General features: G+C 43.4%; 5 protein-coding genes across 10 annotated transcripts; 3 read left to right on the top strand and 2 right to left on the bottom strand.

The window, feature by feature from the left end:
- Positions 1 to 627: 627 nt before the first annotated feature.
- On the top strand, positions 628 to 20,486 carry dhx9 (DEAH (Asp-Glu-Ala-His) box helicase 9). 3 transcript variants are annotated; one of them, XM_061243719.1, is made up of 29 exons: positions 628 to 709; positions 1,365 to 1,491; positions 2,409 to 2,549; positions 2,658 to 2,760; positions 3,109 to 3,251; positions 3,392 to 3,540; positions 4,873 to 4,919; positions 6,009 to 6,145; positions 6,302 to 6,391; positions 6,747 to 6,902; positions 7,190 to 7,267; positions 8,191 to 8,382; positions 8,970 to 9,111; positions 10,037 to 10,119; positions 10,540 to 10,696; positions 11,392 to 11,498; positions 11,822 to 12,035; positions 12,551 to 12,645; positions 13,307 to 13,380; positions 13,539 to 13,691; positions 13,770 to 13,930; positions 14,944 to 15,055; positions 16,773 to 16,934; positions 17,442 to 17,569; positions 18,009 to 18,238; positions 18,656 to 18,771; positions 18,854 to 19,054; positions 19,529 to 19,656; positions 19,741 to 20,486. In XM_061243719.1, exons 2-29 carry the CDS (start codon positions 1,381 to 1,383, stop codon positions 19,893 to 19,895), a joined length of 3,765 nt encoding a protein of 1,254 aa, XP_061099703.1. In that variant the 5' UTR covers positions 628 to 709; positions 1,365 to 1,380; the 3' UTR covers positions 19,896 to 20,486. The 3 variants fall into 3 exon arrangements, with proteins under 3 accessions (XP_061099703.1, XP_061099702.1, XP_061099704.1); XM_061243718.1 differs by having other exon boundaries at positions 19,529 to 20,486; XM_061243720.1 differs by lacking the exons at positions 628 to 709; positions 1,365 to 1,491; positions 2,409 to 2,549; positions 2,658 to 2,760; positions 3,109 to 3,251 and adding an exon at positions 4,567 to 4,710 and having other exon boundaries at positions 3,410 to 3,540.
- A 1,763-nt stretch (positions 20,487 to 22,249) lies between these two features.
- Positions 22,250 to 24,809, bottom strand: ankrd45 (ankyrin repeat domain 45). Its single transcript, XM_061241182.1, has 5 exons — positions 24,252 to 24,809; positions 23,992 to 24,159; positions 23,471 to 23,562; positions 22,830 to 22,968; positions 22,250 to 22,494 (listed from the first exon to the last, which is right to left on the bottom strand). Exons 1-5 carry the CDS (start codon positions 24,493 to 24,495, stop codon positions 22,463 to 22,465), a joined length of 675 nt encoding a protein of 224 aa, XP_061097166.1. The 5' UTR covers positions 24,496 to 24,809; the 3' UTR covers positions 22,250 to 22,462.
- An 83-nt stretch (positions 24,810 to 24,892) lies between these two features.
- klhl20 (kelch-like family member 20) lies at positions 24,893 to 37,632 on the top strand. 2 transcript variants are annotated; one of them, XM_061241178.1, is made up of 12 exons: positions 24,893 to 24,913; positions 29,087 to 29,149; positions 30,413 to 30,986; positions 31,536 to 31,694; positions 32,203 to 32,297; positions 32,404 to 32,519; positions 32,829 to 33,012; positions 33,148 to 33,291; positions 33,464 to 33,597; positions 34,183 to 34,391; positions 34,882 to 34,988; positions 35,308 to 37,632. In XM_061241178.1, the coding sequence occupies exons 2-12, from the start codon at positions 29,127 to 29,129 to the stop codon at positions 35,390 to 35,392; spliced, it is 1,830 nt and encodes a 609-aa protein (XP_061097162.1). In that variant the 5' UTR covers positions 24,893 to 24,913; positions 29,087 to 29,126; the 3' UTR covers positions 35,393 to 37,632. The 2 variants fall into 2 exon arrangements, with proteins under 2 accessions (XP_061097162.1, XP_061097161.1); XM_061241177.1 differs by lacking the exon at positions 24,893 to 24,913 and adding an exon at positions 27,151 to 27,331.
- Positions 37,633 to 37,845: 213 nt separating this feature from the next.
- Positions 37,846 to 41,415, bottom strand: cenpl (centromere protein L). 2 transcript variants are annotated; one of them, XM_061241180.1, is made up of 6 exons: positions 41,295 to 41,415; positions 40,725 to 40,905; positions 40,156 to 40,407; positions 39,364 to 39,789; positions 39,238 to 39,266; positions 37,846 to 38,478 (listed from the first exon to the last, which is right to left on the bottom strand). In XM_061241180.1, the coding sequence occupies exons 1-6, from the start codon at positions 41,384 to 41,386 to the stop codon at positions 38,460 to 38,462; spliced, it is 999 nt and encodes a 332-aa protein (XP_061097164.1). In that variant the 5' UTR covers positions 41,387 to 41,415; the 3' UTR covers positions 37,846 to 38,459. The 2 variants fall into 2 exon arrangements, with proteins under 2 accessions (XP_061097164.1, XP_061097163.1); XM_061241179.1 differs by having other exon boundaries at positions 39,238 to 39,789.
- Positions 41,416 to 41,636: 221 nt separating this feature from the next.
- Positions 41,637 to 50,464, top strand: dars2 (aspartyl-tRNA synthetase 2, mitochondrial). Of its 2 annotated transcripts, none has more exons than XM_061241176.1 (17): positions 41,637 to 41,959; positions 42,274 to 42,373; positions 42,742 to 42,808; positions 43,079 to 43,135; positions 43,430 to 43,525; positions 43,789 to 43,912; positions 43,993 to 44,039; positions 44,220 to 44,326; positions 44,605 to 44,674; positions 44,864 to 45,043; positions 45,329 to 45,436; positions 45,547 to 45,609; positions 46,319 to 46,471; positions 46,750 to 46,968; positions 47,572 to 47,682; positions 48,558 to 48,633; positions 50,162 to 50,464. In XM_061241176.1, exons 1-17 carry the CDS (start codon positions 41,776 to 41,778, stop codon positions 50,347 to 50,349), a joined length of 1,950 nt encoding a protein of 649 aa, XP_061097160.1. In that variant the 5' UTR covers positions 41,637 to 41,775; the 3' UTR covers positions 50,350 to 50,464. The 2 variants fall into 2 exon arrangements, with proteins under 2 accessions (XP_061097160.1, XP_061097159.1); XM_061241175.1 differs by having other exon boundaries at positions 43,034 to 43,135.
- Positions 50,465 to 55,446: the final 4,982 nt, after the last annotated feature.

Below are 55,446 nucleotides of genomic sequence, written 5' to 3'. Positions count from 1 at the left end.
CTGTAAGTCGCTTTGGATAAAGACAGAAGCTAAATAGCAAATTATTAAATAATAACAGAATAAATAATAAATAAAACGTATAATCTACTTGCTCTACAAAATCCACATCAGCCAATGGCAAAATTATTGCAGTGCCCATACAGCAGTATTAGCTCTTCAAAAAAACCCTCGGATGCAGCGTTGCATGAATAGGCAATTTATTCAAAGAGTTAATACTGCTGTATAGCTGACGCGGCGCAGCGAGGACAGAAAAGTAAAAAAAAATGATGCCGTTTTTGAGGGCTGAGTAGGAGTGAGCAAGCAGTATCATAGGAGCATTCACATAAATGGGCATTTAGCGTCTTCCTCTAACGGAATTGTTTTCATTTGTTTTAGAGTGTGCTCGAGCGAAGCGCTCCAACTGAATTTATATTTAGAATGTCGATTCATAAGACGATACATGCACAGTTAATCTCCAGTTTCCACTGAAACTAAATTAGACCGTATGCATGTACGTACCTAAAGGCCCTCTGTAGAAATCATGTTCTCACTATTCAGGGATGAATTGACTACAGTAAACACCCCAGTACAGTAGATGACGCTATGCATATTTGAGTTGAAAACACCCTGGTCACGCCCACTGAAGAAGAGACAAAACAACCAGTACCGTTCAGCCATTTTGTGCTCCGGTTCCACACCGTTAATTTACCTGCATGCCGGGAGGTTACAGGTTAGTTCAACAGTACCTTTTCCATGTTAAATTGTTGTTGTTATCATGTTCGTAATATATTAATCTGTAAATTAGCTTAATTTGCTTACGTCGCCCTAATGAATGTTAGCTAGACAGCAAGAGAGAATGTGATGTAGCTAACAGAACGATAGCTTAGCTAAGATTGTGAACAAGGATGCTCACGTACAAGTCGTTTTTATGACATTAGTGGTAAATGAACATGATTCCGACGAATAAATAAGCCTGGTGTCCTGACGTGCGGGTGCTAGCTAGTTAACTGCATAGAGCAAACGTTACAGATCCGCGGCTCTGCTGTGCAGATTTAAGTTAGCGTGCTAAGTAAAACTACGTCGGTTGTAGTGGATCAGAGGTGCAGACGTAATTGCATTAGCTCTAAGTTTTCTTGATTGGCAAACGTTAGTACGCTTCGGGAAATTACCGGTCTCAGTTACGTTATCATCTATTTTAAGGAGTAGTTTACGCATTTTGTAACCTACGGTTAGCTTGGACAAATTGGCCATAGCCTGTTTGTTAGTTAATTGCACTTTACCATGTTCTGTGTACCACGAAACATTTTTTATAGTTTATAGTTAAACTACATTTAGTACTACTATACGCCATTATTATTTCATCGGTTGTATTATTTATTTGGCAGATGAACGTCATCCAGGATGGGGGATATTAAGAATTTCCTTTATGCTTGGTGTGGAAAAAAGAAACTGACACCTAACTATGATGTCCGAGCTGCTGGAAACAAACACAGGCAGAAGTTCATGTGTGAGGTGAGTTCTATCTTTATTTATTTCTGAGCTAGCTAGTTAGAGACTTGGTTGTAGATGGATACGTTATCTTCCATGTCTAGTCATATGCTTGAATGGGACCTGGAAGGTTGGTGGTTCATAGCCACAATAAGCAGCTGTTGGGCCCTTGAACAAGGCCCTTAACCCAACTTTGTCCAGGGGGTTTTTGCCCCTGCTTAGTCCAATCACCAAGTCACTTTGTATAAAAGCGTCAGCTTAATAACTAATGTCTATATACATTAGAGTGCTTTTGTCAAAAAACGAAGGTCATTAAAGCAATGGCATGTGGAATGAAGGACTTTTGAAATATGTGTTTTCCTGCCAAAGCTGAGTTTGGCCGGCTCGCATGAAGCGGCTTGCCACTCCGAGGGCGGGGGGAGGACTTAGCAAGGGGGGTTAGTGAGATCGGCGCCTACAACAGCACCCCAGGCGCCTCGGAATCACGGTCGCTGGCGGGACGATGCGGCTTGGAGAAGGCATGTCGTTCTCAGGCTGCCACGGTGTCTGGATGGCTGCTGAGGAACCAGTTATAGGCGGTGTATCTCTAGCTAACACATGGGACGGCCTGTTCTTGGGCAGCCTGTAGTGTAGTGGTTAAGGTACATGACTGGGACACGCAAGGTCGGTGGTCCCCGGTGTAGCCACAATAAGATCTGCACAGCCGTTGGGCCCTTGAGCAAGGCCCTTAACCCAGCATTGCTCCAGGGGATTGTCTCCTGCTTAGTCTTATCAACTGTAAGTCGCTTTGGATAAAAGCGTCAGCAAATTATATGTAATGTAATGGGACAATTGGCTACCAAATTGGGGGAAAAAAACAGGGAAAATCAGAAACAAAATTAAAAAAAATTTAAATAAGTAAAATATGTGTTTTGAACTGACACTGTTTTACATGCCATCAGGTTCGTGTGGAAGGTTTCAGCTACACTGGAATGGGAAATTCTACAAACAAGAAGGATGCCCAAGCCAATGCTGCCCGTGACTTCATCAACTACCTTGTCCGTGTTGGGCAAGTGAACCCCTCTGAAGTTCCCGCCTTAGGGGTCAGTTCTTACCTCATCTATGGTGCTTGAAGATTCTGTAGTCGTTGCAATTCTGTGAAAAAAATGAAGCGTTAGGATTTCCCTTCTTAGTGGCTAATCTCCCTGCAGGCAAGTGTACCTGAGCCTGACGAAACTGACGCCAGTGGGGGGTTTGGGACACTTCCTGCAAATGGTCCTATTGCTCCACACCTGGTTGTTAAAGCTGAACAAGGTGAGTTTCCCACACAATATCGAAATGCATTTGATGGGCTTAATAAACCTGTTTGCCAACTTGCATATTTATCCCGCATTATGGTTTCATATTTTTCCCAGTCGGTGCTCTCAGATATAATCTCAGTCATGTGGCATCTGATTGATTTTTCAGTTTATAGCTGAGTTATGCCCTGTTATGGCTCAATTGGCAACAATGACTGACTTTTTAAAAGATTTCCACAACTGTTGTTAACCTGGGGATGGGCTGTGTTTGGCTCTCAGGCCAGCACTCGATGCGTTGTTAACCATTTCTGATGGTTACTCATCAGTTGCGGTGTTACAGCCTCTTTTTCCTGTTTTTTTCCAGAGACTGTTGGTGTCGGGTCGAGCTCTGGGCCCATTCCAGGAGTCACTGGAATGGGGTATTCTCACGCCCCCAATGCCGAGTGGGACCGCGGGGCCAATCTTAAGGACTATTACTCAAAGAGAGAAGAGCAGGAGGCACAGGCTGTGAGTCCAAGTTGGTGCTCATGAGGATGAGTGTTTCAAACTGTCCTAGTGCTGAGAACTTTGAATTCTAATTGAAATAAAAAACTGTCATTGTTTGTTCTTTTCCTGTAAAAAAACCCATCTGTTTTTATCATTTTCAGACTTTGGAGTCTGAAGAGGTGGATTTAAATGCTAGTCTTCATGGGAACTGGACTTTGGAGAATGCAAAAGCTCGCCTCAACCAGTTCTTTCAGAAGGAGAAGAACCAGACCGACTACAAGTACAACCAAGTTGGGCCTGAACACAACAGGTCAGGAGAGTCCAGTAGAGTTCTGCACCGTGACCGTGCCAGATCCTGTTTGCCGCATGCTATGTATTCCATGGCATTTTATTTGTTTGCAGCATTTTTATTTCTTGGCTTATTTTGTAGCCCAGTCACCCATTCACTCTGTTGGAGTGAATTTGGGGCGGTGAACAGAGACCTTGTCTGCAAAAAATGTAGCCAGCCGTCACTTCGTTTTTACCCTGCCGCCCACCCTCTGCAAAGCCATTGTGCTGGAGGATTGCGCTGGCTTTGCAGTTGGAGGCAGACTGCAGGAACCTTACTGACCAGAGGAGTCACTGTTGCGTGATGAGGCTTGACGGTAGCTCTCCCTCCTTGGGACTGTGTCCAGTTGCAAGCTGACCTGTGCTGCTGCTGCACACAGACCGCTCTGGCATGGCCGGTGTTAATGTATTGCCCATGGGTTACATTGCAACACAAAACACAGTGTGGAAGGGTCGATGGCCCTGGGCAGTGGAAATGTTCCTGGGGCAAGTAGAACGCTGACCTATTATCCCGATTGGGCCAGTAGAAAAAAAAGTGCTACTGGTGTTCACAGCGTGTAGATTGGTGTGGTAGCAGTGCGTTTCTCAGCCAGACTGACATGGATACAGAGCCCTCCTGGGTGTGCCAATAGACCCTGGGAGATCTCGCTGGACACTCTGAAAATTCAAAACGGTTTTACAAAAACATCTGTTTGTAATCCAGTTTTTGAAGTTTGAACGTAATTAGCGACCGGACAATAAAACTGAGTGTGTAAGGGAATCTGAGGAAACCTCTACTGAGGCTTATGCATTGCTAAACTAACAATTCAGATATTCCCCATTCAACTGCCGGAGTATGAGACGTGCAACAGGAATAGACGTCCGACGCCAGATATCACAACCTACCTGTTCAGAAAAGTCGTTAAACATGCGGCATCCCTTAGGCTGGTCTAAGCTGTCACATGGTTACAACGTGGGTGGGGAGTGCAGCACTGTGTGGTTGTGATTTCTGGTGTCGCTGTTCCACTAGGTGTAGGAGCCTCCGTGCCCGAGGCCGATAAGTCTGGCAGAGAAACTCGCTGCTGTCCACGGTTATGATGCGAGTGGAGAATAGCCCCGTGTGTCTCTCTGGGGGGGGTTCCCTTCACTGTCTCAGGGCTGCTGTGCTTCACAGGTTAGTTTTCCTTTGCAATGGTTGTTGTTTAGAAAGCAGGCCTTCGGCGTCTGCAGTTACCGTCCTGCTATGAGACTGATCTTGTTAGCGTTTTTGCAGCGTTTTCTTTTCCCCTTGTATTCCTGTGTGCTCAAGGTAATAATCTTTGCCCTTCTCTTCCAGGAGTTTTATTGCTGAAATGAGTATTTTTGTAAGACAGCTGGGTAGAAGTAAGTACGGTTTGGTATATTTTTCGACTTTTCAGAAATTCTGCTTTGAAGTGTTTGAGTTAATTAGCCTAATTGGTAGAGCTGCCAAATCCTTAAGGGGGAAACTATTTGTTAAAATGGTTTGTAAGCTGCCCTGGCTCGGGCTGTTATTTTTATGTTTGTGCTAGGACCACATTCATTTATACGATTTGAATCGGGACACTAAATGAGACTCATAAGGATAATAATAACCGTAATAAAACAAAAATCCCAGAACTGTAATATTCACTAAGTGTCAGAGATGTATGTATATGGCTGGCTACTCTATTGACCCCCGAAACACTATTTGCATACCAACAATAAAAAAAATTATATTTATAACTGAAGTATACCAGCTTATGCAAGAAATAGTATAACAATGGGTTGGTCTACATTTATTTGCGATGTTCATTCATGGGGGAACAGACATGTAAGCTCAGAATTATCAGTAGATAGCAACTTGTTCACTGTTCGCTTCATTGCTGAACATTTGACTAACCCTTTCAGTCCCGAGAGTGCCGTATGGTACATATCAACAAGCATATCAACTTTCTCAATTTCCTCAACCATAAAGTGGAGCCGGCGGCACGGATGGTGCAGTGGGTAGCACTGCCGCCTCACAGCAAGGAGTTCCTGGGTTCGAATCCCTGTCGGCCGGGGCCTCTCTGTGCGGAGTTTGCATGTTCTCCCCGTGTCTGCGTGGGTTTCCTCCGGGTACTCCGGTTTCCTCCCACAGTCCAAAGACATGCAGGTTAGGCTGATTGGAGAGTCTAAATTGCCCATAGGTATGAGTGTGTGAGTGAATGGTGTGTGTGCCCTGCGATGGACTGGCGACCTGTCCAGGGTGTATTCCTGCCTTTCGCCCAATGTATGCTGGGATAGGCTCCAGCCCCCCTGCGACCCTGTTCAGGATAAGCGGGTTCAGATAATGGATGGATGGATGGATAAAGTGGAGCCACTTCATATTGGGCTTGGGACTGAAAGGGATAAAGATAGCATATTAGCCACTGTGCGCAGCGTTGTATCGGTTACAAACGGTATCTGACTGAACGGCGTGCCTGAACGTTGTAGAGATCTTCGCCCGTGAGCACGGCTCCAACAAGAAGCTGGCGGCGCAGTCCTGCTCCCTGTCCATCGTGCGCCAGCTTTACCATCTCGGGGTGATCGAGGCCTACACGGGCCAGTCCAAGAAGAAGGAGGGCGAGGCGGTGAGTTTGAGCTGGATTTAGCACGCAGCCGCTCTGAGCGATGTCGATTCCTTCCCAGCTTTTCCGTCTAATCTCGCGCCCCTTCCCCTCTGTCTGTTACTGGCGGACGGCGAACCCCGAGGTTAGCGGTAATGAAGCGGCCTTTCTCTCTCGCAGCTGGAGCCGTTTGAAGTCAACGTGGCCGACGACTTGCAGAGGCAGCTGCAGAGTGTGGCCCAGGAGCTGGGGATTACCGTTCCTCCCCCCGTAAGTCTGCGATGCCGGGGATTAGTCTCCTTCCGTCTGCGCGTCTCCATCCATGGCGTCGGTGTTCCCGCACATGCTAATTTCGCTAGTGCTGGGAATCAGTATTCCAACACCAGAAAGTCTTTCTCGCTGAGATATTCCACCCCTCACAAAGTGTAAAGCTTTTACGTATGAAACGTGGCATGAATCATCTTCCGGAAGAAAGCGGAACGAACACCATGAGCTGCGCACATGTTCTGAACCGCACATTGTATTTCGCATAGATAAAGGGTGTTGAAAAGATGAAAATGGACGAATGCTGTCCTAACGGTAATGAAGAGAAAGTGAGTTACTCTCTCTTCCTCCTCTCCTGTAGGACCCCAGTGCTCCTGTATCTCTGGTCCAGCCTAAAATGGCCCACTTTGAGCCGTCGCAGAAGCAGAGCATGGCTGGGGTGGTGCCTTGGTCTCCCCCGCAGGTCAACTGGAACCCCTGGACGAGCGCCAACATCGATGAGGGCCCTCTGGCCTTTGTGAGTCCTGTCCAAGCCAGGCTTCTGCTTTCAACCCCTGTTTTCCAACCTGTTTGTAAATGGCACGGCACAGAATAACATAGTTTGAGTTTTAGTGTACCACTTTAGGCTTTTGGCTTCTTATCTGGCCAGCTAGCAAACTAGCACTGTTATAGTGGCCCTGTTATTTATCCTTTGTGCGCATATGCAACCACTGTTTTCACTTGGATCGCTGCTTGCCACTACTTCTGAACTACTTCTGAGTCTGAAACTGTTGTTGGTTTGACACTGTTCTTCTTTCTCACCAGTGCACTCCAGAGCAGATCAGTTCAGACCTCCAAAATGAACTGATGTATCAACTGAAAGAGGATCCGAACCTGCAAAAGGTATGGAGGCTGTTCAGTATTTATTATTAATACTGTGTCCTTTGTGACTGCAGTATTTCATTAGTACTGTGCTCTGTATGATTGCAGTATTTATCATTAGTATTGTGCCCTGTGTGACTGCAGTATTTATCATTAGTACTGTGCCCTGTGTCACTGCAGTATTTATCATTAGTATTGTGCCCTGTGTGACTGCAGTATTTATCATTAGTACTGTGCCCTGTGTCACTGCAGTATTTATCATTAGTATTGTGCCCTGTGTGACTGCAGTATTTATCATTAGTACTGTGCCCTGTGTGACTGCAGTATTTATCATTAGTATTGTGCCCTGTGTGACTGCAGTATTTATCATTAGTACTGTGCCCTGTGTGACTGCAGTATTTATCATTAGTATTGTGCCCTGTGTGACTGCAGTAGTTATCATTAGTATTGTGTCCTGTGTGGCTGCAGTATTTATCATTAGTACTGTGCCCTGTGTCACTGCAGTATTTATCATTAGTATTGTGCCCTGTGTGACTGCAGTAGTTATCATTAGTATTGTGTCCTGTGTGGCTGCAGTATTTATCATTAGTATTGAGCTCTGTGACTGCAGTATTTGTGATTAATACTAAACTCTGTGACTGCAGTATTTGTGATTAATACTAAACTCTGTGACTGCAGTATTTGTGATTAATACTAAACTCTGTGACTGCAGTATTTATCATTAGTACTGTGCTCTGTATGATTGCAGTATTTATCATTAGTATTGTGCCCTGTGTCACTGCAGTATTTAACATTAGTACTGAGCTCTGTGGCTGCAGTATTTATAATTAATACAAAAGTCTGTGACTGCCGTATTCATCATTAGTATTGAGCCGCAGTCTAACACTAAGCTCCGACTGCAGTGTTGGTAATTAACAGCGAGCTCGTTGAATGCTGGCTCGTAGATAATCGAGGAGCGGGATCAGCTGCCGGTGAAGGAGTTTGAGGATGAGATCCTGAGGGCCATAAGCAGCAGCGCGGTGGTGATCATACGCGGAGCCACCGGCTGCGGGAAGACCACCCAGGTGCCCCAGTACATCCTGGACCGGTTCATCAAGTCCGGGAGCGCGTCCGACTGCAACATCGTCGTCACCCAGGTGAGCTTTTACCCGCCCGGCCGCGGCCCCCGGGTCCTTAAGGGCCCGAATTACCGCCGCCGCAACCCCGGCGCTTTAGAGGGGAAACGCATTTGTCTGCGTGCGAGCGGTTGTCACATACAGCCGCGATTCTCGCACCGCGACGGTTAATCACATTCCATCCCCGAACAGTCCTATAAATTTCAGTTAATGTTTCTCCGTAATGTAGCGGCGCAGTATATTATTTATTATTGATGCGTGCAGATGCCTTGCCAAATGAAATTAAGCGATGTCTGTAAGGATTTATGAACCGTAATCGTAGTATTAGCTTTTTTATGTCCCGTTGGCGCGCCGACAGGCTGTCTTGCAGCGGCGGAAGTTATTTTACAAGAGAAGCCGGTCCCTGGCTAGTTTTATTTCAGAGATCTGTCCCTGTTCCTTGGAGACGTGGCGGATACGGTTCATGGTGTGTGTGTCTGTGTGTGTGTGTGTGTGTGTGTGTGTGTGTGAGATGTGTGTGACGTCACCGCTGTGCGTTTAGCGGCGTTTAGCAGGTTTGCGGTGAGTGTGTGTGACGTCTCCGCTGTGCGTTTGGCGGTCTTGTGCAGCCCCGGCGGATCAGCGCGGTGTCTGTGGCGGAGCGCGTGTCCTTTGAGAGGGCGGAGGACGTGGGGAAGAGCTGCGGCTACAGCGTGAGGTTCGAGTCCGTCCTCCCCAGACCCCACGCCAGCATCCTCTTCTGCACCGTGGGTGAGTGTCACACGCTTCCAAGACCCAACACCTTACTCGCTGTAATTACTGTATCGCCATGGAGCAGTCACCCTTTCAGCCCCAAGAGCGTAACTACGGTAAAATCCCAAGAGTGCCGTATAGCACTCTCAACCTTATACCTTTTCAACCAATCAAAATGACTACTATACTCTGGTTTGAGCCCCTATTAAAACCCTACTAAATTCTCTATTTTCTCAAACCCCTTGGAATTTTGGTTGAGCCACTTCATATCGGTCTTGGGTCATTTAGGGTTAAATGTGACAAAGACCAAACTGGTGGAAACGTCTGTCTTCCTCATTTGAATAAATATAGCACCAGGGAGCATTAACGTCAGTGTGTGGGTATTCTAACTTTGCTTACGTCTACCTTTTTTATCTAGCACCTGCGCTTAATGCTTTTGGTGTGCGCCTGCCTCTATTATTTTAGGGTTTGTTAAATATGTGCATTACTTTACTGTGAGTGCAGGGTCTGCTCATTTTATTTTCCTCTGCTGCACCCTCTGCACTTTGGTGCCTCATTGAATTTTGCTTACAAAATCAAAATGTCTCTCAGTGCTCATGGCATATACTTGAGGCTGGCAGCTTTACAGTTCTCATGGAAATGCTTTTCAGTGCGGCTGTACGCTGTGCCAGGGATTCTCAAATCACGGCAAAGAACTGCTGGCTTTGCCACCCTCCCTTTACCTGGGAGTCAGAGGTGACAGTCTGATCAGTAGCAGTAATTGTTCAGTTAAAGAAAAAGAAAACCAGAGCTGGATTTTGCGGGCCAGATTTGTTGACCCCCGCTTAGCGGTTTCTGCTTTACACTGTACTCGCCACCCAGACTTTCTGTGTTATTGGAATCGTTTTTTTTTGCACATTTTGTTTGATGTTTTGTGAAAATTTACAGATGTCTGTTTTTGCAGGCGTTCTTCTGAGGAAGTTGGAGTCTGGCATCCGGGGAATTAGCCATGTGATTGTGGATGAAATTCATGAGAGGGACATCAACGTGAGTGTTTTGTGCTTTGCGTGAGCCTTCAGTTTAGTCTTAGGACAAGGTTATTTATCATTTGGTAATGATAAATAATTACCCCCCCCCCCCCAAAAGAAACCAAATAAAAACTAATGTAACAAACCAAGAAAATCCATCCGTCCATTATCTTAACCCGCTTATCCTGAACAGGATCACGGGGGGGCTGGAGCCTATCCCAGCATACATTGGGCGAAAGGCAGGAATACACCCTGGACAGGTCGCCAGTACCAAGAAAATATGGGGGAAAAAATAATAAATAAATAGGTGAAGCTCATTTCCATCTGTATTCCCTGGTCAGGTGGGAACATATTAAATAGTGAAGGGCATGTTTGTGTTGAGCACAGGTGGGTGTGTGTCTGTGCCCTGTGGTAGTGTTGCCATTTTGTGCCTCTCCAGACGGACTTTCTCATGGTGGTTCTGCGGGACGTGGTCCAGGCATACCCAGAGGTCCGCATCATCCTCATGTCCGCCACCATCGACACCACCATGTTCCGGGAGTACTTCTTCAACTGCCCTGTCATCGAAGTCTTCGGCCGTACGTTTCCAGTGCAAGGTAGGAGTCCAGCTTTCTAACCTCACTCGCCTGCCCCGTTCTTATTACATTACATTAACAACAACTCACTCAGGGTCTGCTGATTAGCATTCTGGTCATCGCATACCCAGTAAATCTAAAACATTTTGTATGCGAGTATTACGAGGTCATTCATTTTTGAAGGAGGCTGCTGTTATTTTGTAGTCAAATCACTGCTGTTGTCTGGTATGTAATTTGACATTGCCAAAATATAAAGGATTCGGTCATTACGTGTCCAAATGTACACAAAACAAATGTAGCCACTTTGTCATTTAGGATTCATGGTCGGCTTTCTGTGGTATAAAGCTGCTAGCCCCGGTTGTGTGCTGGATGAAAGCTGTGCAGTAATTATTAGTCGCACGTACGCTTGACGGATCACTTGTCTCCCAGCCAGTCCAGTAGCAGGTGGTGTGGGTCGTTTGTATCTTCAATGGCTGTTTGTGCGTGTGTGCGAGTGTGTGTTAATGTATCCAGCAATCTATTTATATTACTTGCGTTCAGATGTTTGAGGTGATTGATGTTTTAGCAGCCAGGATATGATGCCCTTATTCTTGTGCTAATGGATGCTGCTGGGATGATGTAGAGTCTAGTGAAGGGCTCCATGTCCGTTATGTTCAGAAATGCTGTAAAACATTACTCGCCTTCAACAACCCCCCCCCCACCCTCCCCTCCTCCAGAGTACTTCCTGGAGGACTGCATTCAGATGACCAAGTTCATTCCGCCACCGTCGGACAAAAAGAGAAAGGACAAGGATGACGGGGAGGGCGGAGACGGAGAGGAGGACGTACGGTGACACTGTTTTTGTGTGATTGACAGCCCGCCAAACCAATGAGTGATTCTTTCCCCCCTCCACAACCAAAAAAACCCCCACTAACGACACAAATGTAGTAATTGTGGTGGTGAGCTTTGGAATCCTTTTATCCGCAGAACTTGGCTCGGTCTTTCCCGTATACTTGCGTAGCCTTTTTGTGTTGTGATATATGCTAATACAGGACGCTGTTGCAATGTGCTGGGTAAGCATTAGGTTCACCCTGAAATATATGCTCAGTGTTCACACTGCAGCGGGGATAAGTTACGTTCTTGGCTTGTCGTTTTGCTGTATTGCAGACTAACTGCAACACCATTTGCGGGGCTGAGTACGGCCCCCAGACCAAGAGCTCCATGGGGCTATTGAACGAGGAGGAGACGTCCTTCGAGCTGATTGAGGCGCTGCTCAGGTACATTGAGACGCTGGGAGTGCACGGAGCCGTGCTGGTGTTCCTGCCTGGCTGGAACCTCATCTACTCCATGCAGAAGTACCTGGAGATGAACCCTCACTTCAGTACGTGATGTGTATACTCACGCACACACACACACACGCACGCACACGCGCAAACACACACCATGCAGAAGTACCTGGAGATGAACCCTCACTTCAGTACGTGATGTGTATACTCACACACACACACTCACTCACGCGCACACACACATACACACACACACACTGCTTGTAACTGGCAGCAGGGATGCAGGCTTTGAGTTGGACAGATTAACGATCACAAATGCATCTTCTGGATAGTGTAGTGTATAGTATGCATGCTCATGCTCTGTGTATTTGAAAATCGGGTGTTCGTTAATCTAGAAACATGGCAGTCTGCATCATGGTGCCAATTTTTGAATAAAATGTGTGCTGATTTGTTAAGTGAACCGGAGTAGTAAATCTCTGGGCCGTATTTGTCACTCCGGTGGGAATATTGTGTGAGATGACACACACACACACACGGCATGCCGCACAAACCTCCATCTGCGTTGCGCTTTCCAGACAATCACGGGCCTGCGTGTTTATTTGTGTTGCAGGCAGTCAGCGGTACAAAATTCTTCCGCTTCATTCCCAAATTCCCAGAGAAGAGCAGCGGCGGGTGTTTGAGCCCATGCCTGACAACATCACTAAAGTAAGAGTCTTTGTGACTGCCTGAAAACATTACTGAGGGAATTACCCTGGTGTCCCTGAATGAGAGTGTAACTAGCGTCTCCGTGCTCGCGCCATAACTAGGGCGTAGCCTGGGCCTTCGAGCGTAACGAGTGAAGTCCCTTCCGGAAGGAGACGGTACTGAAGCTGTTCGACATTAGCATCCGACTCTGCCCTCGTCTTACACAGGAGGGCGTGAGGCGTAGTGGCAGCGGAACACTGTAGACATTTCTTATATGAGGAGGAAGGGGCAGGGGGACTGCTGGAACCGTTTTAATTAAAATTGTGCACCTGTCTGCGTTTTGACTGAAGTTGCAGGGGAGCCATTGAACGCTGTGATGGTTCATAGCGAATAGCACAGAGAGCTTGTTGTAACTGCCATGGACACGGCCCTAACAAGTGTTTTGAACAAGTTTGTATGATTGCCTTGATGGAACATGTGAGCGCTTGCTAATGGATATTAGCTTGCTATATTTATTTAGCTGTATTTAAGTTGGGGAGCTATGATGCATCATTAAGGTGTCTTGAGCAGATGTGGGGCCTTTGTGCTGCAGAAGTTGCTTTTCATTTGTCTTGAATTTTGGTCCTAAAAATGATTTTGGTCTTTTGCTCAGTGTCTTGCCTCACACAATTCAACTTTATAGGTTATCCTGTCCACAAATATTGCTGAGACCAGTATTACCATCAACGACGTTGTTTATGTCATCGACTCCTGCAAGTGAGTACTTCTCGTTTCCACAGGCCACAGCTTGTTATTGATGGGCCTCGTTGCACAAAACCAATAAATCTTAACTTCTGGACTTGTGCCAAATCTTATTTGGAGCTTATAATATTACGCTTCGCAATAACAAAGTGATTGGTTTTACCCCCCCAAAGGCAGAAGGTGAAGCTTTTCACGTCTCACAACAACATGACGAACTACTCCACCGTCTGGGCGTCCAAGACCAACCTGGAGCAGAGGAAGGGACGTGCCGGCCGAGTGCGCCCCGGGTTCTGCTTCCACCTGTGCAGCCGGGCTCGCTTCGACAAGTAAGGCTCTCACCGGCCCTGCTGCTGAACGCGGGTACGGTGCGAGCGGTCATTAATCTTCGCCTTCGCCCCCTGCAGGCTGGAGACCCACATGACGCCGGAGATCTTCCGCACCCCTCTGCACGAAATCGCCCTGAGCATTAAACTGCTGCGCCTGGGCGCCATCGGCCATTTCCTGTCCAAGGCCATCGAGCCCCCTCCCCTGGACGCGGTCATCGAGGCCGAGCACACGCTGAGAGGTGCGCGTCGCGACTGTGACTCTGACTGTGACAGACACGGACTGCTTTACAGAGCTGTGACTGACAGACACTGACTGCTTTACAGAGCTGTGACTGTAACAGACACTGACTGCTTTACAGAGCTGTGACTGTAACAGACACTGACTGCTTTACAGAGCTGTGACTGTAACAGACACTGACTGCTTTACAGAGCTGTGACTAACAGACACTGACTGCTTTACAGAGCTGTGACTAACAGACACTGACTGCTTTACAGAGCTGTGACTGTAACAGACACTGACTGCTTTTCAGAGCTGTGACTATGACACACTGACTGCTTTACAGAGCAGTGACTGTAACAGACACTGACTGCTTTTCAGAGCTGTGACTATGACACACTGACTGCTTTACAGAGCAGTGACTGTAACAGACACTGACTGCTTTACAGAGCTGTGACTAACAGACACTGACTGCTTTACAGAGCTGTGACTAACAGACACTGACTGCTTTACAGAGCTGTGACTGTAACAGACACTGACTGCTTTTCAGAGCTGTGACTATGACACACTGACTGCTTTACAGAGCTGTGACTAACAGACACTGACTGCTTCGCAGAGCAGAATGTATTGCTCTTACTCAGTGATCATCTTGTCGCTTGAGCTGCAGCTTTACATAGCGCAGTGAATTAAATAAAATGGATGAAAATGATAGAAAGGATATAAAATACTATAAGATAATAAAATGGGAAGTTAAGAAATAAAGTAGAAATGCATAAAAAAGTGCAAGTGGGGAAAAACATTGTAAAATGTAAAAATAATGAAATGATAAAAAGATTTAGAAGCCAAATTACATAAGTAGGTTTTGAGTGCTTTTAGTTCTGGGGCATAGTGGGTAAAAGCTGCTTTTCTGCTTGTTTTGTGTAGTGCACTTAAGGTGACCTAAGGGCTCTTGCTGGGTGATAAAATGAAATGTTAGGCAGTCAGAGATGTGAACGGTGAAGTGGTTTTGTGCGAATGACCTTGATTTGTGTCCAGAACTGGACGCGCTGGACTCCAGTGACGAGCTGACTCCTCTGGGTCGAATCCTGGCCAAGATGCCCATCGAACCGCGGCTGGGCAAGATGATGATTATGGGCTGCATCTTCAAGTGAGTCCCGTCGTGCTCCCCCGACAGAGAGCCGTAACGAGCGTTAAATCCTGTGGCTTCTGTGAGTTCACATGAACGCCGTAATTGGTGGTGCTACTGCGAGCCGTCGGAAGGTTTTTCTACTGCGCAAAACGATGACCGATCAGACCGGTGGGATGCTAATGGCGTGTCGTAGCTCTGTGGTTTCATTAAACCAAACATTAGCCTCATCGCAATGAGTTGCGTGTTCCAACGGGCTGGGGAAATGGGAATGGTGATATTTGGGAAGGGGAGCCTCACTTCCTATTTATTTACATGCCAGGACTTCAGTGTTGCTGTGAATTGCCTTGTTATTCCAGTAGATTGTACAGCAGAGGTCACACTAGCTTTCAGAAATGTTCATAGTGCAGAGCGTGAAGAGTTCTGCATTTGGCCGATTTAGTCTGTTTATTCGGTGGTTTATTAATAAATCGGATCAACTATGCCATTTCAGTGCAAATCAAACATACTCCACTATCACTGTTTCTGTCCAAAATGGGTTTAACTGTATTGTTGTGTAACTGTGGTAAAAGCAGCCAAAAATTAATGGAAAAATATGTCATGGTGGCTAGCCAGCTAAGTGCTGCTATGTTGTGTTTATTTATTTATTTATTTATTTATTTATTTACTGCTACTTGTAGTAACCTGTATTCATGCTAATCATTACTCGGTGATATTATGGGAAACAGTTTTTAGCTATAACTGCCTTTGTCATGCCTTGCTAAGATTAGCGAGAATGGGTTGGTGAATGTTGTTTGTGCATTAGTAGTTAATGTGGAAGCATAATTTTGGGTAGTTGCCAGTCACCATTTGGCTGGTATTCTGTACTATCCTGCTCCAGGGGTAGAAAGCACTGGAGTATATTCCCCAGCACTGACTGCTCAGATGTAGTCTAATCAGGTGTGCTTGTTCTGTGTTCGTGTTCAGTCAAAAGCAGAAAGCATGCAGCGTGAAATTGGGTCATTAATCACCAGCGCTGCTGCTGTTGCGTATGGACGGAGATGCCATTCTTTATGTGCGCTTCGTGTTTAGGATGAGCTGATGGTCACTCTGTCGGTGTTTGCCTGCTGATTGTACACTGAGTATTACAAATGTATGCAGCTTTTTTGAATGGGTAGACATATCCCGGTTCAAAACTAAATTGCAGAAAACCGCTGTGTTACTGTAACCTCTGCAGTAGTCTAGGACAATGGTTATTACCATATCACTATGGCTTGTGTGCTTTATGCAGTGCACTATCCTGTGTGTGCAACCTCTGCAGTAGTCTGGTACAGTAGTTACTACTGAATGATGGTAGCTTGTGTTGTTTACGCACTGTATAATCCTGTGTTAATACAACCTCAGCAGTAGTCTAGAACAGTAGTTATCACCATATGACTACAGCTTGTGTGGCTTATGACAACATAATCCTGCGTTTATACAACCTCTGCTGTAGTAGTATAGTTGTGTGGTTTGACAGCATAATTCTGTTAGTACAACCTCTGCTGTTGTCTAGTACAGTAACTATTATTGTATGACGGTACCTTGTGTGGTTTGACTACATAATCCTGTGTTAATACAACCTCTGCTGTAGTCTAGTATAGTAGTTGTGTGGTTTGACAGCATAATTCTGTGTTGGTACAACCTCTGCTGTAATCTAGTACAGTAGTTATTACCGTATGACGGTAGCATGGTTTATGTCCGTACATTTGTCTCGTAGTGTTGGGGATGCCGTGTGCACCATCTCGGCTGCTTCCTGTTTCCCCGAGCCATTTCTGAACGAGGGCAAGCGCCTGGGATTTGTCCACAGGAACTTTGCGGGAACGCGCTTCTCTGACCACGTGGCTCTTCTCTCAGTCTTCCAGGCCTGGGATGATGCGCGGTAAGCCTCTCAATCAAGATGGGTCTCGTGCCTATTACACATGCAGATTGGTCTGTCATCTCATGCTTATTTTTACAGATGGGTCACACTTGACACACTACGTCTCACCATTCTTAATGATGGGCTTACTGTCTCGCCCTTAATACGCTTGCAGATGAGACGGCAGTCTCGCCACTCTTAATAACGGCCCCTAAACATTCATTTTCATCCAAAGCGACTTAGTTATTTGACTAAGCGGGGGACAATCGCCCCTGGAGCAACATGGGGTGAAGGGCCTTGCTCAAGGACCCAACAGCTGTGTGCACTACTATCGTGGCTACAGTCATGCACCTTAGCCACTAGGCTACAGGCTGCCTAGTATAAGACTTAAAGATTGAATCATTTGGCATACACAGAGATTTACAGATCAGAAGCACATACAGAATGCATGAACATGCTTAAAAACACTGGTATGGTTGATAATTTAAGGAGCTGCAGTTTGACGGTGTACCGTGTCCTTGGTTTTAGAATGGGGGGCGAAAACGCGGAGATCTCCTTCTGCGAGCACAAACGGCTCAACATGTCCACCCTCCGCATGACCTGGGAGGCCAAAGTGCAGCTCAAAGACATTCTGGTCAACTCCGGATTCCCTGAAGGTCAGCTTCTGCATTACTTTGTGAAGGAGGAATGAGTCTGATGGCATGAGCACCTAATTCAATGAAATTACACTGAATCGCACAAATCCCTCATTAAAGAATTCTGTCTTATCTTTAGGTTGCTGTTTGTTTCTAAATTAAATTCAGATATGCAGATTATCTATTTGGCAGGCTTGGATTAAATGCATAACTATCCCAACACGGTGATTTTAGCTCATTTAGCTTCACTCAGTCATAAAATTGTAAGATTATTATGAATATTTATGCAACAGAGTGAGGAGGTATCCTCTCATAAGCTCATGACCATACTAAATCTAAGCTCTTGGATCAGTTTGACATACCAAATTTCTACACAAATCAGCCGCAACTCAGTCTTATGGCCTAACCAGGTCTAAGTGGTAGATGTCGTGTCATAATTCACTTTTACTTTGGTTCACAGAATGTCTGATGACGCAAATGTTCAACAGTGTCGGGCCGGACAACAACCTGGACGTGGTCATCTCTCTCCTGGCCTTTGGCTCTTACCCCAACGTGTGCTACCACAAGGAGAAGAGGAAGATTCTCACCACAGAGGGCCGCAACGCCCTCATCCACAAATCCTCCGTCAACTGCCCCTTCACCAGCCACGACTTGAAGTACCCTTCGCCATTCTTCGTCTTTGGGGAGAAGGTGAGTGACTTTGCGTCACCTTAGATTTCATTTAGCAGATGCTTTTATCCGAAGCAACGTACAAAGAGGTGCATGTCAAGGTCAATAGAACTAACCATGGAACAGGTTGGATAAGATTCAACTCCAAAACTATAAGTTGTACTAACTGTAAAGGTCAACCTGTCAAGTTAACTTTTCACTTTTTATAATTTACTGCCCAAATATAATTTAATGTTTTGCCGTTGTTAAAGCTAATCATGTCAATTATTGAAAAGCACTTTTTTTTTTACAAAACACAAGTGACAAATCTAAGTGGGGAAAGTTATGGATACTCTATTTATGGTGGCTGTCCCTCTTTCTACCTGCTGTTTCAGAGCAAAATATTCTTGATTTAGAAGATGTTATCAGCATTTTTTTAAAGCCTGATTTATTTGTCAGATCCGGACTCGAGCCATCTCTGCTAAAGGAATGACTTTAGTCAGCCCGCTGCAGCTGCTGCTGTTTGCTTCAAAGAAAATCATGTCAGACGGTGACGTGGTAACACTGGACGACTGGTATGTGCTTCAGGCATTTGTGGTTTTCTCCATAACGTTTTGCCGTTACACAACCGATGAGCATGTTTAAATTGTTTTCAAGGATCAAGCTGAAGATTAACCACAATGTGGCAGGCTGCATAGCTGGCCTGAGAGCTGGAATAGAGGCTCTGGTTGTGGAGGTGACCAAAGACCCAGAGTACATCAATCAGATGGACCCAGTGAACGTGCGCATGCTCAATCTCATCCGACTCATCTCCAAGCCCTCAGCAGCCGGCCTCAACCTGATGGTCAACAACCAGCGGTAAGCCCACAAAATAGGACTGCAATCTCATATGCCCCAAAAAACACCAGTCCTAATTACGGTTAGACTGACGAGAGGGCAATGGACTAGGTTCTTGCTCCAGGAACCAGCTATTGATTGTTTATGATGTCCAGGTCTTGGGTGACCTATAAAAAAAATCCAGAGTTGGACCATTTAAATGCGGGCAATACTCAACATATGGTGATTCTGGATTATGTTTACATGCACATTTTTGTTACATCTTTTTGACATGGAAATCTGCAAATATTTCAGTTTGCCAATTTTCCAAGTGCAGTGTATGTTGGCATTGTTCTATGGAGTCATTTCAGCTTCTATCATTGGTAGACCTCAGGCCATGATTCTAATAACCGTGGTTGCTGAGATTAAGCCCTGCCAGAGCATGCTTGGTGATAAATGTGCTCGTTCTTATATAGGCCATTCCCTTTGCTAAAAGTGTCTGTTCTTCCACCTCAGGTTTGGCGATGGTCCACGACCTCCCAAGATGCCGAGATTTGATGGAGGAGGTGGCGGATTCCAGGGGCGTGGAGGTTATCGTGGCGGAGGTGGCCAGGGGTACCAAGGAGGTGGAGGAGGATACAGAGGTGGTGGAGGAGGATACAGAGGAGGTGGTGGAGGTGGTTACAGGGGTGGTGGAGGCTATGGGGGTGGTGGGGGAGGGTACAGAGGAGGTGGAGGCTATGGGGGTGGTGGGGGAGGTTATGGAGGTGGTGGGGGAGGATACAGAGGAGGTGGTGGAGGAGGTTACAGGGGAGCTGGAGGCTATGGGGGTGGTGGTGGAGGCAGGGGTGGTTATGGAGGTGCAGACAGAGGTGGATTTTAGTATGGAAAAAAAAAAATAGGGCTTTTCACAATGTGTGTCATTTATTATGATTTAATAGATATGTTGGACGGTCAGAAGTTTGTCTATTTTGATGAGGTGTAAACTCTGTACACTGATCTTAGTTATTCATCTCACATACTTTTTAAGCTTTTCCTCATCTGTTGCTAATAACATGCTCTTTTGTGTTATTTGGATAAGTCCTATTCAAGCACAACTGAAACTGATGGAAAGTACTCCTAATTTGACCTGTTAAATTGAGGTCATGTACTGTGTTTTGAATTCTCTTTTCTCTTTAATTTCTGGAAAACTGCAAGGTTCAGTTAATCTGGGTTTAAAATGAAAATGTAAAAATTACTTTCTTTTCAACCAAAGTTGTGCATTTTTACAATTAAATTGTAAGTGGTGTCTCTTGTCGGATGATTGACGTTATTGAAGTATGAATGTGTGGATGTTTTTATGAGCGATGTTGTGTGCAAGTTTATTTCAAACTGCTTTCCAATAAAGGTCTGTGGGTAGTAAGAATAAGTGTGGTTGTAAAGGTACCACTATGAAAAAAATGTATTTTGAATAAATGAGATTCTGTTCCATAAAGTACTAGTATTTTAATTGAAATTGTATTAAGCATTTATATATTGAAGGTACAATAGGTCATTTCTGACATCTAACGGTCACGAGAGGAATTGCAGCAACAAACACGCTCACACCACAACACTGTTTAACCCACCCCTTCTCTGTGAACACGCTGACATTGAAACACCATTGGCTGTGGCAATTAGAACCAATTTTCAACCAATGAGCTTGAACTATTGTACAGCTATAATATGTTTTGGCACAGAGTGCTGGCCCGTCAACTGTATATTTTAAAACCCGAATTTAAGGACTATAAACACGGGCAGAGGGTCAACATGTCAGTGAGCCTTTTTCAACGATAGGAAGGGATTAATCTAATAATAATGGTCTTGTAACAATGTTTTAACACTTACCTATTGTACCTTTAAATCACAAAAATAATGCATACTTTACTCATTTCCACAGGAGGGCGACAGACACCATGTGATATAAAGAATTACATTTTGCCAAAATAACCTGAATACATGCTCCTGCTGGATCCAGAACACCCCCTGTTGTGATGCACTGCACACAGCAGTGTTCTTCAGCAAGTCTGTTAGTTTTCAGCTAAGATTGGCAGTTCACGTCAAATTTAGTAAACGTCAGCTAGGCCGAAAAGTGTAAGTTGCAGTCCACTTTAACATTTAAAGGGAATGCTGTTTAAAGGTGGTGGTCCTGGGCCGGGGTGAAACAGTGCCCCCTACAGGCAGGTTCAGGAGTGACTTTTGAAATTGGGCGGGTATCCAGTAGTCCAAGCATACAAGCATTGGGCAAAAGGGAGGAATACACCCTGGACAGGTTGCCAGTCCATCGCTGGGCACACACACCATTCACTCACACACTCATACCTACGGGCAATTTAGACTCCAATCAGCCTATCCTGCATGTGGGAAGAAACCCACATGAAGACGGGGAGAACATGCAAACTCCACACAGAGAGTCTTAATTTCTTTCTGCCTCCTATAAGCACAGAGCAGCTACCCACTGCACCATCCATGCCGCCAGTAGTGAGACAGGTAAAGGAGAATAAGGAGCGCCAAGTAAATGTCCACAGGATGAGTCCACCGGTATCCTACACAGTTTCATACAGGGCTTATAGGAGGCAGAAAGAAATTAAGACTCACATTTAAAAAAAATATGGCTGTAATTAGATACCCAACAGGTAAGGCAAAATTAACACTGTTATTGGGAACAGTTAGCCTGTGGCAAATTAAGACCCAAATAAAGACCTTATTGGGACTTTGAATAAATCAAATTTATAGGAACCTCCTTTAATAGAAATAAAATGTAGGCAAAACGTGTGTATATACACTCAGTGACTTAGGTATTTACTACTTTAGGACTTACTGGTCCTCTGCTGCTCCAGCCCATCTGCTTCAGTGTTTTGATGTGTAATGCTGAGTTCAGAGATGCTCTTCTGCATACCACTGTTTTAACGTTTGGTTATTTTTTTTAGTTGCTGACCTCTCTTTAACATGGTGTTTTCAATTCTTGCCCGTTGTGATGTTTGGTCACCTCTTGACCATGTCTGCATGATTTTATGCATTGAGTTGATGCCACATGATTGGCTAAGTGGCTATTTGCTTGTATACATATATACACTTAGCGACCATTTTTCTGTAGATATGATTAATATTGTTTGCTATTGAGATATCACATGGTTAATGCTTGCCATTTAAAACACATTTAACAAGAGTCATTTTTATGTGAAGATGTAGATTTGTTGTTTTGAACTTGACATCCTCTTATTTTTCAATCTTTTATTCACAGAAACCATGTAGGAAGAAAGACAAACAACGACAGATGAACAATAAATAGAACACGAACTGAATTTCCAGTTATTTATTCACTGGTGAAATCTCTCAAAAGTGTCATTCCTCTTACTAAAATTTTAAGTGGATTCATTTGATCCAAACTAGAATTAATGACCTGTTGGAGAATCTGCAATTCATAGATTATCAGCTTTTCCTGGATTTAGTTGCCGCTTCAGCTGTAAAAAGATTAATGGATTGGGTGTAAGATGTTTTACACATAATGCACCATTCACAATAAAAAGGACATCACAAAGGGGGCAAATACTTTCAGGGCACTCTATACATTGACTTTGGTTTAATATCTTAAAGCAAAGGTACACCTATTCTGCAGTAACTTACACTTATGTCTGAAAATGACCTAGAATACAGAATTTAAATATTCCCTCAAGATTCATATCAGCGAATGAGGAATATTTGGGAACCATTTTAAGTGTTGCCAGTAATAAAAAAGGCACTTGGTTTGTCTCAAGGGATAACCAAATGGTAAAAATGGTGAAAATAAAGCACTCACATGGAGATGTGAGCTTTGCAAGAAGCGGGTTAAGGACGTTTTCCAGGTGCTTCTTCTGTTCAGTGAAATCTTGCACTGATGGATTTTTTGCATTCTCGATCCAATCTGCCTTTACTGAGCAGGAACTCATGAATAGGTTCTGAAATTTGAGAAATATATGATCAAAATTACTCGAACTCAGCTCCAGACCACAAATGAAATTGTAACAAAAAAGGATGTATTGAAACTTTCTTTTGTGATGCTCATCCAGTAGTGACAGCACTTGAAATACACGTACAATCATTTAAAATACATACATAGTGTTGGAAACAGGGCTTTAACCATTTTATAATCCCAGCTGGTTTTAGCTGGAATTTTAGCAGGGCTGGCAATAATATAAAGGCTATGGCAAGCTGGAAACAGTTGAATGGAAACAACTGGTGGCGTTTTGTGTCTTGGTTAGCTGTATAGAGCTAGACTTAGACTCTTTAAAAATCAAATTTAAATTATTTCTACATATACATATTCGAATCTACACTTATTAATGCGACCTCATCACTTTTATATATGCATCCAAGGCTCATATAAAGCATAGACTGACAATGTGAATCAATTAATGTTGGCCCATTTAATTTCTTACCCAATCGTTAAACTTTTGTTACCTTTTCCTCTTTGTTTAGTTTGCCTTGAGCCTTCTCATCACAAAATGCATCTCTTGCTTCAGTGATGTATTCTTGAAAGTTCTGCTTGGCTTCTGAGAACGAGAAAGTAGTGCATCGTGTCAATTCGTATGTAATTAGCCTACCTTATATTATTTCAGTAGGCACTACAAGCAAACTTGATTTAGGCTTATTTCAGATGTCACCCCCACTCAGTGGCGGAAGCTTGTTATGAGGGGCCAGTGCAATATTTGCTTAATCAGGAATCACAGGTCAAAACAAAAGCAATAACGTTAACTATGCCTTCGAGTCTGCTTGTAGTTCGCCAAGTAATGAGTCTAGAATAACGTTAATTACAGTGACCGACCGCCCGAGTGCAACGTTAGCTAGCTAACATTAAACGGGATCAAGCTTACAGAAGTTCTCTTGTAGCTAATATTACGAAACAGCGGGTCCTGAACATTTAGGTTTGGATTCTGAATCCCTGGGCGCGTCAAGATCTCCGCCACTGCCCCCATTCTTACCTGCCCAAGAGAGATAATCGGCACAAGCGGTCTTGGAATAACGGCAAGCGACCTCGTTCGCCCTCTCCCCGCGGAAGTTTTGTGCATGCAAGTTGGCACCAAGTTCCACCAAAGTTTTCACGGTGTCAAGATGACCCCAAAGAGCAGCATAATGCAGTGGGGAGTAACCTGCAAATCCAAAGCAGTGGCAGTAACAGTCAATGGCAGCTGAATCTTCGATTTTGTTACCAAGCAGTTTGAGTTTACTAAATTGCTTTTACCCCTGGTAGTGAGTTCATTTACACTGGCTCCATATTTCAGTAGTTCTCGTACGATATCACATCTGCCAAGAATGCAGGATACAAACAAGGCATTTCTTCCAAATACATCTTTTTCCTGGAACACGTCAAGCGTTTCCCCCACGTCTGAATTGCTTCTACATTCCAACAATCTTTGAAGAGCTTCGATATCTCCCGATAAACAACAAGCGAATACAGTGTTTTCTCCGTCCAATTCCATGGACATTATCTGGCTATTGATGTTTGTAACTTTGTAAGTTCGTCGAAAAAGTAGCTAGGTACCTCAAGAAATAGGATATTTCTATTTCAGATCAGAGCTATCACGCCTGCGACATCTAACTTAACTACCTGTTGGTGTTTGCAATCTAGTTAACGTTCCGTGTGGTTTATTCATTTCAGTAAAAAATCCTCGTAATTATCTCTGTATGCACAATAACTTATATAGCATACTAATAATCACAATGAAATGTCCATATTTTAACAAGTCGTCCGACTCGAATTAGCAAGCCAGCCGGGTTTCGTTGAACTGTTACGTCGGTGTTGCTATAGTTACCGTTTGTTCCATTTGTCGGCATTCTTCGGTCATGCGCCGTTCATTTGGACGAGTTTGGAAATGAAAACAGATGCATTCATGGACTATGCAGGTATGAACATCTTGAATTGTAGGTGTGGACTGCTTATCTGGACAAGAGGCATTCATACATTTAAGGACAGTATCCAATGTACCCATAACATATCTGGAAAGACTACAATGCACACAACTTGAAGGTATGGCAATAAATGCTAGGTAGTTTCTGAGATTTTTTTTATTATTTGGATTTTTTGGTATTTGTGGAATTCATGTTATTGTGGGGTGGCACGGATGGTGCAGTGGGTAGCACTGCCGCCTCACAGCAAGGAGGTCCTGGGTTCGAATCCCCGTCGGCCGGGGCCTCTCTGTGCGGAGTTTGCATGTTCTCCCCGTGTCTGCGTAGGTTTCCTCCGGGTACTCTGGTTTCCTCCCACAGTCCAAAGACATGCACGTTAGGCTGATTGGAGAGTCTAAATTGTCCGTAGGTATGAGTGTGTGAGTGAATGGTGTATGTGCCCTGTGATAGACTGGCGACCTGTCCAGGGTGTATTCCTGCCTTTCGCCCAATGTATGCTGGGATAGGCTCCAGCCCCCCTGCGACCCTGATCAGGATAAGCGGGTTCAGATAATGGATGGATGGATGGATGTTATTGTGGAACAATACAATGCAGCAAAATATTCAGGACACAAGGAAGGGGTTCCACAAAGCAAAAATATATTGATAGTACTCTGAGGGATTATAAAAGGTCAGTAATTATTTTCTACGGGTACAGCTATTATTATATACACTCAATGAGCACTTTATTAGGTATTTTTTAGACTTATTTTTTGACTTATTGGTCTACTGTTGCTGTAGCCTATCCACTTAAGAGGCTTGACACATTGTGTGTTCAGGGATGCTCTTCTGCATACCACTGTTGTAATGTGTAGTTATTTGCATTGCTGTCACTTTCCTGTCAGCTTTGACCAGTCTGGCCCTTCTCTGACCTCTCTCATTAATACGTTTTTGCCTGCAGAATTGCTACTGGATGTTTTTGCACCATTCTTTGCAAACTTTGGAGACTGTTGTGCGTGAAAATCCCAGGACATAAGCAGATTCTGAGTTTCTCAAACCACCCTGTTTAGCACCAATATTAAATCCACAGTTATTCAAGTCACTTAGATCACATTTCTTCCCCATTCTGACATTTGGTGTGAAAAACAGCTCAACCGCTTGACCATGTCAGCATGATTTTCTGGCTGATTAAAGATTTGCATTAACATGCTGATGTACAGGTCTACCTAATAAAGTGCTCACTGAGTGCATAAAGAACATTTCACTTACTGCTCCCTTGCCTTGGCTCTGGCTAGGGGGCCATTTTGGTAGTTGAACAGGAGGCAGGCAACAGTATAGAGCTGGTTGATGTTACCAGTGAATGAGACCGGAATGACTATGAAACAAGTTGTGCTCCTTCAATCTTTGAATTAACTGCTCAACATAGACCTGTAGTCGTGCGATGGACTGCATCTCCCTCACCTTTGGTGCGCATATTTGTGCTCTCCTGGACAGAGAGACAGATCTGTAGATCTTACAGGGCACACAGTCAACCAAGAAAACTTTTGTCAACCATGGTGGCCATTGTTGGTTTGAGAAAATATCAGACTGGCTCAACATCTGTTTGTCACTGATAGAGCCTCCATAAAGGGGTGAAACAAAGTACAGTCAGACTTATAGCTGGAAAGCTCCATGCTCTGAAGTAGAAGAGAACTTGGTGTTTGGCAACGCAACTCCATACAGTCCAGCACTGCAATTGTATCTGGGTAGTCCTTAAATTCCTCTGGCAGGTGAGCCTTCACAGACTCCTCGGACATCCAGATGCCCACAGATCCAAGCACAGTGTACAGGAAGTTGCTATGATGTGCCTTACTGTGGACTGCTGGATGTTGAATCTGTGGGCCAGATCAGTCTCTATTAGTCCCAGTGAGAGGTGGGTCAGAAACAAAAAGAATTCATCTATCGGCTGCAGGGACTAGAAAAAAAGAATAATACTCAAATAATAATAAAATAAACAGCTGTCATCAATCCAGTAATGTCAGATCATTGATTTTCAGAGAATGTAAAAAGACTGACAGCACATACATTTCTAAAAACAGATGGATATACACGCAGTGAGCAATTTATTAGGTAGACCTATACACCAGCTTGTTAATGCTAATATTTAATCAGCCAATCATGTGGCAGCAACTTTGTGTGCTTCTTAACTCGGCCATTTTCTATGAGAAGTAAGCGGCACTGAGCAACCGGAAAAACGACCACACTCCTTCCGGTTTGCCTACCCTGAAAATATTTCGTCCAAGTGCCAGCAAATGGAAGTAATTTCAGTCCACACTCCAGAACAATGGGTGGCGCTAATGCATCTTTGTTGTTATCAAACTTCCATTAAATAAAACAAACGAAGAAGCAGCAAAGAAACATACGATTTATTTTTACTCATACAGATGGAAATATAAGGTAAGTTTACCTATTTATTGGTATATCAGAGCTCGCTTTGGCAATCCACAAGAACCTAGCAAAATATAACGTTCCCATTTAGCTAGCCACCGCTACCAAAACGTTCACAAGCTACTGCCATGCCCCACATACGTTAACTGTTTCAAAACAGTTTTAGGACATAGCAGTTAGCTAGCTCGATAAGTAGACGGTGTTCGTAAGGCATTGTTGGCTCTATCTGCAATTTCTTAACTAGCTAAAATTAGCTAGCTAGCTAACTGCCTCTGTTTACCAGCATATGTGCATTTAGGTGTTTCCATGTGTAAATTAACTTAAGGCCTTTTCGGTTGAGGCCATATGCAGCTTGCTAAATTGAGCTAGCTAGTTGGCGAGAAATTTTATATAAAAATAAGTAACGTTAGACATGCTAATGATTTTTCCCATTCAGACCTTTCCTCCCAGATTGACAGTTAAGTTAAATAAATGTTTATGTTTCTCATTGGACTGTCTGGAATTTGTGTCTGGCTAGCTCGCCAGAAAACGCTAAGGAGCCCTTCTTCTTCCCATTATTTACGTGAAATTATTCCCAACAACGCCATTTAGCTAGCTTCATCCCTCAATTTAAGTTTTTTGTGCGTTGTTCATTCGCGGAGAGCTAGCTAGATTACCATTTTTCGACCAAATTAAAAAGTAGTTATCTAGCTAAATTAGCTGGTCATCAGAGACTAAGAACGACATGCATCTTTCGGAGGTTTAATGTTCTATATCTTGCTTGACTAGTTGCAAATGTTTTGTAATTCTGGGTCCGTCAATTTGATCAACGAATGTAATTAATGACAGTGTACGTTCCAGTCGGCTTCCTGAACGTCTAAGAGATTCATTAATTACCATTGGCATTTTTAATGTGAGATATTTCATTTGAAAAGCTAGTATAGTTTAAAGTACGCGTTTGTAAGCTTATAATGTGTCTGTGTTGCAAAATGTAGGCATATACCATATTTTTCCTCGTAGGTTAAAAACTAGCCAGATGTATTATGTATATTAGGAAGAGGGAGAACACAAACGTCACTATAACTACAGTTGAAAAATCATGAGAAAACAATTGGTATGTTTTCATAGCCACGCAAACGCTTGCAATGCCTTCGAATAAATACGTTTATATAGACCGTGAGCTTGAATCCGAACGCTACGTTGAAACACAAGCTTTCCATGTCTGCAGACTGATGTGGCAAGGCAGATACGCTAGCTATCATAAGCTTCCTATATGCAATATCATGGGCATATGCTGGATAACTACTTGCTGTTCTCTACCAAGCAATAGTCATCCTGAAAGCTTTAAATGGATTATGTTCACTTCTTTGGCCAGAAACCAGAAGCTGTAAATTGCCTGGAAAGATATTCATTGAACTGTCCAAACTAAAAGAGCAAAAGAGATGTGTCATACTGCTGCTGGTGATCCAACAGTATATCACAATAAGAAATGAATATGTACCGTATCACAATATTTAAAGTTTGTATTCATCTGAAGAAACAACAAAGTACCTGAAGTATAACCGGTTCTCTATAGGTGCTCTTCTCAAAACAAATATAATAAAACTTGTTTCACATCTACACCCAATTCTTTATTTTCCAGTCATGTTTACAAAAGCAAAACAATCTGCCAATTTGTAAACAAAGGTGTATATTTTACCCTTTGGCTCAACCTAGAGACCAATGGACATTCTCAAAATCTACAATGTTCTGATGCCCGTTTCTTTTTTGTCTCTGTCCTGACAGACGAGCAGGAAGGTGAGACTGCAGGTTATATTTTCTGTGCATGGACGCAAAACTAATGCGCAGGTATGGCATTGAATTCTCATATCTGTTAACCTTGAAGGCATTCTCCTTGTGTTGATTGCTGTATACCATATTTCCTGAACTAGTACTTCCTGTTTCCATCACATTCTTCTGTAACATTGTTTCATATGACGTTTATTGACATTGCTTGGTTGCTATGGGCAATGAGAGTTCACCATTATGATGATACAGCTTGGCACTTTAGAATTTGGCAAGTGAAGGAGTGCTAGGCCTGCAGCCATACAATACAAATATCACTTCCTAATCCTGCATTCATCAAATATGTCTGTTACTTGCAGTAGTACAAGGCAACTGCTGTGTCTGTTTCACTCAGTTTCAAGACCAATGCTTATGGAGTCTCCTAAGTGTAAAGGGATATAATGTCCACCTCCTTGTTTTTTGATGTGTGGTGGCATCTTCATTTCTACATTTGTGGAGGTTGATTTCACCATAAGGCACTTTCAGATCATGAAAAATGCAATATAGCATGTGCTATCATTTTTATGGCATTAGGTTGATATTCATGGGTGTTTGGGTTGTGTGGACTGGTCACCTAGTTTTTGAAGTGAATATCAAAAATTATATTTAAAGAAAGGACTCTGGATCTTTCTTCTCTCTGTCTCCACTATTACATTTACTCCTCAAAGGCTGTCCCTGCATATCCCTTTCAGTGGCAGTTATAATTAGAACGTATGTCTGCAGTTAGATGACAGAAATTCTGCAACCAAGTCACTGAACTCCAGTCCAAGTGTACATGTAGAACTTGCTGACTGCAGGTAAATGAGAAATCCCCCTCAACTGTATAGTGCAGGGCACGTTATGGGTTGAGATGCACAGTCCACACTTGGCGCTCTGGGAAACTTGTAGGTGTCTGTTTGCTTGATCAGAGTGAGCACCTGTCTTATATTGGTCTGCTGTGACATTGTGTGGAACCCTGTCTGATTTTCTGCTGTGCCATCCCCCAGCAGAGCATACTGCCCAGTGCATCACCAGTTTATATTTGATATTTTGGTGTTTAGGGTGTGGGCGTGAGAGGATTGGTCTTGTGTGATTTTTATTGCTTCTTCGGATTACCCAACGTCTTGCAATATTTGCGGCACTTTATCATATAACGAAAATGAAATGTCTTAAAATGTACTGTGTTAAACCATGACTTTGTCACTGTGTTTGAAACGTAATATCATAGAATAGAGTAGGGTAAATGCATCATCTTGAATATTAGGATTTTGGGACTTTATTCATTGTCTCATCCCCTCTCCACCCAAGGGGTACCAGTGCTCGCCCAGATACCACCGGAATGGACATCACCAGTCGTTGCACCCTGGGCGACCCCAACAAGCTCCCGGAGGGCGTCCCCCAGCCCGCGCGGATGCCCTACGTGTCGGACAAACACCCTCGCCAGACCCTGGAGGTCATCAACCTGCTGCGCAAGCACCGGGAGCTCTGCGACGTGGTGCTGGTGGTGGGGGCCAAGAAGATCTACGCCCACCGCGTCATCCTGTCGGCCTGCAGCCCGTACTTCCGCGCCATGTTCACGGGCGAGCTGGCCGAGAGCCGGCAGACGGAGGTGGTCATCCGGGACATCGACGAGCGGGCCATGGAGCTGCTCATCGACTTCGCCTACACGTCGCAGGTGACAGTGGAGGAGGGCAACGTGCAGACCCTGCTGCCCGCCGCCTGCCTGCTGCAGCTGGCCGAGATCCAGGAGGCGTGCTGCGAGTTCCTCAAGCGCCAGCTCGACCCCTCCAACTGCCTGGGCATTCGCGCCTTCGCCGACACGCACTCCTGCAGGGAGCTGCTGCGCATCGCTGACAAGTTCACCCAGCACAACTTCCAGGAGGTGGGCCTCTACTCCCAGCAGGGCTGCCCAGCCCTGGGCCTGGAGATCCGCCTTCCAACCCTAAGAAAGCACACCTTGTTCGACAGCTTGAGATCTTGTTTAGCTGCTACTTGGTGGTGTTAGGTTTGCTGAACTAGAGTTGAAATGAAAACCTACTGGAACAGGGTTGGGCAGTCAGGTCAGTGGTGACTGGTTAGGTTTGATTTCTGTTTTAAACTTAGGTTTAGTTGGTATAAATGTGGCTTGTGAGTGCTGGATGGATGCAAATTACGAGCCTAGGTGGACTGCCTGGCCTGTTCCCGTTATCAGCATTATTTTCTAATGTAGGCCTAATTATGAATATTATTACTGCTCATATGTCTATGTGTATACCTCTCATCTTTGCAGTGTGTGAGAGTGGTGTAGTACTGCTGTTAGTTATAGATGTAACAGGGGTTCGTTGGTCAGAGTGAGTCGTGTTACAACGTGTCTTGTCTGTCAGTGTGGAAGTGTGGCAGGTTACAGGTTTTGGTCTCTTGTTGCTTAATGACCTATTTGTTGCTCCCTAAGGTGATGGAGAGCGAGGAGTTCATGCTGCTGCCGGCCAATCAGCTGATCGATATCATCTCTAGTGATGAGTTGAACGTACGCAGTGAAGAGCAGGTGTTCAATGCGGTCATGGCCTGGGTCAAATACAGCATACAGGAGCGCCGGCCGCAGCTACCGCAGGTTTGACCTAAATCCTCATCTATCGCCTACATGTGCCACACAACCCAACCTTCCGAAAATCCACATCTATCACTTGTGCCACACAGCCCAAATCCACATCAAACACCCATACGTGGTACAATCCAACCCCTCATAGCCACATTTGTTATGACGGACGCCATCCCCAAGAACAACACAACCCCAAAACTCATTTCTATCACCCACACCTGCCACAGATACAGCCTAACCTTCTCAAACCCACAACTATCATCTGCACCTTCCACAGAAACAGCTCAAACCCACTGCAATCACTCACACTTTCCATAGATATGTAGAATGGAGGCATATCCCACTTGCCCATTTGTATTCCACAGATACAATCCTAACTAAAACCGGTCACACACATCTTCCATAGCAACCCAACCCACACCTCTCAGCCACACATTTCACTGCCTTGTGAATCCCACAGTGTTTTTCTGGTTTCTTCTCCACAAGCCTGCAAGTGATACTGACCGGTTCTAATCTGCAGGTACTTCAGCATGTCCGCCTACCCCTGCTAAGCCCCAAGTTCCTGGTGGGGACTGTGGGGTCTGACCCCCTCATAAAGAGCGATGAAGAATGCAGGTGAGTGCATCAAAGCAGGACAGGGAAGTGTAGAGCTATACTGAGCAGTGCAGGAAGGTGAAGAGCAATGCAAGGATCCTTCATTTGTTGTTGTCTGTTTATTCAGAGACCTAGTTGACGAAGCCAAGAACTACCTCCTGTTGCCGCAAGAGCGCCCCCTAATGCAAGGACCACGTACTCGTCCCCGCAAGCCAATCCGATGTGGAGAGGTCCTGTTTGCAGGTGGGATCCACCGTCCACCTCTCCCAATAAATACCGTCTACACCAGATTGTTAATGCACACACGCACATAGTGGCACGCTAAATATTTCTATCACATATATTTAAAAGGATGCCCCTTTATCATTATTAAGCACTCGGTCACCCCACACACACAGCTTACAAAGGGCTCTACATTACATTACATTACAGGGCATTTAGCAGACGCTCTTATCCAGAGCGACGTACAACGAAGTGCAGATCAAACACAAGTACAATGTGAAGAGGACCTGAGAGGACAGTACAGTTCTAAAGTGGCATGCTGCTTTGCAGTTGGAGGCTGGTGCAGTGGTGACGCCATTTCCAGCGTGGAGCGCTACGACCCTCAAACTAACGAGTGGCGCATGGTGGCGTCCATGAGCAAGAGACGCTGCGGTGTGGGCGTGAGCGTCCTGGATGACCTCCTGTACGCCGTCGGGGGGCACGATGGATCCTCATATCTCAACAGCGTGGAGAGGTGGGTTTACTCTCCTGCCCCCAAATGAAGCATTTATACACCATCTCTTCAGGGGTCTTAGCTGTGTTTAAGGGTTGGTTAAAATATGTCACCCTCAACACATGGTTTTAATAATAAAACCTGGCCGTTCAACAGGTATGACCCCAAAACCAACCAGTGGAGCAGTGATGTGGCCCCCACCAGCACCTGCAGGACTAGCGTTGGGGTCGCGGTGCTGGGAGGGTACCTGTATGCAGTCGGTGGCCAGGACGGAGTCTCCTGCCTCAACATTGTGGAAAGGTGCTGTCTCCTCATTGTCTTATGCTGCAAAAGTGCCAGACAGCAATGACAGTGGCTGAAGTTATCATGGGCCTCACATTTCAACCACTTTTCAGTATGGAAGGACGCTTGCTGGGAAAACCTGTAGGGATTCGGTTTTTGTGCTAACGTGCCAATGTTCCCTGTGGTGTAGATACGACCCTAAGGAGAACAAGTGGACCCGAGTGGCGTCCATGAGCACCAGGCGGCTGGGCGTGGCCGTCGCTGTGCTGGGGGGGTTTCTCTATGCGGTGGGGGGCTCGGACGGAACCTCCCCTCTCAACACAGGTACAAATCTCATCAGGTCTGCTTGGCTGTATAGTATGTCCATATCTAAACATTACATGACACATATTTACCAGATGTTCTTATCCAGAGCAACGTACAACACAAAGTGCATTAGTGGTACAAAACTGCTCCAAACACTAGAGGGAAGTGTAGAAGGGAAGATAAGAACTCTGTAGAGCAGGGATCATAAAATCACGGTCCTCGAGGTCTGAGAACTGCTGGTTTTCCACCCTCCATTTTGCTGGGAGTCAGGTGTGAGGACAGTCTGGCCAATCAGTAGCACTAATCGTTCAGCTAGGGCAGGGGTGTCAAACTCCAGTCCTGGAGGGCCGCAGTGTCTGCTGGTTTTTGGTGTATTTCAGCACAAGAAATGCATTTCAAAGTCCACACACCTTGTTCTCAAGGCCTTAATTGGCTGCTGATTGAAAGGAAACCACAAAAACTAGTGGGCCCTCCAGGATTGGAGTTCGACACCCCTGAGCTAGGGAGAAAAGAACCAGGGCCAGATTTTGATGGTGGCTGCTGTAGAGTAACCTATTGAGGAGAGCATCTGTGCGTTGACATGCAAATGGCTCTGCCGTGCAGTGGAGAGGTACAATCCCCAGGAGAACCGCTGGCACACTGTGGCACCGATGGGCACTCGGAGGAAACACCTGGGCTGCGCCGTGTACCAGGACATGATCTACTCCGTGGGCGGCCGAGACGACACCACGGAGCTCAGCAGCGCTGAGCGCTACAACCCCAGGACCAACCAGTGGTCCCCCGTGGTTGCCATGACGTCCCGCCGGAGCGGGGTGGGTCCAGCCTGCAGACATTTACTTTTACGTTTACGTTTTTGTCATTTGGCAGACGCTTTTAATCCAAAGCGACTTACAAGTGCATAGGTTCTTCCACTGGTTAAAAGCATCAAATCCATAGCTAGCAAAACACGCATGAAAAGTTGTTCTAAACAAAAAGACAATCGTCATTGTAAGTGCAAAATGACTTAACAGGCTTGACATGATGTTAGGTATTCAGTCGATGGTATGATGATGGATAATGATCCTAAATGGCCTGAAGTTTCTTCTCATTAAACAATATTATTCATACAGTATGATTGGTATTAGTATATGAATATACATTTCAACAAAAGTAGAAGCGATCATTGAAGAGGATGCTGATACAGTGACTTTCATTTTTAGAAGTTGCCAGTTGAAATAGAATATTTTGGTTTTCAGCCACAGAACTGCAGCAATGTTGAAAGGTGCAACGTGTTTAACTTTGGTAAATGCGTTTCTTTCGTAGGTTGGCTTAGCTGTGGTAAATGGCCAGTTAATGGCTGTGGGAGGCTTTGATGGAACAACGTACCTGAAAACTATTGAGGTCTATGATCCCGATGCAAATACATGGAGGTAAGTTGTCACCACTGTTATACTGGAGTTCGTCTATGCTTCTATGCTATACAGTGGAAAATGTGTATTATGAACATATGCTGTGCAGTGGTATAACTATTCAGCATTACATATACATACAGTATGTGCTGGTACAGCTATGATGGTATCTGTTTCTGCTACATATTGGGTATGAAGAGGTAGTTATTTGTGTTTTTCTACAGTAATGCTGGTATATATAATACTATGGAATTGTATATTCAAAGGAAGGTGCATTACTTTGCTATGTCATGTGATCCTGCCCAATGTTGACCCTTACATTCTCTTCTCCTTCTCCAAGGCTGTATGGTGGTATGAACTATCGGAGACTAGGAGGAGGCGTTGGAGTTATCAAAATGACGCACTGTGAATCACATATATGGTAACCATGGTAACTCCCCAGGTGCCACCCTGTAGCCTGTGCTTCCTCCAAAGACATTGTGCATCATGAAAGAAATGAAGAATTTATACTCTATCCATCAGCAACCATCCGGCCGGCAGTCTGAGGAGAACGTGAGGATCCTCCCTGAGGTCAGAGGTTAACGTGCAGGCAGTTTCCTCATCACCCTCTGCTCTCATTGGGCCCTCGGGACCTGTAGTTCTTCTCATCGTTGCTCTGCCTGTACTGAAAGGATCTTCTGACACTATTCAGCCTCCATGCCTGGGTGCTGCAGCTCCTCCTGTTATGCATTCAGTCACCGCTGCGTTCCTGTATGGCTGCAGCGACCCGCAGGAATGCAGAGCGATGTCTTGCTTTTCCACTTCGGACACCATGCACACAATAGGAAAGTTCTGGAAAGGAAGACGCCCAATGTGACTGGACTGCTTCAGCTTGTAACTCTAGAGAAATGGGGCCTTATTAAGAGCACGTTGGGTTCCATGACAGTCAGTTAGACTCTTAGAAGTTGGATCATTAGTTACTCATGGTGGGGTTAAATTTAGTTTTTCATCTTTATGCCATTTATAGTTTGTATAGTTCATAGTTTGGTTCAGTCCAAGAAGACATTTCACCAGTCGGCATAAATGCAGGCTGCAGTAACACTGGTTTATGGGCAGTGATAATGTTGTCATGTAGGCTGTGGCAACGTTAGCATTTGGGCCTCTGTAACATTGGCCTGTGGGCAGTGGGAATGTGGGCATATGGGCCTCTGTCATTAGATGCTACATCTTGGTACTCTAGAACTCTTGAGAATCATCGTCTTGGATGCATCTCTTCCCGAATGGGAGTGCCAAGTGGGAGAATCTAGACTGGAGGCAACCCTTTGATCACATTGTACTGCTCTCGGTTCACTTTGAAACGGTAAAGGTGTATTTAACTTATTTTTTTAATTTCATACTACAATGTTTTGCAGAATAGGTGCACTTTATTGCCAGTTTAGAAATCAAAGCAAAAGGTGGGCCAATTCATGTTCAGACAGCGAGTCTTTGGCCTGGTACTTCTGACGGCAATGAGAATATTAAATGTATTAATTGTATATTTTGGATACGCGTCTCATGGACATGATGCATTGTGACAGTAATTACTTCTTTCCATTTTAAACATTGCCATATTGACAAAGTAACCAGTCTTGCCAGTAACCAGTAATCTTTTCAAACTCCTAATGCAAAAATGAGTGGACAGGTTATTTTGAGGACTATATTTGCATTTGAATCTCCATTTATTTCCTAGGAATGTACTGCCGGCTTTATCAGCTTGGCTGTAGTTAACATTACATCCACAGATGCTACTTCAAGTGTTGTAATTCCATGATGCTGCAAATGTGAGCTTATTTCTATTAAATCTAAACATTATTTAGTACTTTATTGTACAATGACTGGAACTGGGAATGTGTTTTTGATTCAAACGGTTTTTAGGTCAAATCGGTTCGCTTGGAATCTTCCTGCTGCTTTGTAAGGAATCTCTCCGCAGGATATTACTGGGAAAATTGTATTTTTGAGGTGGAACAATAGTTGCCGCTGGAGATCTAAATTTTATTCCTGGATATTTATCAACCCAAACAGTGCATTTCAATCTGTTTCGACACAGACCAGTCAAAGCTGGAATGTTATTTTTTCCAAGCATACAAAGTCAGAGGGAAATGGGTTATAAGCAGGAAGAGACAAATCTGTTGGCTACTTTAGTGTGCATGAAGGCCTGGGAATATCCAGGATACATTTTACCCACTTCAAGAAGAAACGTCTGCACTCTAACCTATGCAGTCGATATATGCTTTTCAGTGTTTGCTTTCATGTATTTTTCCATAAAAACACTTGGGAGTGAGAATTACAAATGAAGAGAGACCAGTATTCAAAGTATCATTCAGATTAACTAGACTGATCATCTGGAGAACAGGCTTACAGACCTTCTGTATATTCTTAAATGTGTCCTTGTGGTATGCAAGAGCTGGCTTCACAACTCAAGTTGCTGGGCACCAGCTCTTACTGAACTGTTCATCAGTAACACTGATCCTAGTGAAGATGGCTCCTGGGATAGTATGGACTCGTGTGTCACAGCTGCTACTGTTTTTCAGAATGGAAAAGTGTCAAATAAATAATCCCTACATAAAATAAAGATGGGTACATAAAGGAATAAATATTAAACTATAAAAGTGCTTGTCATTCAGGTGAATAAATTGATAAATTCTCAGATGAATCTACTATTGATTTCATACAGATGTTACCTTTGAAGTTCCATGACCTGTGTAATTATGGATGTGTTTAAATTCACAATAGTTTGGAATTGAATAGCATTTTTCCACAATAACAAATGCACACAAGCAAAACTAAGACAGGTTTTCTGATTCTGATTTAATATAAATACACTGAAATCTCAGGTGTCTAAATAATAATTAGAGAACATTGCCATTTTGGATTTAATACAACCAACTATTTTCATTAGTTTGATATACTGGAACCAAGCTGGGGCTGTTGGGAAGTGTCAAATTCCATCATCCATGACCAAGAGCAGGGCTGGCCTAACCCTGTTCCTAGAAATCCTGTAGGCTTTCACTAACCTTAGCAAAGCACACTTAATTCAAAAGCTAGAGATCTTGTTTAGCTAGATTCAGGCATGTTAAGGTTGGAATGAAAACCTACAGCAGGTAGGCAGGTCTCCGGGAACAGGGTTGGGCAACAGGAACAGAGATCACCAGGGACAGGTTGCAGTATGACAGTTCTCATTAATGGATGTTTAAAAAAGTTGTTAAAAATGGTCACACACAATAAATGAAACTTCTAACAAACATTAACTTTAATAACCAACTGTAGCATGTAGCCTCGTCTCCCAGTTGCCGATTATAGTACATCACTGTTAAAAGCATGACCCCCCCTATTGCAAACGGTAATTAGTATATTGACATAAAAAATACATTTTATACATGAAAAGGCTATTTACAAACGCTGAGAAAGATTTCCATGGTCAGATGGGCATTCTGAGGAGCGCACATTCAGTCAGCAGGGCGAGGACAGAGGTCATCATGTCACTGCTTGTAATCTGAAAGAAGGGAAAACCGCGTAAAACATCACCACTCGGCACACTTTTGTACTTGTATTCAGCACACCAGAACACTTTATTTGACAGACTACTGAAATATTTTATTTTAATCTTCTAACGAGGCTCTTCAATAGCCTGCAATACGTTTCCCATCAGGAAGTCTCATTGCTGTTTACAGGCCACCAGGACCCCTGGGAGACTTCCTTGAGGACACTCGGAAGTCCTCCCAGAGAATGGAATGGGACCCATGTTGGATGATTTTAACTTTCACCTGTACAGCCCTCAGGTACCCGGTTTCCTCTCCCCATGTCACACAGCAGGCAATTACATTAGATAAAATGCTACTCGCTCGTCACTAGAATATACTCCTAGCCAGATGTATGCAGAGCAGACGTTATAATGTAGTTGCTTGCACACTGAGAAGGACCTTGACTAGGACTTCTTTAGCAGTACTGGTCAGAGAACCTCTTAGCTGTCTTGGATTGTGCGTCCAGAGGTGAGGTCACCACATGCTTGTTTTGCCACCCCACATTACAAAATAAGGAACCACCGTCGATAAAGCAAAGGTACACAAAGGTCCACACCCAGAAACAGCCCAAGCAGTTTTTAATAACAAATACAAGCAGACATAAAGCTATTGGGCAGAAGTGAGAATAGGCACAGGTTGCCAGTGTATCATAGTAATGACTGAGCATGTTTGTTTTATAATATTTTCAAGGTGAAAATCCTGCATAGTATGCCCATAAAGCATGATCTTACCTTGATCTTTCCATCCAGATGAGCAGACCCTAGAGAGGTAGACACCTCAGTTAAGGTCCCAGCTGACAGGTAGATCCTGAAATGGCGGAAAAAATGGGATTCCAGCCCTCTGAAGAAACGGCTGACCTCCTCAATGTCCACTGTGTCCCTCAGGTTGCTCTCTTGCCGAATGCTGTTCCACAGTTCCCAGGTGTCCTGTGGGTGGACGGTGTAAGAGACATCCAGAGGTGGTTGAGCAGGGACTCTCCATGCTAACTTCAGGTAGCGGATGTTAATGTCAGGGTGGCACCCAATCCATAGGGCAGCTAACCACTCAAGGTTAGTGGAGTTGATGCCCAAAGGGCCAAAGTAGCAGTCAAATGTCCTCTCAAACCAGGACTTGACCAAGGCAGTGAGAGACTCGGCCCCACTGGCACCAAACAGAGGCAGGCAGGTGAAGTCAGGGGGCAGGGACCTTAAGTACTCCACATCACCACTGACACAGCTCAGCCACCCACTCCACACCACCTTGGCGGCTTCCCCTTGTGCAGCAAAAGCAGGCTTTGACTGGATCTAAAAGTGGATAATGTGCAGGAAAAATACTTAGTTTAAAAAAAAAACACAACATTGCACTGTAACATTAGATTAATATATATTTGTAGCATTAGAATATTTGACAAAAATATCAACATTTGTTGTAAATGGTTTTAAACAAATTCTTATCAAAGGCAAACAGGTCATCTTGCACATGCTTTACTTAAGGCCATTATATTTGACGTTGTATAGTGATATCAATATTCACTGTGTATGCAAAGCTAATCTCAGACTTCTTTTTAAACATGTTCCCTCATAAATGAAGCTATTTCCATTTCACCCAGTAGATGAGCTGTTGAACTGTAAAGGCAAAGTACTGTTGGCACATAAGCAGAATACTCCTACCTGTATTAAAACGGTCACGGCATCATCTTCAGTTTCTGCCAGTCCAAGGACCGCGGTAAAAACTACTTTGAAACCAAGTTCTTGACCAACTTCCACAGCAACGCCCTGTTGTTTTTCAGTCACTATGAACGCCGCTAATTGTTTTGAGTAAGACTGAAGCTGAGTATGTCTGAACTGATATAAGGGTGTAACGTAGGAAAGCGTCCATTCTTTTTTCACAATGAGACCGATGTGTTCAGGGTCAACTTGTTCCTGCAAAGAAAACCAAACCAAACCAGGAAGACAATAATTACTGCCTGCATTAGCTAAGACAATAACAAACATGAATAGTGGCAACGGCTGGCTACTTGTTATTTCCCTGTGGCTATTATCCAAAATAGTAGCACAGCTGCTATGAAAGTTATTTGAGTAGCCTTTATTGAGCTTGTCAAAATCCAATTTAGCACCTTTGAGTGCGATTCAGTTTCAATACAAAGTTACAGTGCAAAAACGACCAGCACACCCAGGGGCTGGTATATTCTGCTATACATCTAGTTTGCTAGTTCAGGGAAGTAAATCTCTGTACTTACTGTAAGGTTGCGCGGTCTGGGGATCCTTCGGTTGGTCGGTATTCGTACAGCAGTAAACTGACTCGATGTGCACCCTAAATTAGATGTTAATTCAACGCCAAGACTTCGGCGTGAAAATCCATAACTCTTGTTTCTTCTGTGCGGCGCAGTCTGATTTCTGGGCGTCGTAACGTTAGTCAGGCTAAAAAAAAAAAGGACATCGTTCTGTTAGATGACAGCTGGCTCATTTCAAGATCAAGCAAGAATGTTTAAATTCAGCTAGCTATAGCCAACGTTAATATTAAAGGATACAGTAACATATTAATCGAGCTAACGATATAACCTGCAATTTCTTAGGTTACATTCGTTTGCTTGCTCCAGCTAGGTTCAACTTGATTGGTATCATTTCATCCGCAAGCAGCAAACTCATTTGTGGTGAGCAACCTCAGCTAGGTTAACAAAGACATTAGCTAGAGATTTATGCAGATGTTTTTTTTTTATCCGATCGCACTGTGATATTATGCTACCGTTTCATGCGTTATCTTGCGAAAGTATTTCGGAATATCCACATTAAAAAGTAACTCGCGTTACCTGACTCGCGTCTCCATGACTGACGAAAAGAAAAAAAACAGCGCAACTAAAACCGGAAACGAATTTGAACAACGCGCGTTCCCATCAGGCATCGGGAAACAACCAGGCCAAACTAACAAAGTATGGAATGAAAGACCTCAGTCGTCGTACATCCGACTTTGATAGCTAAAAGTACCAGTTGCAGCGTTCGTGATGTCAACAACTGTGTCCACTCGAACAGCTAATTAACGTTAGCTATAGCTACATATATAGTCAACGTTCATTTAGCATATAATATATTATATATGTCTAAAGAATATATGTTTTGACGTCCAATCGATTCTGTCTGGGTGTGATATATATAGTCTAGGTAGATTTGCTAAATTTGTCCAGGAAGGACCTCTATACATCACATGCTCTTGAAGAAACATGTCAGTGTTTAGTTAGCTAGTGTATACTGAAGTATTTGGTCAAGTAAACCTCATAGCATCTTCGCAGAACAATGTCCTTAAAATTCGGAGTGTTGCTTCAGAGGTTTCTAAACGCTACCAGGTGGTCGCAGCCTCTAAGGTTGTCTTCGAGAGGAATACATGTTCGTTTAACTAGAAATCCGGTGTCTTTCACGAAACACAGAAGCATTCCCTGGGTTTGCAGTCACTACAGATTATCCGACAGTACACGTACAGGTATCTATCCAGCAAGGAACTTTTTTTAATTAATGTGTTTACAAATTAAACACGAGACATGGCCTTATTAAACTCTGTGACATGTATCGTCAACTAAACGTTAATTTTGAGTTTAGGGTAACATGAATTCAGAAGAGGAGTAAGACTAATGTCAGTTATTGAACGTTCCACGTATGCGAAGCCAGATGAGTGACCCAGTTGCTGATGTCAGTGTATATAACCCGTGTTTTGTATTCTATGTATAAGAAAGGACCATACAGAGCTATATGCGCTGCCGATCTTGATAAACCCGCATTGTTGTCTGCTTTTGGCAGGACACAGCAGTTTCTCGCCCAGGACTCACGCCTGTGCGGAACTCCGCCCCAAAGATGTTGGAGAGGAGGTGACCCTGTGTGGGTGGGTCCAGTATCGTAGGTAAAGAAAGACGTACAGACAGCTTTCGTGTGCTGTAGCTCCCCTTATTAATTTATTTCTGGATTCATCATGCTTTATTTTCGCATTTATAGACACTCGTCGTTACTGAAATGAAATATCTTCTGCGTATGAATGAGTAAACTAAACAAGTTGCCAAAGTTAATCTTCTGTCTGCTGTCAGCCAGTGCTTTAGCTCAACGTGTCATCATCATCTACAGTCATCTGAGTGCACATGAATGAATCATATCTGCTTGTGTTGTGATAATTGCCATGTTCCCATCCATCCCATCCCAGCACAGTACTTGTTTCATTCAATTTTTGTCCCACAAAGTAATATTAGTTTCACATTTTATTATTTTTTCAAATAGACATGACTTGTTTGTCATCCTGAGGGATTTCAGTGGTCTGGTACAACTCCTTATCCCACAAGATGAGGTACTGAAAATAACCTTGTTTCCCCAAAATGTACAAATATGGTGTTTACATTGTTCATTGTTAATGTAATTGTTAATTATTTCTTAATTATGTTAAATTATGTTGAACTTTTTATTTACGGTTAATTCTTTTTACATTTTTGACTGGTTTTAATCCATAGATAACGGCAGCAATAAAAATCTTTATTTTTGGTCAAATGGCCTATTCTTATGTATTCTTCTATAGTCTTTAGTTCATTTGAAGAGCTCCCTCTGTGGTTTGCCACTTGAGTCCGTAGTCAAGGTAACCGGAGAGGTCATCCATCGACCACCAGGGCAGGAGAACAAGGTCAGTCTCAAGTGTCTGATTTTCAGGTGAAAAATTAGAATAGGAACCTTGGTGGAGACCTTTAATGTATAAGTGCATATAATAAAATATGAATGTACAAATAAGATAAATTACCAAATGTTTTGATATTGGTCTCAAAATAGAAAAGGGAATGCTTTTCACTTCTGAATACTGATGCAACTTTCAGCCTGATTGTTTAATGACAGTGGACTGAATGACTGTTTTCTTCCCATTTCTTATGGTTCATTGGCTTTCTTCTTCTGTTCTGTATTCTTGTGTGGTACTGCTACTTAGGCGATGGCCACTGGAGCAATTGAAGTCAGTGTTCGGAGCCTTGAGGTCTTAAATGAATGCAAACAGTTGCCATTTGAAATCAAAGACTGTGTAAAAGTAAGTATTATGAATATTCACTGCACATGAAGGAATGTTGTATTTGTTACTGTGTGTAGAAATGCACTGAATGGATTCAGCCACTATATATTTTTTAAATGTAAAAATACAACTATGGTCTAATAGTACCTTTTTACTAAACACCTTCAACCAAATATTAAAATGTCAACTCTTTCGTCTTCCTTTGTTTATTGTTCTATATAGAATATTTAATCATTATACTCAGCAGTACTTTCACACAGGTCTTTATTTGTATTCTGCAGAAGTCTGAATCCCTGCGTATGCAGTACCGCTACCTGGACCTTCGTTCTCCTCAAATGCAGTCCAACCTTAGGCTCAGGTCTCAGCTAGTGATGAAAATGAGAGAGTATCTTTGCAATATACATGGTAAGTATGTTGCTAAATAAAAATACTTCGAAAATGTCATTGTTTACATGTCTAACTGATATATTCGTTTTGTATTATAGGATTCATTGACGTTGAAACCCCCACTTTATTTAAAAGGACCCCTGGAGTAAGTGTTTCCACATTTGTGCAGTGTGCACTCCACAGCTGCTGCAGTGACTTGTGCCGCGGGTACAATGACACACTGCTTGCTGTTTTTGCCTTTATTATTTGTGTGTTTTAGTCATTATTTCCTATTTTTTTTAAAGAGTGTTGAGGAGTGGTGTCTGATCTGGAGTTATATTTTTAGGGTGCAAGGGAGTTTTTGGTGCCATCTAGGGAACCTGGCCGATTTTACTCTCTCCCGCAGAGTCCACAGCAGTTTAAACAGCTGCTAATGGTGGCTGGCCTCGACAGGTAAACATGGCAGCTGTCATTTGAAATGTATTTTGAATGATGAAATGAAAATAGTAATAATTAATTATAATAATAATAGTTGCTGTTGTTGTTTTGTTTGTTAAAGAGAGAATCTCATGGGCTTAAGAGAATATGAGTTTGAGATACAGTGAACAACTTGCGAGTTAATGCAAATTAATGAATCTGCTTTGTTTTATTCAGAGGTATTGCTGAAAATTTCTCTTTCACTCTTGAGCTTTTTAAACCTGTCTGATTCTCACTTGTTTATTCTGTCTCAGGTATTTCCAGGTGGCTCGCTGCTACAGAGATGAGGGTTCCAAGCCAGACAGACAGCCTGAATTTACACAGGTGATTTACTCATTCACTCACTATAATTCAAGTAATGCGACAAGTGGGTTAGTCAGGTATTGCAGTGATTCTGTAATCAATGTAATGTGGTAACTTCTGGCTTCTTGAGAAAAAGTTCTGCAGTCAGTTGCAGAGCTGCAATGGTTTTCCAGGAGAATGAGTCACAATATACCTGGATCCGTTCTACAGGTGGATATTGAGATGTCCTTTGTGGATCAGATGGGGATCCAGACTCTGGTAGAGGGTTTAATCCAGCACTGCTGGCCTGAGAAGATGGGCCCTGTCTCCCTGCCCTTCCCCTCCCTCACTTACGCTGAGGCAATGAGAGAGTACGGTGTGGATAAACCTGACACCCGATTCGGAATGAAGGTACGCTGTGGTAATTATAACATCGCTATAGCCCTAATATCCATTCTTCCAGTGACTAAATATTGGTTTACCGGTATTGTACCTACTCATACTTCATTCAAAGCTTCAAAAATTAAACCAAAAAAAGTTTTCATTTAAAACTGAACTAAGCCCTCTTGTAAGTAGATAACTTCATATAGTAATGCACACACCTTTGGCAGGCCAATAACACCAAGCTTATACTGTAGTACTTTATGGAAAGCATTGGCTGTTGTGACGTGTTATTAATGTTTTCTATGAACGCAGCTTGTGGATGTCACTGAAGCACTGTACGGCACAGAGGTGGGGTTCCTGAGGGACGCTGTCACTCACCCTGAGGGGTGTGTCCAGGCTATCTGTGTGCCTGGTGGAGCAGTGAGTACATGAAAGATCTGGGGGTCTCGATCAGAGCAGCCAATCCCTATGAACTGGAACAATGTATGAAATTGGTGTTTGAAGTTGACATTTGTTTTGTTCATTGTCAGAAACATTTGCAGAACAAGGATTTGGAATTCATTAGACAAACAGCCAAGACTCACTTCAACCAGGCAAGTATTCTGTCATGTTAAGAAATAGACATGCAGCTTTTAAAAACGTAATGTTACAGTGGTCCTCAAAAGAACTGCTGGGCAGCTTGTCCTCTTGAGGTACGGTCCTGCAGGGATAGGCGCATGGTTTGATGTGAAATTTTGAGCGTGCCGGTGCCAACTGTGAGTCATCCAGGGAAGGGAATATCCGGTCAGGTGGGATGACCGTGTTTGATCACACTCCAGCTACGCCCGTTAGTTCATCAGACTGCTACAAATCCATCTGCTGCACAGAAAGCATTTTCCCCTGACTCATGTCTGCACCAGCCTGACTTGCAAACTGCAGTGCGATTAAAAAGTTACATTTGAAAAATACACCTTAGACGGCTGTGGAAACTCATGATCAGGACAGAAAATGACTTTGAATACATCATTATAAAACAATTAAAGCATTATCTTTTGTTAAATCCAACAGTAATAATGTTTTGTTTATTTGTTTTTCTAAAAACATTTTTTTTATTTTTATCCCCAGCTTATTTCCACTATTGTCGTGTCCTCCTCTACAGTCACCCAACGTCCACACAGTCAACTCTGATGTTATCTTTTCTCTTGAAATGAAAAGTCACATACAGCCTACTCCAAGTGGTGTTTACAAGGCACTTGGTGGGGCAGAAGCCTGATTTCCCCCCGTTTAAACAGCGAGTGACTGGTGTTTTCTTTGTTAAAACAGGAACTGAGCTTGGTTGTGCTGAAGGCTGACGGCTCATGGAAATCTCCCCTAAGCAAACACTTGCCTGACTCTGTGAAGCAGCAGCTGCTTCAGAAGACACATGCTGAAGCTGGTGACCTGCTGCTTCTGGCTGCTGGTGCAGCAGAGAGAGTGGTGAGCTAGTTCACCACACCTTTGCTCCTCTGTAACTCGATAGGAGCTCCCAATCGTGCTGAAAATACTCCATGCACAGTAATCTGTCGAATGTTGCCTGGAGATTGTGGCTGCGGCAAAAGTAGCATGTTGATCTTAATTCCCAGTAGGTCTTGTTTTTAGAATGACCCTGTATTCTGCAATGGAACATGAGGAAGGGCAAAGCTATGGCTGAAGCTAGTTTTACAGCATATCCCTGCTGGTCTACTGTACATGACCTTTGGTTCCCCCCTCGCTAGCGCCCCCTCCTGGGGAAAGTGAGGCTGCAGTGCGCAGAGCTGCTGGAGGCCCAGGGAGTAGCCGTGCGAGACCCTTCGGCCTTCCACTTCCTGTGGGTGGTGGACTTCCCCCTGTTCCTTCCCCGAGAGGAGGACCCAGAGCAACTGGAGTCTGCCCACCACCCCTTCACCGCACCCCACCCTGACGATACACACCTCCTGTACTCTCAGCCAGACAAGGTCAGAGCAGCCACTCTTACCAGACCTGCAAACCAGTGTTACAACGGACCAATTATCACTTTTACAGGCTTTTTCACTAAAAGGTATCAGAGGAACCATAGGGACAGTAAATTAACATTTTAAATTGTAAGGTCATAAATATGCAATTTCTGTTGTTCTTGACTGAACATTCCAATGCTGATGTAACTGTGAGTACTGGTGATTGAAAGCAGTGGGATCGTAAAATCACCCAAAAAACGACTCTACAAAGGGTTAAGTTGATCAGAACAAGGGAACTGAACACTTTCACTGCACGTGATTCCAAGGTTTGTTTGTTTTAATAGTGCAAATGTAAGAATATGTTGCACTCGACAAAGGATAACTGACAATTTTAACGCAAAATACTTTTTATCTCCAATTATTACTGAGATAATTACAATCAACCATGTCTCAATATGAGTAGAGCGCTTTCTCTGTAAGAAATCACCCACTCAGTAATGTTCGTTTAACACAGCCCAGACATTGTCTGGTTACCATGGATACACATGCCCACAGAAAGGTTAAGGGCGGGTGCAGGTGTCTGATTTTTTCATTAGCTTCTGCCGCCTCCTGCCATTTCTTCAGGTCCGCAGCCAGCATTATGACCTGGTTTTGAACGGAAGCGAGATCGGAGGGGGATCGATCCGTATTCACAGGGCCTCCATGCAGCAGTATGTCCTGGAAAATGTCCTGAAGGTAACTGCAGGCTAATGACCTGGCCGCATATACTGACCTCCACTGCGCACCTCAGCTAATTGCCTACATCCTGATTGAAACGCAATCATCAAACCCTAAACTCTCAGGGACACAAGTGATGGTTGTACTTGACTTGCCCCCTAGTGGAGAATCAGGTTGCCTGCAGCAGTCAATATCACAGCGACTCTCCATCCTCCAATTCAAACCAAGAACCTGCCTGTTTTTGCTCCAGCATAGTTCCATCAATCCAGACTCACATCTCTTAGCGCAAAAATTTGCTGATCTTCAGCCACTGCTAAGTTCCTTGTGAACTCAGAGCTTAGTAACATGGCCGTTAGTAATATGGCAGCAGGCAAGAAGCTGTCCCTGACTTCTGAACACCATAAGCTTCACAACTACTGTTTGTTGGGAAGGTTAAAATATATGTAAAAACTTATTTAGGAGTTAAATGTTGTTTGCCGTTATTGTGTATTCCGACATTTCAGCCAGTTTGAATGATGTCAGTTCACTCCCACTTGGAGCAACTCGGAGCTGAAATGATACCTGACTTTCCGACCTGCAATTCCGGGTACAAGCCTTTCCACTGAATCTTTTTCGGTCAAAAGGTCATAATTATGAGTTTCCGAGGTACCTGGAACACAGCGTCAGTACTTAGTTGTTTGTACATGGTGCATATATTGGTAAAGGTCTTTGACTCTGGCTGAAATAAGTACTTTTCAGTATTCAGTTATGTTTGAAAAAATGTTTCTTACAGTATTGTTTCATGCTTGTTTTTACAATTGTTTTGTTTTTTTAACATTACTCCATACACTGTCCTGTAAGTTACTCAAGATAAGGCCGTCTGCTAAATCAGTTTAAATGTCTTCTACTTGCAGGAGGATGCCTCCCTGCTCTCTCACCTCATGGAGGCGCTCGACTCCGGGGCCCCTCCGCACGGAGGGATCGCATTAGGTAGAGCGTCTCTGGGTGTATCTCTGACAAACATCGAAATTCGAATTCAATGCATGAAATGAACTGAAATCGAGTCCGTTAACTGAAAAATCCTCACTGAACATTATGAGCCTTAATGAATTGACATCATTCATTCACTGAAATGAAATTGACGGCAACGCTGCTATGCAAAGGAAGTTAAGACTAGTGAAACACACCGTCTCCCATTTAAAACAAATTGCTGCTTCTGGTTGCCCTTTACTTTACAGTCTGACTGCAGGAGCAAAGTCAGTCAGCTCACCTTTTAATACCCTCATTGTCTTGGTTTATAATTTATGAATTAACCTTTATAGAACCTATTTATACAGGGTAGGTTACCTGAGCCTACAGTGCATCCGGAAAGTATTCACAGCGCTTCACTTTTTCCACATTTTGTTATGTTACAGCCTTATTCCAAAATTGATTAAATTCCTCCAAATTCTACACACAATACCCCATAATAACAATGTGAAAAAAGCTTTTTTGAGATTTTTGCAAATTTATTAAAAATAAAATACAAAGAAATCACATGTATGTAAGTATTCACAGCCTTTGCCATGAAGCTCAAAATTGAGCTCAGGTGCATCCTGTTTCCACTGATCAACCTTGAGATGTTTCTACAGCTTAATTGGAGTCCACCTGTGGTAAATTCAGTTGATTGGACATGATTTGGAAAGGCACACACAAATTCTCTGGTCTGATAGGACAAAGATTGAACTGGCGTGAATGCCAGATGTCATGTTTGGAGGAAACCAGGCACCGCTCATCACCTGGCCAATACCATCCCTAGGAAGGAACTGGGAGACTAGTCAGGATTGAGGGAAAGATGAATGCAGCAATGTACATCCTGGATGAAAACCTGCTCCAGAGCGTCTTGACCTCAGACTGGGGTGACGGTTCATCTAATGGGACAACGACCCAAAGCACACAGCCAAGATATCAAAGGAGTGGCTTCAGGACAACTCTGTGAATGTCCTTGAGTGGCCCAGCCAGAGCCCAGACTTGAATCCGATTGAACATCTCTGGAGAGATCTGAAAATGGCTGTGCACCGACGCTCCCCATCCAACCTGATGGCGCTTGAGAGGTGCTGCAAAGAGGAATGGGCGAAACTGCCCAATGATAGGTGTGCCAAGCTTGTGGCATCATATTCAAAAAGACTTGAGGCTGTAATTGCTGCCAAAGGTGCATCAACAAAGTATTGAGCAAAGGCTGTGAATACTTATGTACATGTGATTTCTTAGTTTTTTATTTTTAATAAATTTGCATAAATTTCAAAAAAACTTCTTTCATGTTGTCATTATGGGGTGTTCTGTGTAGATTTTTGAGGAGAAAAATGAAGGCTGTAACATAACAAAATGTGGGAAAAGTGAATATTGTGCGGATGCACTGTATGTGCTCTCTTCCAGCAACTGCCTGTGAATGCCACCCGGGTAGCCTAACCTTAATTAGGAAAGCTATGCTTGATGTTTTGATTTGCTAATGACTGTTGTTTTGTTGCAATTTTCTCAGGATTGGACCGTCTGGTGGCCATTATGGTCGGCGCTCCCAGCATTAGGGACGTGATCGCGTTCCCCAAATCCTTCCGGGGTCACGACCTTATGAGTGGGGCCCCGGACTTTGCCTCCGAGGCGGAGCTGAGGCCCTACCACATTAGCGTGAACTTACCTGCAGAGGATCGTGGAGTCCGCGGTAACTAGCCGCCCAGACCTTATGGATGTTGTGTAGTCCTAATGAATGCCAGTTGGAAAATACTTTTGTATTATGTGATGCTATTTAATATGATTTCAATTAAATCCTATCATATTGGTTTTAGTTTTGTGTGTCATCAGTTTTTCTTGATGGAAATTTGTGGACCTCAATCTGACCAACAACTGTGGAATTTCTATTTTGGAAAAAGTTCGGAAATTGTACAAATCTTCCATTACGTTACATTACAGGCATTTAGCAGACGCTCTTATCCAGAGCGATGTACAATGAAGTGCAAATCGAACCCAGGGACAAGTGCGATGAGGACCCTAGAGGGAAGTACAGTCATTGTATGATCAGCACACAAGAGATTATTGAACTCTCCTTTTCTTCTGACCTCAAATCAGACTTCTTGCAACAGGGCTAACCAAATCTGGTGGCCTTCATAGTTGACGCTCCCAGAGTTAGAGATATGGTTGCATTCCCCTGATCCTTCTGGGGTCATGACCTCTTGAGTAGCACCCCAGACTTTGACAATGGAAGGCCGGAATATGTCTTAGTCCAGAAGTATGTTTTTGTGAAAATCCTGAATCAACAGGACTTTGCCAAAGACTTCTCACAAATGGTTGTTGATTTTAAGCTGAATATGTGCCTATGCATCCCATACATACCAATACAGTGTGTTTTTGTTGACCTGAAAGCAGACCATATGCCAATACAAGGATAGGAGCTCCAGAAGCGAGCCTCTTTAGTGATGACAAAATATCTAGCAGCCCAATGAAAGCAATATGTGGATTTGAAGGTAATTCTCCCCAAAATTATATTTTGATACTCAGTGGACCATCATCATGATCCTCATGAGCAGATTGCAAAAAGCTGTTTAATGCTGCGAAATGGCTCATTAAACTAAATCCCTTACATCCCTTCCATTATTGCTTTTTGGCCTGCAGTTTATCCAGGAAGAGAGCTTACTACGCTACCTAGCCAGCAAGACAAAAATTTAATTAATGTTGCTGTGTTTCAACAGTAAAACATACTTTTTAATAGCCAAAGTGAATTAAGACCAGATTAAATTCTTATCTAATGAGAAGTCAACAAGGCCTCTTGGTAACCACAAACAGTACAGTGGACCACAACACAGAGTAGATGCTTCTAGGGTGTGATTAATTAAATTTGTCTTTTTTCATAGCCAACATATGTGCGTACTGTTGTCAATAAAGGTGTTAGTTTTGCATTATATTGCCTGTAGATGTGGTCAGGGTATTACCAATATTTACAGATATAAGTACAAGATAAGTCAAAAGATATGCTGTTTTGTCTCCAGCACATATGTTAATGATTTAAATAGAATTATACAGGCAGCCGTGTGGTGTGTAGGTCTGTTCTGTCACTATCCACCAGGGGGCAGTGCTGACCTATTGTAAAGTACTGGATTTCAAGCTATTGTACATTAAAACAAATGTGTGATTTTCAGATGTCTGTAGGCATATTGGAGAACAAGGCTGCATTTATTTTGGTTATGTCGTTTTCAACCATGTTTGTTCCACATTTTAAATGATTGGTTTTATTTTTTAAATTATGTACAGTATGTACAGGATTCTACGTGGCAAATATTTATTTGCTGAATGTGTCCCATTGAAATTTTATTTAGTTCAATGAACAGCACTGCACCAAGTAACGTGCCCATTTGAAGCCATATATTTTCTTTTCAGAGAAGCACCCTGTATGCAATAGTCATTAAGAAAACGAGCTGTCTTGATGGGAGCAGTTTGACAGAGAGCAAATGGCAGCATTTAACATTCACAATGGAACACAAGCTCTATGGTGCATTAAAATATGATTTATCACCCGACTGTGAACTTTTATTAGCTGCGGTTTGGAAGACCGAAAAACAACAACAAACCAATCAAAGGAATCCACGGCGTGGCCTGTCACTGGGGTGCTATTTATGTCGGTTTGTAACAAAAGCGATACTTCGTTAGCTCATTTCAGGCTTCATGGAGGTATTTTGAAATGGTTTTCCACATTAGAAAAGACCAATTTAAAAACAACCCCATAATTTATTTTTATTTTATTGTTTGCATGTTTTTGTGAAGCAGGGCATTGTTTCCTTCAATAACAATCCCATGGACTGATTCCGAGCATATCACTGTAATTGGTCATTTGCCTTCATACACAAACTAGGGCGCTATTGTTTATGATAATGGTTGTGATAATGATGTTGCCATTGAATTTTGATCTTAATAATGGTTCCCATCTTGACTGTTTTGTTTGAGCTGCGTGTGATGTAGTCTTCACATCATTATCACCTGTCTAATGATTCTCAACAATGGTCCCATGGTCCTAACAGTCCGTCAGTCTTGGAAGCACATCTGGGGTTTCAATCATTGGCGGCATGCTGCCATGGCAAACCTAACATGCATATCTTCAGTAAATAGCCAGACCTATTTATGGTGAATTTCACATTTCCCATGTAAGTAGTATCCACTTTGTGGTAATGTATGTTGATTAGAATTAGCATGTAAGTAGGAGGTTGGACGGTACCATTATACCTCACCATTGGTTGAATCTCTTGGTATTATAGAATGAAGTTCAAGAAAGGCCTGCATCATTACATTACATTATTGGCATTTGGCAGACACTCTTATCCAGAGTTATGTACAGTTGATTAGACTAAGCAGGAGACAATAATCCTCCCCTGGAGCAATACAGGGGTAAGGGCCTTGCTCAAGGGCCCGACAGCTGTGCAGATCTTATTGTGGCTACACCGGGATTAGAACCACCAACCTTGCGTGTCCCAGTCATTCACTTTAACCACTACGCTACAGGCCGCACCAATTGGAAAGACCGTACAAATCAACGATATAAATTATCTGTGTGGTAAGAAAACACAAAAAACGTATTTCTGATACTGTGAGTAGCCTATCTAATATTAGCAATGACTGAAATGCGTTTTTGGAATGAGAAGAGCAGCTCTCCGTCTCTTTCTCCGAACCGGACCCATTTCTAAGGAATCGCAGTGTGAGAAATTATAGAATCGCTTGCTTGTTGTTTAACGCCATTCAAAATCCCTCACGTGACAAACAGGCTCCCGGACAACATCCCCGGCCAGGCGCCACGGGCTGCGAGGGAGCCGCGGTAATCCGACTTGATCCTGTAGTTTGGATTGCGGGACGTTTCGCTGGGCTCCACGCACAGTACAGTATGTGGATTAGAGCCAGGGGCGTAGTTTACTTCCTAATCCACAGCCCGTAGCAGACTGTGGGCAGGAGAGCAATAATGGAATAATGTAACCACCGCTGGCTGTGACCTGCTGTCTGCTAATCCACTTTTCTTCAACTCTGCCATTTGGCACTTTAATACACTTAAAACTGGTTTTACCAGCAGAAAATGGCTAAACAAAAATGAACCCCAGGCAAAGGGATAACCTGAAGTGGAAAGCACACACTTAGAAAACGGGCCTTAGGCAGATTTTCTGACTGCCTAGTTTAGTATAGTATGTCCAAATCAAGACTTTCCAATTCTCCATACTTTCTCTGCTCTCTCATTATTCTCATTGAAGGGGATTTGACATGGTGAAATACAAAAAGATGATTATCTTATTACAGTTTTTCTCAATTGCTCTGGACCGTTTCCCACAACATTTTTAATGTTCTAATAACTAGATGCATTTGCCAAAACATTTTATGCATACAGCTAGATAGATAGATTACATTACATTTTATTTAGCAGACGCTTTTATCCAAAGCTATGTACAAACACATCCATCCATCCATCATCTGCAATGGTTACCACTCAAGCTAATCATAACTCTGCCACTGCTGACAACAGCATAATTATGCATGGTTCTGGAGTACAGCAGTTAATTATCAGACTCCACAGCGATGGGCTGCTTTTTCATTCCCAGACAGAGACCCTCTGCACCTCATTATTCTCCCATAATTATGTTTTTAGATATAGCTCAGACTATAAATCTCCTAGAGGCATGCTGATTTTTTTTTTTTAAAGAAAAAGGAAAAAGAAAAACTCTGATGAGCAGTAATGTGAAATTTTTTTTTGATTATTCAAGCCACGTTGCATTATGAATTTCAGTAAGGCTTTCTGTTTTTCTATTTGAATGTATTGCGCCCCTTATTGTTGATGCTTAACATTCCTGAATTTAAAGAATGCAAACATTTCAAACTTATAAAGATGATACAAGGATGATACTTTTTCAAAATAGAGTTGAAATTTAGAATGATTGTTAGCGATCATTCCAGATTTATAAAGATGGTACATTAAAAAGAACTTGGGGGCATGCTGTTTCAAAATAGAATTGAAAGTTTGGATCCTTGTCAGTGATCATTCCAGAATTATAAAGATGGTACATTAATAAGAACACATGCTGTTTCAAAATAGAGTTGAAATTTGGGATTCTTGTTTGTGATATGTGAAAGAGAAGCAATGTATAAAAAGGGAAAATTAATTCTGAGACTCTACACAGCTCACAAAATAGAGGTCATGGCTTAACCATCAGCAGATGCACCAGGGGACCTTGTTTAGAGAGATGGCGTGCTTATTTAATTATTTGTCTCTCTGAACATAACACGCATGGGCCAAGGTTATATAAATGTCTGCATGCTGCCAAATAAACAAAGCAGTGCATCGTCAGGCACTGAAAGAATGACACCGAGGTGAACAACCAAGTCAGCAAAACAGGACGGTATTGTACAGATAATCAAGGCCACTCACCTCATGAAAGGTAATTAGTTATATTTTATGGTGAAAAGCCCTCTGATATTTATGGATCCAAATAAGATCGGCCATGCTTGCAGAAAGAACTGCCAACTACCATGGCCCTGTGAGTGTCATGGATTAAATGTGTTGTTTATGGTGAATGGCCCTATAAATTGAAAATGGTATATCCTTCATTCTCCAGGCAACTAATTTTGTGTGGGATCCATACTGTACATATAATGCTTACTCCTTCAAGAAAAGAGTGCTTTGAGTAAAGGCAGTCAGCACATTCCTTCTGAGGGGTATTTTATAGGTTAAATTAAAAGGTTTAACAGCTTTGTCAATGGATATAGAAATAAATAATGCAGTTTTGACAGCTTAACATACTGTAT

This window comes from Conger conger, chromosome 5, assembly GCF_963514075.1.
Source record: "Conger conger chromosome 5, fConCon1.1, whole genome shotgun sequence".
NCBI classification, from domain to species: domain Eukaryota; kingdom Metazoa; phylum Chordata; class Actinopteri; order Anguilliformes; family Congridae; genus Conger; species Conger conger.
Note: the sequence above shows the minus strand (reverse complement) of the source record. Positions and strands in the feature narration are given on the sequence as shown.

Coding starts and splice junctions, on each gene's coding strand:
- dhx9 (XM_061243718.1), top strand. CDS start 1,381: ATGGGGGATATTAAGAATTTCCTTTATGCTTGGTGTGGAAAAAAGAAA. Junction 6,903..7,189: donor ATGAGGGCCCTCTGGCCTTT/GTGAGTCCTGTC, acceptor CTTTCTCACCAG/TGCACTCCAGAGCAGATCAG. Junction 18,239..18,655: donor TCTTCGTCTTTGGGGAGAAG/GTGAGTGACTTT, acceptor TTTATTTGTCAG/ATCCGGACTCGAGCCATCTC.
- ankrd45 (XM_061241182.1), bottom strand. CDS start 24,495: ATGTCCATGGAATTGGACGGAGAAAACACTGTATTCGCTTGTTGTTTA. Junction 24,160..24,251: donor AAATGAACTCACTACCAGGG/GTAAAAGCAATT, acceptor TTGGATTTGCAG/GTTACTCCCCACTGCATTAT. Junction 23,563..23,991: donor CGATTATCTCTCTTGGGCAG/GTAAGAATGGGG, acceptor TCTCGTTCTCAG/AAGCCAAGCAGAACTTTCAA.
- klhl20 (XM_061241178.1), top strand. CDS start 29,127: ATGGACGCAAAACTAATGCGCAG. Junction 29,150..30,412: donor GACGCAAAACTAATGCGCAG/GTATGGCATTGA, acceptor TCTCCACCCAAG/GGGTACCAGTGCTCGCCCAG. Junction 32,520..32,828: donor TGGAGAGGTCCTGTTTGCAG/GTGGGATCCACC, acceptor GCTGCTTTGCAG/TTGGAGGCTGGTGCAGTGGT.
- cenpl (XM_061241179.1), bottom strand. CDS start 41,386: ATGCCTGATGGGAACGCGCGTTGTTCAAATTCGTTTCCGGTTTTAGTT. Junction 40,906..41,294: donor GTCATGGAGACGCGAGTCAG/GTAACGCGAGTT, acceptor TTTTTTTTTTAG/CCTGACTAACGTTACGACGC. Junction 38,479..39,237: donor ATCTGGATGGAAAGATCAAG/GTAAGATCATGC, acceptor CCCTTCTTTCAG/ATTACAAGCAGTGACATGAT.
- dars2 (XM_061241175.1), top strand. CDS start 41,776: ATGTCCTTAAAATTCGGAGTGTTGCTTCAGAGGTTTCTAAACGCTACC. Junction 46,472..46,749: donor CTGGTGCAGCAGAGAGAGTG/GTGAGCTAGTTC, acceptor CCCCCTCGCTAG/CGCCCCCTCCTGGGGAAAGT. Junction 47,683..48,557: donor TCCTGGAAAATGTCCTGAAG/GTAACTGCAGGC, acceptor TTCTACTTGCAG/GAGGATGCCTCCCTGCTCTC.